Here is a 72,089-nt window from a genome sequence, read left to right as displayed (position 1 = left end):
GAAGAACAAGTGTTGGTAAAATTTGCACAGAGCTTCAGCCGAAATCCTGCCACTTGTTTGTGTGTGTTTTCTGCGAGCTGACTCTGTGTATCATGGCATCAAGGAGATTGAGGATGTCTCTTCCTCTGCCACCACCCTTTGAAGGGGGAAGTAATAAAAGCTCAATGGGTGCAACAAGCTGTTCTTCCCTCCTACACTTTGAGGCTTTCTACCTGGAGATGAATAGGAGGCCCCTCCATAACGAAGGGGGAGAAGAGAACATTTTATTGAAGGCTGAGGATGTGGGGGGGATGCACCATTGCTTATAGACACTTGGTGTGAAATAGTCCAGTTGGACCAGCTTTCAGGACAGCACTGTCTACTGGGTTGGATGCCAGAGTAATTATTATTTTAGGTCCTATGAAGGCATAATTTTCTAAATCGCTAATCTGTCAACATGTTTGAGTGCAAATGATGTAAATCTGTTAACGTTTAAGTAGGTCAAAAGGGTGTTATGTAAACATTAACAAATTGTCCCGTTAAATCCCGCTTGAAGTAAAACACTGCCTTCATAGCGTGATAATACACCATCCATGATAATGACATTGGACAATCACAAAGCCACAGATTAGGATTTTCAGTAACCAGATTTATGCGTGAAGGAGTGAAGTCATGGTCAGGAATGTAAATGCTGGAGTCATTCAATTACCACTGTGCCCTTTCCTGGGAAAAGTCCCCAGCCGTGAAGAGGTTAATTGTTTTTGAATCTCCATCGGAGGGGAGAAAATGGGTGAACGGGAGGGATAATTGAGCCGCTGATAGTTGAGTGGATTATGGATTACTGCGCCTTTTCCAAAGGAGAAAAGAAAAGGAGGTGAACGAGAGACGAAGGAGAGGAGGAAAAAGGCCTGTGTTGTGCGACGCAGCCGCAGGGGTCGTCTGGCCTTCTTAGGAAGAGGGAGAACTCCAATCCTGTTCAGCGCGCGAGGTGACCCATGACCCCTTCGCATGCTCCTCCCTGCTCCAGGTGCAAGCCCTCACTGCGAGCAGCTCACTCACTGCAAGCTAATTTTTCACACACTCTGCAAGCACTGGGGGGAAACGCAGTATGAAAACGGAGATCCTTTTCACATTTTCACCCCCCTGCTTCTTTTCCTTCATGCCATTCTATTGTCAAGGGTTAAAGATCCGAGCCTGCCGGTTGGGGTGGGGGAGTGTTGTGATAATATCAGGCCTTTTTTTTTCTTCACATCCTGTGAAATATTTTCTTGCCAAGAAAATGGATGTGTCTTTAAAACAGGAGGGGGGGTGGGTGATCTGACATGGTGCAATAATCACAGGAGTGTTAATCAGAGGGATGTCATGTATAATTACTACAATGTTTGATAGCACACAGCGAACCACCTCAGGCCATTAGCGAAAGTTTCCCGATGCTATTAATGGGCGTTAATAAAATTCAAGAAAACCTGGATTGAACGAGCCCTCTGCATGGCCCACTGGTTAAAGCACTGTAAGGTTAATGAACCAATTTACATACTTTCTGCTGCCATCTGGGTGAAATGACGAGGCAGATGCTCGCTTCTCTGTGCTGTTGCGTTGTGCTGTTCAACACAGAGGAATGTGTCAGGTCCACAGAGGTCGATGAGCATATTTTATATTGAGCCTGTGGTCAAAAACAATCACGAATGGACTGAAAATCGAAGCTGCTGAAAGGTCCTGTAGAAATATATCGACCACACTGCTTCTGTAGCATCTGTTTAACTTCATTTGTAAATGGGTGAATAATTAGCTCTTGTGTTGGATGTTGGTATCAAATGTGACTACCGCTCTACGTCAACAGCCTCAGCTTTTGTTCTTCATAAGAAAATGAGGCTTGAGAGTGGGTTGCACCCTGACCCCTCCCAATTAAAAAAAAAAAGAATGTCAGGGAGAGGAGAGTCATCTGGGCCTCAGGCGATGAGAAACCTGACAGGGCCGATCCACAAGAATCACCATAGAAGATGCTGTGGACTGGGGGGAAAAAGAGGATTAGTGTCTGTCCACCTCACTGCCATCCTCATCTGGGTGATCACATTACAAATAGAGCTTTCTCGAAGCACTCTTTTAGCCGAAGAACACAATGAAGTCTGTCGGCGATCAATAAAGCGGTGTGAAAGAAGAGGGATATCCTTAAAAAAATCAAAGGCACTGGCTGGCATGGCCATCATCTCGGCCCGTCTGCTGGAATCAGATAAGGGAGCAGGGCCTTGCAGGAGAGGTTGTTCGGCCCCAGGGCTGCTCGACTTGACGGATATCCCTCCTACTGGCACCAACTGCAGACTGATTGCATCTCCAAATGGGTAAAACCGAACATTTCTGCATGTATCTGGTCCCTCTCTGATACTGTACACGTAGAGGAACAGCTGAAGGGATGGTTGGGTAAAAGGGAGCATAATGTATAATCCCTGCAGCGTGTTTGGGGAGAAAATACGCAGCTATTTCTCTAACCCCCCTGTTGTCCTCCATGGATGATGGCTTTTACCTCATGCTTCACTTACATGATTTAAAGAAAATAAAATCACCCCGGTTTTGGTTTGACAATGTGTCAGAGCTGGTGCGAGTGTTCGTCTCAGATTAGCTCTTTGTGCCATGAGGAGAGAGGAAAGACGGGGTGGTGGAGGGGGGTCAGGGATGGGGGAACAATACCGCCGCGATCCCAGTTGAAAGAAATCATTTGCACAATTTTATGAAAGCTGTATTTGTCCGGTCGGATGGTTCTATCAAAGCCTAACAGCCACGGTGGAACGTGATTTAAATGACGGGCGAGCTACAAAGCCGGCAAGATGTCGGGTTAGAGTCATTTCTCAGCTGAATGCTCTCCAGGTAAACGCAGATAATGCGCTCTCCTCGAGTTTTTCTTTCTCTTTCTTAAAGAAGTCTAATTTCTACAGATGGCTCTGAGCTGACACCAGCGCTGCCAGAGCTTCTGTTCTCCGAGCTAAGCTTGTACAACATTTATGTTGTGAAGATGAAAAGACATCATGGCTACACTTTGTCTGTAAATTCATCCCTGCTCAGAAAAGCACTGAGCTTCTTGTTCTTCTTAAAGTATTATCAGTATTTTTTTTTTTATACTTCATCCCAACTCTCTTTTTTCCTCTGAAAAACTTTAAATACCACGGGGGTAAACTTGCATAGGATGAAAGTTCAGGTAAGTGCTCAGGAGGTGTAATAAGAAGATGAATGCGATTTCTCGGGTTGAAACCGGCTGTTCACTTGCAATGCAGATGAAAGAAGATTTGCCTCTACCCTTTTTCTGTTGTTTTCAGCTACAGAACCCCCTCCAGTATTTCCTGGTGACTCACTTCTTTCCGAGTCATTTATGCTTGAAAACTTCGTAAGGATGAACCACACATATTCTGGGTTTTTATCGACGATGAGGGACCATTGGGCATAATGAAGTTCTGTTTCCCAGCATGAGTTTGGGAGGCTCATGATTACAAATGCTCCTCTCATTGTCTCCCATCATATCCTGCCTAATTGAAGACAATATAACGAGACAATGGGGTCTCGCTCATCATTCTGCATCAATGGCGTGCTCTATGGAACGTGCCAGTCTGTTAAAAAGTGGAGTTGTTGGCGGTGGGAGGGGTGTGTGTGTGTCTGTATGGATACTCGAACGCGCTCGAGCTTGTTTAATTTGGACCAAGAAGATGGACAATTAAACTACAGCTCCCGGGGGGGCTGTTCATTTTGGTCAGCTTCCCCACTTCATGGCCGCCCGCCCCTTGTAAACGTTCTTGGATGTGTCTGGGTCATGCGTAAGGGGGTGGAGTGGGGTTTGTAGGCGGGAAGGGGATTGGGCGGGGGTCTGCCTCTGGAGGGGTTGTCTCAGATGATTAGGACAGCCAAGTGGGGAGAGTCCCTCAGTGCCTGGCCTCCTTCACCTCCCTAATATGCTCTGAATAAGTCCCCCTCCGCTGTGCGTTTGTTGTGGGGTTTGGCGGGAGGTGGGGGGGGAGGGATTATGTCTGGCCATGGTTTAGGAGTGTTTGTCATCTGCCCCCTCGAGGCCTGCACCGGCTCCTTTGTCTGAGCGTCAGGCGTCGGTACAATGTCAAATCACACAATATGCCTGTGCAATCAGGGCATCGCGGGTGAGGAACTGACACAGGATTTCGTGTCTGGATTTTTCTTTTTTCAGTAACTTAATTTTAGGGTTGAGAATTAATCCAACTAATTTACTCAAAAAGTAGTTTTGGTTTTATTTTTGTAGTAATTATGCTTATTTTTTAACCCTAATCTAGGGGTTGGCAGTCGGGGCAAAAAATAATATCACAATCTATTTATTCAGAATCACAATCCACCATCTAAATTGCGATCTTTTTTCTCAATTTTATAATGCCCCATGGACGACAGCCAGACCTGAAATAGCCTATGAATTCCTCCATTTGCATCATTAAAACATAGTATTGCAGAAAGATAGTTCATTTTTGGCACAAGCTTCTCATTCACCGTGCTGCTAGTTATGACTCGCGTTGAATTATTTTCAGAACACCACACAAGGAGGAGTCAAGCGAAGTCATTCGTCCAATCGGCATAGACGTGAAATTGGCTACATAACTTTATTGGTAAGTTCACGTAGCAGATGAGGTTATGTGAAGTTTGGAAACAGCAGTAAGAGGACATTAAATACCGCCATAAAATACTCCCTAAAATACAGGTAAGAACTTTTTAAAAACGGCTACTGCATCACATTTCTTGGTCCACTCAGTTGTTACACATTTTTGCATTTCCATAAATGACTTGGCATGATTCAAAAAGAGATCTACTATGAGGATATTCTCAGAATATTATCAGGTGGAACCACATCTTATCTATGAGTAAGCAATTGGTTTTGTTATGAGTTGCTCGAGTCTGCCTCTGCCATTTCGCGCCGACGTTCAGCAGTCATGCAGAGAAAAATCAATCACAGAAGAGGAAGCAATGCTCATTTCTCTACAGAGGTATCAATAAACCAGAATGCTTTGCAGTCACAGCTTGCATCTTTGCTAATCTACATTGCTAGTGCGAGAAATCCATCAAACTGTTTAACAGCATTTTTCTAATTTGAACAGTGAGGCGCGAAGGCATTGTTTGTTCCCCTAGTCTCACGACGCTATCGCTAATGTGCTCTGCTCCACATGTGAAGGCTGATGAAAAGCATCTGGAAACATGCAGGACACCACTAAAATAAGAAAGTAAATTACAATATTTGCAACACTCGATAGCTAAATAACGCTTGAAATTGTAACAGTTTGGTAGAATTTATCTTAGATTAAGGGTTAACACTTGCTTCATATCAGATTGTATGTATTGTCCTATTCCTGGTGCCTGCAGTCTGCAATTCACTTTAATGGTCTCAAAGGTGTTACTATGGTTTCACACAGTGCATCTCTGTATGAAATTTGGAAGAAAGATTCATTCATGTCCACACAATGGCGAACAAAGAGGGCACTGAGCCCCAGCCAAATATCACAAGTTACATTGAAAACAAACAAAACGGTCTTGCTGCATACTGAAGAGGCAAAACCTCCACATGACTGATAACAGTTCTGGAGGATTTAGGCGCTGTGGGAGAAATGGCTTCCGTGGCTTTGCATTCAAGTCACTTGGCCATTTGGAGTGCCAGGAAATGACACACATTCCTCCCTCCCAGTAACAAAATAAACCTGAAACCATCTTACTACTATTTCTGCGCAATAATGTCTACAATTTCAGTTTTAATTACTCCGCTAGACAATCGTGAAATTGATTTATGGTCTAGATTTCGCTGCACTTTGGAGAACGTGCGAGCTTCAAAAACAGCAGACATTGTGATTAAACTGAGAGGTTTTTCTTTCAGCATGCCACTATTCCTCCATAATAACTAATTAAAGAAATTAAAATGCTCTGTTGCACATGGTTAAGTGTATTGAAACCATGTGTTTTCTGCAGAATGATTGATGGGGAAAAAGACACGCACACCCACATGACATCCATGCAGGGACGACACCTTTCCAGCTCAACCATATTTCTTAAAAGATATGCAAAAATGTAAGACAGATGTTCAAGTTTGGGTGTCCTGAATCATAGTGTGACCTATGGGAACACTATACTTCTCCAGTCTCAGCATTTCTCAGGTCGAACTTGCTGTTAATTGTGACTCAGAAAGGTACGCTGTAATGACTAATCGTATCACATTCCCTTGTGACAATATACAATTGGTTAAAATGCACACTCTCTAAGGGCGTTGCTACTCTGCAGATGAGTAAACACACCAGGTGGATGAGTTTTGATGACAACAAGCTATTTTAGATCATTTCAGCCTTCACAAGCTCTTGGCAGTTTCAGGTGTTTCTCTCACAGCTGTGTTCTCAGTCTCACGGGCTTTTTAAATGGCAGAAATATTTCAAACAATGAAAATATGAGAAGTTCACTTGATCTGTCTCGCTTGCTTGCTGAAGTTCTTTTTTTTTAGCTTCTAAGTATTTTCCACTTCATTTGAGCTGTGCCTGAAGGTATATTAAAACTATTTTCATAAATATTCTTAAATAAGCCCTTGAGATGTTTTTTATAGCCAGGGTTTTTAAAGAGTGTAGATAGACACATCAGTGGTTTGTATGTGTGTGTTGGGGGTGAGGGGAGCAAGTAATTACAGTTGTGTGTGTGTGTGTGTGTGTGTGTGTGTGTAATTGAGTTTTCCTGGATTTGGGGTGAAAGTCTCATCTGACCAACGGAAATGTATTCTTTGGCGCCTTTTTAAACCCGGGATTGCATTGTAGAAGAGGGAGAATAGTTGTTGAATCAAAGCAGTTTCTATCACAGTGTGATTTCGGAGGATATTAAATGCTTCTAAAATTAGCTGCACGACTTCCCACAGCCCAGAGTTCTCAAAAGGTGAGGAAATGATGGAATTTAATTAAATTTTGCTTACATGGACAAACAAAAATTCAAAAACTCCAGTGTTGTTCTTTGTTGCATCCTTCTCGGATGCTGCAGAGGTTGCAGGAGGTTGTGGTTAATACACTGGTAAATAAATCAGTCTATGCAAATCATCTATCAAATGGAGCCTGGTGGTACAAGAAAGCAAATCTTGTGCAGATGATCTCTGTGTGGGCAGGAAGCCTTGAAGGTTTGCATCATGTCTGCCACGTTCTCCCCGAGGGCATTCTATCCTCCTTACATGCAGAAACACACACACTCGCACGCACGCAAGCTACCGTTTTCCCTCACAGCGCGGCAGGAGTCTGTCTTCATCTGTCCTATTGATTGATGAAGCAGGCACAGCGGGGTGTCCGAGAGAGGCAGAAGTCTAGATCAAGGCTGTGAGCTGCATCACTGGCAGTCACACACACATTTGCACGCACGCTCACACACTCTTTCACCCCCTCTGTCATGTTCTCTCTGTGTCTGTCACAGCAGACACTGTAGACACAGGCAGCCATGACACACGAGTGTACACACATGCATACTGAGAGACATGACACACAGCAGTGCTGACACACACACGTCCTCATAGCTCATAAATACACCGTATCACACTCACACACACACTCTACAAATGATTTAGCATAGCTTGACTGTGTGTGCGCCTAAGCTGGACAGGCATTTTCTATAAACATAATGTTTGTAGATTAGTTGGGGTTAATGATCCGATTGCCTCGGAGCTGCCACGGCGTCTGTGTGTGTGAGTGTGTGTGTGCACATGTGAGTTTTTGGCTGAGCTGCTCTACAGTGCTGTCTCCCTCACTTCCAAATGAGACATGCCCCAGGCACCATTACAAGGGCAGCATTTATGCTATTAGGGAACTGGGTTCGCCGCGCTAGCAGCGGTACCAGAACGAAACGGCTAAAATTATGTCTTGACTAACCTCACTGGGCAGGTCTAGTGTTTTCTTTGCATAAATGAGAAATTACAAGTTGTGTACTCAAAGGCTATTTTTGCAAATCGCCTGCTGGAATATCACGCACATTATTTCTGAGCCATGTAAATGTAAAAGCCAAAGAAATGCTTTTTTTTTTTAAGTGTTTGTTCTTTCAGAGCAGAAAATAAAAATCCAGAGTCGGACAGCTTTTTCTCCTTCTTTACTTTGGTGTTTAAAATTAGCTTCCAAGTCCAAACCAGAAATAGTCGTCCGCAAACAACTTTCTTCAACTCTCAGTCAACTGGAGTCGGTGGGTTCAGTGAGGGTGTAGCCACCTCCCCACTCTCCACAAACACACTCTGAGAAGCCCCTCTCATGTAATGCTGAATGGACAGAAACGCACAGAAATGAAAGACAGGAGAGAAAGAACGCCTGAAAAAAATGACTATAAGACCCCTACTCTTTTTTTCCTCCTCCTACATATTTTTCTCCAATCTCTCCCTCCCTCCGTCCTCCATTCCCTCCCTTCCTCTCCTCCTCCCGCGTTCCTGTCGAGGCATGCCTCCGTACCCGCCAACCAGCATCGTCCGGGGCAGGGCGAGGGGGCAAGAAGAGAGAGAAGGGGGGGTGGCGGGTGGGAGGGGTGCAAACAAAGGAGCACTGTTGCTGCCTCACTGGGGTTTTGGGGAGGGTCGACACCAGGCTGGAGGAAGGGGGGTGGTGGAAGCATACAGACGGGGCGAGAGTGTGACTGAGAAGGTTTATCATTAAGAATAGAGATTAAAATGAATGGGAGGGGAGCAGGGGTGTCTGTTCTGTTCACAGTAATAAAGAGGACAAGCAGTGCCAGTCATTTTTTCACACGCAACCACCAGACACACACACACACACACACACAGTTTGCAATGCTGCAGTTTGTGTGAGTGAGTGTGTGTGAGTGTGAGAGATAGGAGGAGGGATGGGGATGGTTCATTGTTTCCTGGCCATTGTACAATATTTGCTTAACCCTCGTGCTTTATCTGTGCAGCTGTATGCTACAAATGAGATGGGCGAAGAGTGTGTGTGTGTGTGTGATGGCGGCTGTCACAGCTGTTAGCAATTTCATCAGTGTACTGTAAGACACCCCCTACCCACACACACACACAAACTTGTCAATTGACAAAGCAGTATGGCCACGATAAATTCATTCACCGAACAGCACAATTACACATCAACGTAGTCGCCGCAAACAAAAACTGAACAATGAAACGGAGGCGGTAACAAGCCAACGCAAGCATGCAAACTGTAAATGGCAATCATGGAGCCATATAGGAACATAATAATTGTCTTTGCCACTGCCTTCCACTCAGTGCTCCCTGACCCAAACCTGAACCTCATTCCTCCTTACTTTAATCAATCAAACGCTGGTTTCTGTCTGTAAGGTGTATTTTTTTTTAAATAGTTACTCAACCCTTGTGATGAATACAACACAACAAAACATATCTTTACTTTAACTCCCATGTAAGCACCTGTTTCTTTAGGTCACGAACCGCACCAGCGGTAATCTCTGCGCCTATCTTTCTTGTACAGTCTTTCTACACGCTGAGTAAAGAGAGTGTGTTTTAGAGGCGATAACTGGAATACCACAAGGCCCAACTCCACGGACTATTTTATTTATTTTTCCTGATGCAGGGTTGCTGGTAGAAATATCTCCATTCCACTCTAAAACAGTTTCTTAATGGATCGTTTCCCCTTTCTGTCCTTTCCTGTTTCAGGTCATGGCAGCTGGCACGAGATGAAGAAACAGTGCGAGCGCTCGCAGCGTTAGCCTTCGCTGCAGAGGGAAGGAAGGGAAGCAGAACGCAACGAGCAAAAAGACGAGAGTGATGAAAGAGAGGTAAGAGAGCTCGGTTTGCCCCGGGGTTATACATAGTATTGTGTGTGTGTGTCTTTCTATTCTCTGTTTCCCTTCCACCTGATTGCCTGAGTCAGCTGTGTACCTGGGGTGGGTTTGCATGCATGTGTGTGTCTGTGTTTGTTTTTGTGTGTCCCTGGCCTCGAGCCACAGCCGCCAGGTGAAGAACGACCGTCATGACTGACTCACCTGCTTCACCCCCAACTCCTCTATTGTCTTTATCTCTCCGTCTTTTTCTCTTTTTTTCCACTCACATTCATTTCTCTGTACTGAAGAGGAACCCACCAGCAGTTCTCTTTTCCATGTGTTGATACATTTCTTGATTTACATGATAAGATAACTTGGAAATGCAGAAATTACTGTGACTCACCAATGGATGGCACCTTTGGTTAAGTATTGGCTTGATGTCATACACATTCAGTCAAACACAGCTACAGAGGACCAATCATAAGTTAGATTTCTTTTTCATTTTTAACATTTAAAGTTGCATTAAGTAAGAATTGGCCACTTGTCAAATTCATCCTCAAAACAGATAGGGGGCAGCATATCACCAGAGTAACCGCTAACCGTTGGTAGCTGCTGTTAGCGAGTTAGCTCAATAAGCTGAGCAGCAAGCGGTCTGGGACAGGCCAAGGCTAGCTGGTTGGCAGGCTAACTTAAATAGATCTCTATTATTTTTATTTCTTCAGATTTTGTTAAAAAGTTTAGTTCATTTTTTAATGTTTTCAACGAAAATCGTACATATTGCCCCTTTAAATGAAATATTCAGGTGTTTTAGACATTTCATTCTGAGTTCATCAAGCATTTTATATAGTTTCCTTTTATATTGAACAGGCAATATGCATCACAATGCATTAGGAACAATTAAAACAATTTGAAATTCCCCTGAAGAAATGGAAAGGAAAAGAAAATATCAAGTGTATTTCATGTATTCACTGGTCATGACTGTTGTATATATGTCCAAAAAGTAAACAAAAAAGTGTTATTATATAGAAATATCTTCATCACTCTTGAACCTTTATCCCAATCATTAATCTGTATCGCACCTGTGTTATCACAGATGTTTAGCCAGTTCCTGTTTTGTGTCTGAACACAGAGAATCCATTTCATGTTGTGAAGAGTTTATGATTCTCTCCAGCATCCGTTAAAATTTAAAACAGTCCCAACATTTCAGGGATGCAGGGAGTCAAAAATAAAACATTACCTTGGAGAGCGGCATAGCCAAAAGGCAAAACACAGGAGTGAAACTGGGAAAAGAGCCACCTTATTGTCTTTACTGTGTCTGAACAGTTCCCAGAGTGAGCAGTCTCTCAGATAGTCTCTCTATCTCTGTGTGCGACTGAAAGCGGCAGTAAATCATTTTGTACCGTGCAGGCATGGCCACCTTACACAGATATGGGGATGGTTAAAGAGGGGAGGCAGGGAGAGGAAAAGAAAATGTTGTTTTTCTCAGTTCTTGTCATCCTCCCTTCTGATGAGCCTCTCTTCAACCTCAACCTTCCACCCGGAGGTTACGGCAGCAGTGGTGTGATTTTATATTTTTCCATAGGAGATCCAGTGCACTTCATCCCTGCTTTCCCCCACTGATTGTTCCATCAGAAAAGGTCCTTTATATTGTATCATGATTGTTGTTGTTATTATTTTTTAGGCTCTATAAATGATAACATCATATAGGTTAAAATACTATCATGGTGCATGAAAGAGCTAAATGGGAAAGCACATCAAATGAACACTGGCTGTTAGGGAAATAAACCTGTTACTCTTCTATTATACAACATAATAATTGCTGCCTTGCTGTCCTCTCCTATCACTCTCTTTGTCCTCTGTCCAGCTCTCTTAACAATATGAGCTATATCTCACAATGACTTTGCAGAAGACAGAACAAATACAATCCAGTTTATTTCTGTTCATTTCAGTTCAACTCAACTCATTTCATATCAACCCGGTCCAGTCAAACTCATTCTCTCCTCTAGCCCATTATGTCTTGAACTCTCTCTCACTTATTTTCAGTCTTTCTGAGCCGAGTAATCTTCTCACATTTTCGACTCCCTTTACTTCTGTCTCTCTCGAGCAACCACAGATTCGTAGCCACCTCATATTCACCTATTTTTACGCACATCCAACTAGTCTTTGTCTTTATTTTCACCCTTCCATCACTGCCTTTCTTTCTTCAATTTGTGCTGGATGTTAGTTTTCCCCCTGTTGTTGCATGGCCCAGTCTTTCTACCGTCCCCAAGCACCAACAAGAAAGGCGTTCAACCTTTTTTTTTTTAAAGACCACCAGACAAATGATTGTCCATTGCCAATAATAATAATTTTTAATAACTATTCACATTTTAAAATCTCTGTCCAAATCACCATTTATGTATTCCATTTAATGGAAGGGATTTTGAACTAGTTTGAGGAAGAAATGCCTTCTCCTTCTTCTTTCATCATTCTTTTGATGGATCAACCGACTGGGAATGGTGGAGTCACACGTTGTACAACTACACACAACCCCATTGTTTTCGAAACTGGTCAAATGATGCAAGCATAGTCTGGGGAGGAAAGAAAGGAAAAAGGTGGAGGATGTTGTAAGCAAGTATCCAGACATGCCACTGCTCTTTCTTCTCCCCCCTTTTTTTCTCTCAAGTGTGTCTGTCCTCTGCTCCGGTGGAAGAAGGTCTTTCAGGAGCAGCCGAGTCTGTCTAAGCTGGCTTTAAAAAGCTGCAGGACTCGAGGAGCGCCGTGGTTCTCTTTTGGTGTCCATTTGTATATGCGGAGGTGGGGCTGAAAGGCTGGAGCCACAGCTTGTCACACGGTTTCATATTTCAAAAAACACATATGGGAAAATGACAGGCAAGTGAGTCACTTCGTCAAGTCGTATTGATTCACAGCAGGGCTGGGGGACAGAGCGAGTAATTGTCATTTTCACACTCACGCAAAATAATTGGCAAATGATGGACGATGGTTTACAATGGTGAGAGGGGGGGATACGCAGTTGGGGAACGTGCATAAAAGCCTGACGGACAAGTGTCGAAAATGGTAACGTTTGTGTCCGCACAAAGGAAAGCGTAGAAGCTCTCAGTGCTCTTCTATCAAAGACTTTTCCCCCCTTAGCAAAGACACCCATCAACCACCGTAGGATTAAAGATTAGAATGAGAAGCTTTATTGAGTTTGAAGGCAGAGGAGCTTCAAAATGGTTGGATGGATGGATGGATGAAAGATTGATGGGCATGAGGGGGAAGAAATAGAATAATTAAAACAGAGAAAGAAGGTTGTGGGCAGAGACAATTTCAAAGAGAGTAGGAATCAACACGAAGTGAAAGGGTTGTTGGTGGAGAAGATTTCAAAATGAGCATGAGAGCATTATCTATGAGAGAGAACCAAAAAGGAGAGAGAGATACTGTAGAGGTAAGGGAGAGGTGAGGGCCAATAGAGCGATGTCTCTAATGTCTTTATAAGGCCATAAAATACTGCACTTCCTGGCCTCTCTCTAATTGCTGCGAGGGATGGAGGGGGGGGGGGGACTCGACTCTACCTGCCTACTAAATGAGGCTTCTAAATCCTCACTGTTTGGCCTTGGGGGCTTTCTTTTGGATTGCTATGCCAGCAACATGGATGCAGAAGAAAAGAGAGAGCAACTAAGGAACATTTGAATATTCTTTATTGTTCTTTTCCTTGAGATCAAAGTTGGGAAGGAGAGATAAATGCAAAGAAAGACTAGGAGAGATCGGGGGAAAGTTCTGCACTTTTAATGATCTCCTTGGAGTTAGCTCACCAGAAAATAAAGGTGGATGGAGAACGACGGGAGGGGGGGAGTGAGAGGAAAATTCAAAAGACGGAGTGCTAAGAGTAAAAATCTAATGTACTTCAGGCTGTTCCTGACAATAACTACTTGAAAATAAGGCTGAGAAAGAACACACAGAAATAAAGAGGGGGGAGAGTGAGAGAAGGTTTTATTGACTCAGCGGGAAACGACCGTAGAAATGGCTACGCTTCCCAGAGGAGCTGTATGCTGAACTCTTCAAAATGTGAAAAGTAACGCTTGCCATCATTGGAAAAGAAAACATTTTCATTTCATAAAAATGCTTGTCTAAGGGACCCTGCCCCAACCTCTAACCCTCAAGCAAGCAGAGTAACTAAACTGAGCCTTCAGAGGCAGAGAGAAGCTTCTTTTTTCTTCACAGACTCATTCTAAACTATGCCCTAAATACCTGCAGATGCACTTGAATGGAAGAGCCATTCATATCAATGTTTGTTTGGAAATCAGACAGCATCAATTTGAGAACAGTGACAGTTTTGTGAAATGTTTGTGAGCACAAATCATAAAAGATAGCAGATGATAAAGCCCCTGCCAAAATAAAAGCCTTTAACTGTATCCAGGTATTTTATATTTAGGCCAAACAGATGTCCAAAGATGTGATGGATGTGTCTGTGGGCAGAACGGGAGAATTAGCTGTCTCACAGACAGAAAAAACACAATGTTATCTCTTCCATCTTTTAATATTTAATGACATCATTTTTCAGATGCTCTGATAGGAATGACAAAAACACCAATAGTCACAAGTAATGCATGTTTAAATCATTTCGATAACATGGTGTACTGTCACCATCACTCCCACACTTATAGTTTTCCCCTTTCATCCGCTCGCCCTATACAGTGTGCTGTACATTCAAAATGAATGGGGATGTCAGGCATTACGATTTTGTTTTCCAGAATGTCAAATTCCAGTGTTAATTTCTATCTTTTGTCACCGAGTTCACGAGCTGTGCGCCTAACTTTAGCTTATTTTGATGGTGGCAGTATGGGGTTGTATTGTGCCTCGACTTGCCACGCTACAGGAGCTGTATAACAGTTTTATCAGTGGGTGAGAGAATGAAAAGGAGTCAAAGGCAGCCCCCTAAGCTTTCCATAATGCGTCCCGCGAGGAGACAAAGGCCCGCATTCACTGCTGGGTGTCGATAAGACCTATCATTAGTCTGCCATTGGAGGTATTACCAACACACACAAACACACTTATATACACGCACACACACATACGCAGAGTGCAGTACTTATTCCTGTAGCCATTCTCCTTTTCCACACACACAGGCATAAATATTCGTGTGCGTGCCAGAGGAGTGAAAGAGGCAGCCAGGCTCGACTTGAATCGAATAAAGGCAGAGGAGTGGACCCCCTGCCGCTTTCCCATCACAGCAGAATTCACTCAGCTGCACATGGCTGGGGCGTCCACGCTCAGCTGTACGCCCTGCGTTTCCCTATATATGGCTGAAACAAGCTTACGATTAAGAATACACAGAACCCTGAAATTTATGTTTATATGTTATACGGTCCTTTTATGATGAAGAATATTTAGATTAGATTAACAGTGGCGTATTCTTATAAAACTACGGCATGTATCCAGATGACTGAAGGCTGATGACTGATCATCAAAATATTCTTTAAACTCTTAAAAGTGGACTACAACATACTGGAGGCACTTTAACCTTACATTTTGTTAAAAATCAAATATTTTTATCGCATCATATATAGGAGACATCTTTTTTGTAAAAAACAAACAAAGAATTCTAAATAAGTTATCATAAATCATAAAGTCCTACTGCAAATAACACCAATAGCACAAATAAAGGATAAATAAATGGTGGTAACCTCATCTCCCTGTCGAATCTGTAACATTTCCGCACATCCGATTCAACTTGTTTTGTGGGGGATGCAATGTCCAAGCTGTGGTGACAGGCTTAGACAATTCAAATGTTTCAGTGTCAGAGGAAGACAACACAATTGCAATCTGCAATTAAGTTTTTCTTCAAGGGTTCAGAGTGGAGGGGAATAACATTTTAACAACAAATTTTACATAATCATCCATCTTTGCTGACTACATTTTCGCCCTACTAACCCTCAGGTGTGCATAAACTACAGGTTAGGATAATATCAAAATGTGATATTATTGGTCACCTTATCAGTATTGGCCATGAGAAGCAGGTAATTATCGGTTATTGGTATCAGCTGAAAAAAATGTATACTGAGCATCCCTAGCTTTCCAACCTATGTTAATGTCAAACTAGATTTATTTTACTTTCTATCTAAAAATGATCTCTCTACTTGCTTTACTCTTTATGATGTTTTGCACTGCTAAGTCTTTTGTGCATTATAAAACAACAGCACATTGACAAAATCCACATGTGGTTGACTGCGGTTAAAAGGTTGAAGCTGGCTGCCAGCTGTCCTGATGATAGAACTCCTTGTTTACAGTAATAATACCAATGTCTCAGAATTAATGTGGTATTGACTTATTGATGATAAAACGCTACACAGACTACATTTACTTAACAAGACAGGAGTAAAATGAGGTGCAAGAGGAGGAGGAGGAGGAGGATGGTTGGGTTTCCTATTAAGGTTTTCTAGTGTGTGTGTGTTTGTGTGTACACTTGGGGGAGGACACGGCACTGCTGTCTAGGTCCTAAGTAGATGATGGACCGTAGCTCGTATTCCCATTCCCTCTCATTAGCTCAGCCCTCTGAGAATATATGAGGTTACTTACCTTCCCTTGCTCTGAGATCCCGGCCAAACGCCAAGCGTCGGCTGAGGGTCATTAGCCTCGCTGCTTGGAACAAATGGCCTTCGATAGCATCTCAGCTAAAATACAGCAGCAGCAGATTAACCCCATGATCCTTGGAGGATAGGAATATTGAAAACATTGGGAAGAAAGGAGTAGACAGGGGTGACAGTCATCTTTTTAAAAACATTTTTCCGTCTTTAATGTGCTCCTTCGTGCTTGTGTTCGTTTGTTTTTTTGCCGGAGATTTTAAGAGTCCTCCTTTTTTTTTTTTTGGCCTTGGAATCTCATTGCGCTTCAGCTAAACATCACAGTTGTTTGGCTGAAAACAAAAACCGCAGAGAGAGAAGTGGGCAGAGGATCAAAGCCAGAGGAGGATTTGTCTGGCAGATAGTCGCTGGGGTCCTGCCTGTGTAGACTCTCTTTCTCTCTCTTCCTCTCTCGCTCTCTGTCTTTACACCACTAGGTTGCCCCCTCACACTGCCAGATTGAAAATTATAGATCATGAAAAAGAACAGTGCAGTCACAACAACCTCCTCCCTGGAGCAGACGCCTCCTTATTACAAAGTGTGGGTGTGTGTGTGTGTGTGTGTGTGTGTGTGTGTGAGCATGCACACGTCGTCTCCGCTTTCCTTTTCTTTCATCTAAGTGCGCAGGTTTTGATATTATCGGTATTTCGTCCCATCTCTTTTGATGTGGTAAACAATTTGCCACTTGATTTTAACATCCTGTGGATTCTGTTATCAAAAGACACTCTGCACGAACTATTAAAGTCTGGGATCATTTACAAGTCGTAGGGATTCAGGGGGAGATTATCTGACATAAAAACAATATAAAATCAGATATTCTTTCTAACCTCAGTGAAAATAAGCCCTCGCAGCACTGAAAAGGTTTATTCCATCTAAGGTCAATGTGTTCACCGAAGCGTTCTTTCCATAAGGCCTCGGTGAGGTTTGTGGCCTGTTGGTGGGGGGGGGTTGCTCAGATGTCTGTTTTGGGCAGGAAGACACGCCCAGAGGATGGATATAATTAAGACTAGTGACTCGTTTTTGTTTTTTTTTTGTTTTTTTTTTGTGAGAAAGGAGGGTGTTTGGGTAACTGCTCTGGGTGGTCTAGCTCTACATGTCTGTACTGGTTTTATTACAAACAGGCACAATATGTTAAGAACACAGACGTATCCTGACAAAGCACAAAGATGAGTGTGTGTAGTGTGCTCAGACATAAAGAAATGTCACTTGTTTCCTGGTCTGTTGATTGTTTGGGCATGGCGCAGCAGATTTTTAGAAGAAAAAAGCAGATCTGATCAAAGCAGTTGGTTGACATTCATAGAGCTACACTAACAAATTATTATTTTACTTCATGCCGTCTGCATTTCAACACAGAACCAACTTTTTAGCAACTTTTAGCATCGGTTTCATTTATCTGGAGGACTTCATCTAAGCATCCTAAGTTTCATGCTGGTCTTTATTCAAACACTAAAGTGAAGCCATGTGGGCCAGATAAAGCTTGTATACTGTTTACAGTATGTACACAAGGTTACCATTAAGACTCTCTACTTTATATTTTTTTTCCTTTTGCATTTGTATTTTTCTGCAAACCACAGATATGTCAAATTTGTATATTTCATATGTTAAAGCTGCTGTTATGTTTTTTTATTTTTTATTATTTAAAATGAGTGTCACGCAAATGTCCCAATGTCTCGTTTAAAATATCCAGTTTTGTTGCCCCAAAGTTAGCTGCAAAATGTTGCGACACTCATTAAAAATATAATCAGTTTTGTGCCATGCCCTCCGGCGCCTGATATGAAAGTCTGCTCATATGCAGTCAATCCAAAAATGATATGATACATATTGTACAAATGTTGATATGATAGCCTTCCAATTTAACATACCTGCGGTTTACAGAAACATGCAATGCCAAACTTTTGTACCATAAAACTTGTACAAAGGGTTTTTCCATTGAGAGCGGACATCTTAGTCTAATGAGTATCTTTATATTTCAACCCTGGGTGGCCCACTGGAAGTTCCAACTCTTAACTGTTGTAATGTTTGTGCTGTTACTTACCCACTGAGCCATGCAGGACCACAAGTACTGAAAGCAAGAGCTTTTTATTAATTACTTCTAGCTGGGTTTATGTGCTTGACCCTGCAGCCTCTCTCTGTCACCTGGGTCACTAGAAATAAGGTGTTAGCATCTTGCGACTGTCTTAGCGACACAGTTTGTCTTTGAGTCAATCTAAAAGTTAGGCACGTCAAACTGGTTCACACAGTTCCTTTAACTTATACGAGGCCTCCTTTGCTTTGTGGAAAAAGAACACGAACTGCAACTCCAGTTAATCCCACAACAAGGGCTTTTCAAGCGCCCAATCCTGATTAATAGCATCTTCTCGTTAACACATAAACACCCCGTGTACCATCAAACCCTCAAACGTCCGTTAATTTGCAACTTCTTTTTTTTTCATCCGTGTGAATTGGCTCATTTAGCAGGCAGCGAGAACACAGATCTTTATTGTTGCATCTTGTTTTGAGGGGGCCTAAACACGTGGGTGGTCGCAAAGTTTTTTTGTTTTTTTTTCATGTACTGAGCAGCGCATGGATCTGTTAATGAGAGTGTAAATTGGTGACTCCGTGCCGGGACCTTAATGACGGAGGTGCCCTCCGTGGTCTCGGCAAGTCTGCTAACTGGAGCAGAGACAGAGAGCGGGATGGGAGTGGGGGAGAGACAAAACAATGTGAGAGAAATGGAGAGGTGGGAGAGGAATGTTGGTTAAAAAAACATAGCGACTGTAGGAAGGAACATACCATAGAAAAGGATACATTAGCTTGGTCAGACACAAATAGTAAATTACATGTATATTCAAGGCGATTGAAAAGAGAAAGAGAGACGAGGGAGGCATTTCTTAGCTGGCATGAAAGGTTTTAATTTCTCCTTCGGCTGTGGTGAGCAGCTTTCCTGTGCTGCCCCGTTTCACTGTATTCAACATCAAAGTGAAGTATGAACAATTGAGGCAATTTTTCATCTGGCCAAGGTCAATCATTGTTCTTTCTCTGTGAATGTAGATCCGGCTGAAAAGAACCATATTTCAGTGGCAAGTCTATTTTAGCGAGTCACCTTTCAACAACCTTTTGGCACCATTTTTTCATTCTTTTTGTGTGCGTTTTCATTTGCAACCAGGTTTTCAGATTGCACGTGTAATTTCTAGGAAATTTCAGGTCCATTTATTACAGCTGTGGTGTTATTTTCTTAGCATGGCTTTCATTGGCAGCTGTGTCTAGACTGCTTTAAATAATACATAGGACTCCCTGCGTGTAATATGAAAGAAAAAACTGATTTACATGAACACAAACGATTTCTGCTACATATAATAAAATGTCAAGGTTGAAGTTGGCCGTAGACTCTGCACACAAATTTGTAGTTTAGGACCAGGGATCTGTTCCAGGATCAAATTAAAGATCCAAAGCTCCAGTTCTTTTTGTTTACACAAACTAAAAATGGAACTGGTTAGGACATACATAGCATGCTTAAACACAGCACATTAAGATTTGTGGATGTCTTTAGCAAGAAAGTCTTGTACATGCCAAATCTAACTTATGACCGCTCAAAGGAGTTTTTCAGCCAAAGGCGTAAAAGGTCTCTGAGGGACTTTTTAAAAATCATTAATTCGGGCAAAATGGCTTAAAAAACATTGATGATGACGTCTTCCACGGGAACTTTAATATGCTTATTGACCACAAATGAGCCTGCAGCTCTCACAGTACACTGTGTGTCTCATTATTAATCACAATGGGAGACCAAAAGGCATTTGAATCAAAGAAAACATCAGGGGATGCAGAGATTAACCATAATGGAAAAACGGTGATGGGATCCGACACTACAACTAATACCACTACTCCTACTAACACTACTATTACTAATAACCATATGTGTCGAATTTTTTTTCCCCTTAAAATATCAGATAATGTTGTACAGTTCCCACGCATCTAATCTCCATGCTTTCCTCATGCTCCAATACAGATGTTTTTTTGTACTGCAAATTAGCTTAGTTTGATTTTCTCAGCCTTAAAAGTGATCTACAATAAAACAGAATTATTATCACCATGAACAATTCATACCACCTTTCACTTGAGAGCAAACATTTTGAGTCAATGTTTCAATGAGTCAATTATCCATAAATGTATTTGCAAGTATTTTAATGCTAATTTGACAGCCAGGAAAATTGTACATTTTCATTATTTTCCGACATAAAAAAACAAGCTATTGATTGATTAACCTAGAAAATAATTGTCAGAGTAATCTGTTATGAAAAAAGTTGTTTAGTTCACTTTTTTCCTCCTTTTTATCCCCTCATGCTCTGGCAGAGTAGTTAGTGTGTCAAATAATAGACAGACTTTATTCACATGGACAATGTTGTATCCTTTCCCACACTGACATCATAAGGATGCTTGTGTTTTGACATCTAAGCCTTAAGTTTCTTCACAAAGGCAGACATATGTATATACATACAGGCAAAAGGACATGTGTGTAGTAAGGCAAGATTCAAACAGAAGCAGGCAAGCATGAATAAAAACAAAACAACTGAAACCAGAACTTAAAACCCAATTAATCTGATCAAATAAAACATTAAACACTGTTACAGATCTCATAAACACATAAATGTCTCATTGAATAGAAGTAAATACATTTTTTTTTCGGTTAGCTAATAATCTTTCTTCAAACGAATTAAATTGTGTATAAGCTGAATACCAGGAAGGCTACTTTAGTTGCCCCCCGCTACATCTCCAGGTTGTACTGCCTTTTTATTTTTTTTCCCTTTCCATCTGGTCAACTTAAGAAGTAATACTCAGAAATTCTTTTTGATAATTCATTCTGTCTCAGCGCACATCACTACCAGCCTCATCATGCTGCGGGTATGTCAGACGCTCGGCTGCATATAATACATTTCAGTCGGTGCTGTCATTATCCCGACATTCTTTATTGTGTTTAAGGCACCACATAAAAGCACATCAGCCACGATTCGGCTTTATTAGAAGAGACACAACAGCCATCGCGACACAAGACCACTGTGCCTGTTTATCTGACTGCAAAGTGGCTTCAAAGGCTGATTCCATATGTTTGTGTTAGCGGGGCTCTTGTTCATGAGGCATCATGTTTTTTTTTCCCTTCTCTTTAAACCACCTAGCTTGCGTCCAAACTTTTTTCTTTTTTTTTTTTTTTTTTATAAGATGGATCATGTGTTAATGTACACACACGGCGGCTCCTTGTCATTGTTTGTCAGGACCACCCAGAGTGTATATTGGGCTGTGAGTGGGCTTGTTGTACATATATAATCATGTGTGAGTTCTTTAGAGGGGATGAAGTACAGACTTATTACAGCTAATACTGTTACACACATCAGTCAGTGCTGCTGAATAATTGAAGTGCACCTCACAGTGCGTGTTTGTGTGTGACATTTTAATAACACGGTTTACCAAACAACACCTGAATTTATCCTGCGCTTTCTTCTCCTCTGTTTGTTTTCTGCCCAGGTCCAGACACGAAGGAGGCATGCACGCACACACACACATGCATCGGCACCTAGAGTCTGTCTGCGGTCTACCACCAGCCTGCCACACACACACACACACACACATCAGCCTGTTACGGTAAGAATCAGAGACCACCGAGTTAGGGGGATAATAATGGTGTAAATGTGAGAAAACAAACTCATTATCTTCTGCTGTTTTCTTCTCCGAGTAATTTAAAGACAAATTGACTACTTGTGTTCCAAAATGCTCTAAATTCAGTAATTAAAAAATAAATGGCAACAAATTAAACAACACGTGATACACTCTGAAAAGTAGTTTCTTAAATAGGCTATTAAAAGAATGTCTTATTTTGTCAAATTTGGATGTACCATTTTGGAATAAATCCTAAATTATGCATTTTTATAAGGAGTAATTGAAAGTGTCTTCGGTCATGCATGCCATTTGTAGTGTGTCTGTGTGTGTGCGTGTGTGTGTGTGCGTGTGTGTGTGTGTGTGTGCACCCTCCTTTTTTTCTTTTTCCATCAGTCAAAACCAATCTCCACAAGTCGAGTTTTAACAGCCGCGCCACATATCCCACAAACCCCCATATCCAACCCCCCTCACCCACCCTGTGCCCCTCCCAGGCTTCCCAGCATCCTGCTTCGCCCTCCATCCAAAAAAACATGCGTGCTGAAATTACAGTGTGTGAGGCGGCATTGTGGGAAACCCTTCCCTCCCTCTCAGCCGCCATATTTGCCCTTCTTGGCCCTCTTTATCTTTTTCTCATTCCGCTACCGTTTTGGATGGAGTCGGGCGGGGTTTTATTTTGATGCTCATTAAACGGCTGTCTGTGATAATTTGCATCAACAGTTAAAGTGACTTAAGTTCAGACTGATGTGAAGAAGGGATTAATGCACTTCTAAATAAGATTGGCCTCGTATTGGCCTTGTATTGATGCGTTTTTTATTTTTTGGCCTTCACAAATTACAATTAAGATGGTATTTTATCCTTTTATGATTAGCGAACCTCCTTGTTTGTGTTTTATGAACTGCTTTGAACACAACAGCTCATAAGTAAACTAAATATAATTAATTCGCTTTGATCTGTCCATAATATTTCCAGATTATCATGTTTAGGTAAACAAAAAAACAGAAGTTAACTCTGGAGCCTGACAGATGCCTGTTTTTTGGGGGTAATGCCAATATTGGGCAGTAAAAAATGTATTATATCGGCCAATAAACATACAATTTTCGTATTGCTCCTTTAAATGTGGTTATCAAACACAAAGATGTGTAATGGAGGCAGGATATTTACACAGTTTAGCAATACATTTTTTTGTTTAAAATGACATCAGTGCACTGAAACAGTAAACTTCACTAGGATATAATAATTGTAAATTAGCCCACGCATTTTTTTCTGCAGAATAATCTCTGATAAAAAAAAAAAAGATTCCATATCACACATTTCAGACAACATACACAGTGATACTGATATCTGTGATAATATCAGCCACCTGAGATATCGGTCAGGCTCTAGTTACAACTTCAATTGTGGTCTAATGGCCTAACTTCTTCAACAAAATCGTTCTTCTGTTGCGTTATCATTGAGCAGATGTTGATTCAGTGTTCGTCCGCTGTGGTTAGAGAAACATGCAAATCTAAACTCTGGATCTTTATTTATTTTATCTGCAAATTAAGCAGAATGTACCTGAGAAGAAACATGAATTTCAAATTTGTTTTTGAATGCAGGAATGACATATTCATTAGCTATATGGTGTTCATATTTTTCAAGATAGAGATTCAATAAATATATGAAATGGTGTCTGTCGGGTTTCTGGTCCATTTATATCCAATGTCTCAAGACGGGATACACCAAAGACGCATTTAATATATGGAAGGATCAGACATAAAGATCTATAGTGGATTATATTTCAGGATATTAAATGTATATTTCACGGATGGGTGTCCCGATTCCAGATTTTTCAGGGTCCAATCAGTTTATGGAGATATCTTAACACTGTATTATATATTTTTTATGTACGCATAAGTCTAGAAGGTCCTTCCCCAAAGTGACATTGACTTTGTTAGTAGTCCTGAGCATCGGTTGCCAGAAAAGACCAAAGAGTGCCATCTGCAAAGGCTTAAACAGAAAATCCAATGAAGAAAATTTAGCAAAGATATTACAGCGCGGCACTGCAAAATTAATAAACGTATAAATGAAAGAGGAAATTCTCGGATTGCTGATTGCACGAAAGCTACTTAAATCAGAAAGCAGCCCCGTCCTCTTGGTTTCTAGCTTCAGGTTAACTGACAGCGCCGCCCTCACAGCAACCCTGTTACTAACCAGCTGTAATGACACACTCCATCAGTTGGGCTTTGCCCGAGCGGGGCTAGCTTGGTTAACAGCCGGCCGATGTGCGGCGTGAGAGTCTGTGTGTGCGTGTGTGCCGGCTATTAAAGCGCTTGAGAATCAGAGAGGAAAGGAGTCGCGCTGCTAATGGATGTGTCTATTGATGTTCCCATTTAGCAGCACACTGTAAACGATAGGGCAATGATTGTGTGGAAGACGGAAGGAGGTGGAGGAGGAGTGGAGAGCGGTTTGGCTGGGCGATGATAATGACAAGGAAGGTTATTATTTGGCACCCTGCGGAGTCTCTCTCTGCTTTGCGTGTGTGTGTGAGAGAGAGAGGCACTCTTCCTCCAGCTCTCTCACTCCTCTCTCGTCCTGCCTATTGGCTATTATTCTCTTCTCGCTTTTTTTCTCCCCCGGTCCACTCCTCTCTCACGACATTACTCACTGCTGCTAGTCTACATCCACCTCTATTCCTCTTTCCTCAATGGCCGTCGCTTTTACTTTAAAAAGTCCAGTGCAGATATCTTTTCTAAAACCGCAAAGTCTAAATGTCAAATGCAGGATAATGCAGCAAAATAGTGTCTTGTTATAAAATTTTAAGGGTAGCAGGTTGCCCTTGAAATATTGATTTACTCACCAGAAAGATTTTTTTTTTTTATTCCCAGCTGTGTGTGCGTGTGCGTGTATGCCTGTGCCCTGTCAGTTCCAATCAGTATGTGTGTGATGAATATGAATACGGTCAGCCTGCCTGCAGGTTTGGCAGGAGACCACCTCCAGCTGGACTCAGACCCCTACTCAAGTGTGTCTGTGTGTGTTTTGTGAGCGAGGTTGTACACGTCAGACTGCATCTGTCAGCGCCGTGACAACCTGAGGATGAAATAACGGGAAAAATATACAACTTAATACACCGCTTGACACAAAAAGCATCCAGTTTCTGCGATCGAACCCTTTGTTCTTACTGAATTTAGATGTGCAAAGGTCCTCTACAAAGTGCGATGTATTGAATTTAGATGTTTGAAACAGGTTTTGCTAGTTCTGCTAAGTGCTTGCAAATGTTAGGAGGTTTTATGTCCTTGTCTCAGTGCACGCACAATCCTGCCTTCCTAACTTCCTTTCCTCCAATTACTGTAATCAGCCCCATTCTTTCCAGTCACTGTGTGTGTGTGTGTGTGTGTGTGCGTGTGTGTGTGTGTGTTCTTGTTAACTGCACATTGTTTGCTAGAAGGTTAATACTGTTTAAATTTGTAAATATCTTGTCACTGTATTAAAAGTCCATCTATTCTCTCTATGTCTGTGTGTCTGTAATCGCAGGGCAGCAGATAAAGAGGGAGACGCCATTCCAGCTGTGAGGAATTGGAAGGAGTCGACACACACACTCACACAAACGCACACACACACACACTCGTCACACACACAGCCGGAGGCGTGTGAGCAGGTGAGCATTAAGTCAGGCAGCTAAACAGATCACGTCGCGGTATGATATCTGCAGACAGGCAGACAGAGGAGGCCGGTCTGTACCTGCAGGCAGAGAGCAACAACTCACAGCACCCTCGCCAGGAATTTCCTCCCCCTCCTGAGAGAGAGAGGGAAGGGAGAGGGGGGTGCATAAAGTGGGGTTTCCACAGAAGTGTTTTCTTGCAAACCAAAAACTAAAGCCGCATTTAAAAACTGGCAGGTACTTTTTTCTGATTATTTTCAAATACCTTCACTGTCATAAAATATTCTTGTTATGACGTGAAGCAGTTATTTTTGTTTTTTGATAAAAATGTGACAAGAAGACACATTCATCATCAAAGGATTTCAAAAGAGTCTTTGTTTCTCCCATTAAAAGTGCATTTAAAACTCTAAATATTACCAAAATAAGCTGACAATAAAGGACACCAACATCATTACTCAGTTCATCAAGGTCATACATTGTTTCTCGTTGCAGGTTAGAGGTGCAATTTGTAAGAATATTAGTTTCAAAAAATATAAAAAATACAATTATCAACAGAATGTGAAAAAATAATAGTTTTGACATCATGTCAAAGATTTATTGTGTTTAAGAGATATCAGCTGAAGTTAGCATACTAACCAGCCCCAGCCCGCCCTTTCTCGCAATACCTCTCCAAGCTCCCAGTCCAGACCACAAGCTGCACGGCTAACTGAGCTAACTATCAAACAGCGGCTACAGTTAGCAGTAGTTAGCAGTTACTCAGGTGCTGACCCCAATTTGTTTGGCGTAAGAATTCAAAAGGAGGCCAATTCTTACATATTGCACCTTCAAATAATTGTAGCAATTTCTATTTTTGTTAAGTTTAAAGCTACATTTGTAGTCTCACCTATTCAATTCTATTCAATCTGCTTTTGCCTCACAGATGTAATTTTTTTTTTTTTTCCCCAAGCACAAGTTTGTCATAGCATACCTTAAATTGTATTCATGGAGACACAATAATGTAAGTTTACACCTGATATGAAAGCGAGGAAAAAATACTGTGGAACAAAAACTGTCCCGATGTGCCACCTCCTCCTTTGGCGGCCACATGTTTAGCCCAACATTCTCCCTTAACCCCAGTCGATGAAAGGATATCCTTTGACATCCAAAAAGAACAGCACTTCACACGCTACTGTAATATCTAGTGCAGATGCCTCTTTTGTTAAAATGGAGTAATCCGATCGCTTCCAGCACGATTTGTCTTTCTGGAATTACTGGGATGTTTTGACTGTCCGCAGGACTAATTGTGAAACTTTGACAGTATCCGTTTCACAAACTTGTTCTGCGAGTTTGCCTTTGTAAAGCAGCTTTGGCATTTTTATTTTTTCACAAGTTTTTATAGCTTCCTTTCATTCACGGTCTGCTCGGCATATGTGTCCTTTATCGTTGGCGTCCTGTATCACATTCATAGTAATTCCCCTTTGAGAGATGCCAGTTGCAGTTGTGATTTTCAACTGTTGTTGCTTAAGAGAACCTCAACACAAACTTGCTTCTCTTCTCGTCCGTCTACCTTTATCCTCTGCTTGAAGTTGATTCAGGAAGATCGTCCGTGTTCGTGACCACCATTATTCCTTGGATGAGTTTTTTCTTCTTGTGTTTTTCAAAGCTCTTTATATTCAGCAAGAAAAAAAAAAAAAAAAAAAAAAACGCCTCCTGAAATTTTTACAAGTCACAACTCTCCCCACACAAACTACCGCATCCACTTATCTAAAAATGATTCAGTGGTTAAATGTCAGAGCTGTCCGTGCCATTAAGGCCAGCATGTTTGAAGGACGGACACCCTTGCGTGCCCTCCCCCTCCTCCCCCCCCCTGTCTCTTCTTATTCCTCTCACTCTCACCCTCTCTCTCCTTCCTCTCTCCCCCTCAGCTCCCTCATCATCCACCCACCCATCCCAGGCTGGTTTGAGGGCTGATGTGCAGACCTTGTCATTCAGATTAGGGCCACATTGTCAGCTCAGGGCCCTTCTCTCTCTAGTCGCCTGTCCCGGATCTTTCTTCCTACTGTCACCCTCGTCCCGCGGCCAGATAAGACCTTATAAAGCAACATTCCTTCTCATCCACTTCTGTCAATTCCAACGCTGTCACTCACATCACTGTTCGGGAGAGTGGAGAGAGGCCGAATTAGCAGTGTCCCTTGCAGCAAGGACTGTGCTTTTTGGTCCGAGCCGGGGTGACGTGTCAGCGGCTAGAAAACAGTTTTTTTTTATTTGATTGAGGTATTTTGAGGGGGTTTTTTTTATCACAACTGACAAGCTTTTCAGAGGAATATATTAAATGAGATAAACAGGAAATGATCAAGTTGAAGCAACTCTAAAACTAAAACTGAAGAGTGATAGCTTTGTTTTTAACTTTATGTTTTCTGTGTGAAATAAGTATTTGGCAGGACATGACATACCCACCCCATTATCTTACTCACTCCTTACTCTGCTCTGTAAAACAGTCCCAGCAACATATTTATCATCCAACCACATCTTGACTCACCGCCACAGTTTTATTGTCACATCCTATCTAATTGCTTCAGCAGCTCTGTGGCATTTGATGTTTGTGCTTCTCACAAACTCTGCGCCTTTTTTTTTTTTTCTCATGATGAGCAGCAATGATTCAGCAGTGTGTAACAAAACCTTTCACGCAAGATGGCCGACAGTTCCTTTACTGGTAAGATGGGAAACAAAAAAACAACAACATAGTTCTCAGCCACAGTGCCACATCATAGCGAGAACAACAGACGCTATTGATCAGGGTGAGTCGACAGTTTCGTACCCGGTGTCTTCCTCATCCTCCACCTTGCATGAAGCCCTCGAGGCAACGCTGGTTCCTCTCTAGAGGCCGCGCCGCTGTGCTTCAGTACAGCACATGAGGACTAGCTGCAGCCCCCGCCCAGGTGCTGTGTTTACTAACTCCTGCTATGAGTCAGGAGTTTCAAGATGACTTCCCTCTTCTAACTGCTACTTGTAGTGAAATAAAATGTGCTCCCATACCCTGACACTGTCTTTCGTGTCATAAAGACCACGTGTCATGGAAGTTAATGGTGCGTACTGAGCTCAATGGCATTGCCAGTATTGAAGAAGAGGTGGGGCAAAGCCAGCTCTGTTTCTTTTTTTTAGAAGAGGAAAGCACAGGGGGCAGAATCTCTTTTAATAATAAATCTAATGATAAAATTAATTTTATATATTTATCTCTGCATGTCCGTTCATATTAATCCTTTTTCCTGTCTCTCATCTTCAGGTACAGTGTGTAAATGGTCAACACTAGGTGTAAAGAATATTGACAAAAAGCAGAATTAGGTACTCGATGTGAAACCTCTAGACATAAGAGCATTCAGGTGAATAGACAGAGAATATGTACACTTTTAGTTATCTCATTAACCTAGATGGATGAGATAGCACCATCAAAGTATGTTAAAACACTCATGACTTTTTCAGTGTCCTTCCCGCTCTGAGAATGAAAGATGGATTTAGTGAGAGAGGGTGAGTGTTAGAAGCCTCTCCGCCCACACAGAGAAGACTCGCTCCCTCTGCATCTCTAAGCAGACTGTCATCCCTGGTCACCATCAGGTCTGTGCTCGCCCCAGTGAACATTCAACGCTGTCGGTGAGTTTGTGCTAAATTGAAAAAACCATCGACCGTTGATTGTACCCTGTGGCCAGCCTTTGTCACTCAATTTCTGAAACAAAGAAGAGAAAAAGAGGTAAAACTCCCGCAGACGGCCTGCACACAGGCACGGCCGACGACTCCTTGATCATTCACCGCCGTGTCTATCCTCCACGAACAAACAAACAGAAATACCTCCAGCTTCCAAACCACAGCAAAGGTCACAATCAACATTCATTGCTGTCGGTGGGTTTAACTGTGTGGAAGAGCTCACTGAACGATGAATGCAACTGTGTCCCAGATTTCATCCAAACGTCAAAAGGAATAGCGTCCTGATATGCTGATGATGGCATTATTTATTTCTCCGCTCCGCGCTACTCCCCCACCCCACCCCTCCTCCTCGCCTCCCACCAACAACAGGCACACACAGGCGGTGTGAATTGACAGGCAGTTCAGATTGCATCTCTACCACACTCGCTGGGGCGGAGGGGTCCGAGCAAAGGAAGATGAAAAAAGATGTGAGAGATAGTTGGAAGAAAATGACCTTTAAAGAAGAATGCAGAGAATATACTGTAGAGCTTGCATTGCATCTAGGGTCTGATAAATGATGTATTTGTTATAAATAATATATGAAAAATAAACAGCAAGGATATATTGAATGTGAACAGCTGCATTCCAACATGGTAAGTGACCTTTTTGGAGGGGAAAATTCAAGCTTTAACTCATAATGTTATCAGCCAAATTGTTCAAGATAATATCTAAATGTTAGCCAGCTATGTTTTATAGTTTGGTACAGAGACTTTAACAGCTTGTGTACATGTAGACATGTCATATTGGAACAAATCTCTTTATATTTTGTGAAATAAAATATGTTCTTGCTTTTCATTCATGTTTTACATGTAATTTTTTTCTGTCTAAACCAAAAAGAAATCCAGCTATTAAAGTTATAGAATCATGAACTGGGTATTTGTTTTAATATTGCATGCAATTTCATGTTGTTGTATTTTATTAAATAAACTGTTGCCAGCCCTCAGTGATGTGGTGGGTGTTTCTTTGTTCCTTCCGTTGTGCTATGGTTTGATTAGAGGAGACGTCCTAGTGATGAGGTGGGATGTAACAGAGTCAAATCCCTATCTTTGAAACATTCAGTATATTCATTCAATAAAAAAAACACTCTACTGTAGATTAATGCTGGTGTTCATGGCAAAAGACCATTGATCCGTTGATCTAATGCTTATTTAAATCTAGTCAATATCTACTGCAACTACTGACTGTGAAAAAGCTTTTTTTTTCAGTAACAGTTATGAGATATAATTACTAGGACTTGTTGTATTGTATGCTATGAACATGTAATATGTATTTTTATCAGATTTACTCTACATGATTATCGTGCCCAAACACATTTATGCTAACGCTATTATTGTGAAATCTATAGAAATTAAAAAATAAGAAATAATCAAATCTATGTTTAACTTCGTTAACTGTGTGTTTTGTCCTTTTTTTGCAAATAAATCACCCTCAAAATACAAGTGTAGAGAGATAGAGAGTCTCTAACCATAAGTGTAAAAACGTGTACAAAAAGAACAATTATTATCAACTACTCAGTTACTAGCGAAAAGGCAACCAGATGAACTCACAGACAAAACATGCACAAGGCCAAACATCTTCAGTGGATTATTTAGATGATAGCATATGTTTATTATTAACACAATATTAATATTTATTAATTATTTTTTTTATTATTGGTTATCATCAATATTGCGACCCCCTTATGAAAATATACTGTAAATTATTGAAATATTGTAGTGCAAGTAGTCTTACACATTTCTGTCCATAAGGATTATGTTAGCCTTTTATAGAAATGTCTTTTGGTTTGACAGATTTTTGACTCTATTACTTACATAGAGAAAATAATGGTACAGTTCTGACAGAAATGCACACACAACACAAACAGCGCAGTAAAAATAGTTAAAAAATCATAACTGATACTGACAACAACCCCTACAAAATCTTCTTGACTCAACAGAAATGCTACAAATGATATTTTTAACACTATTAATCTCGCATCCCTATTTGCCTGAATTAGGCCTCAATGTAGAGCTGCAAACCATGTAATGATAAAATTAATATTTTCTCTGATTTCATTTGAGGTTCTCTTTGAAGAAAAAAATCTATGATGAGAGATGTAATGTAAATAAAATTGAATGATAGTTTCAGAGAAAGCCAGCTAAGTGAGAACACATTTTGCAGAATACAATTTGACATTATATAATTGCAGTAAATCATACTGTCTTTGCTGGGACTGTGCGTGTCAGCTGAGCTCATTTGCCTTTTCCTCTACAAATGATAACAGTGACAGAGTACAGTTTGTGCCTTGGAGTTTACACGCTGCTGCAGTTTGCTTCAGTCTGTAAATGACGAAAGTGTGCTGATAAAACCTGCATACATAATTGGGTACTGACTTACTTTCAAAGTCTGCAGGAGAGTTAATTGCTTGTTTCTGCAGGCCTCTGTCCTTTCTAGTCGGCGAAAGTACATGCACAGTATTTCAATGAAAAACTGAACAGTGCTGATTCTGTATCATAAACACTGCTTGACCAGCAGAAAATGCAGAAACACCAGCACCGGTGCAACTGGAAACCCCCCTGTACGTGGTATTTTAGTTTCATTTATGCACCACGTGGGCTATGACTGTAATGTTAAGCTTTTAAAATAGCCCTGCAGTACAGTATCACCAATCTTTTAAATATATTATTTAAATGGGCTGCTATTTTTTGACTGACTACACTACACGCTATTATTCTGCATATTTAAGACCATTATGTCAAATTGAAATGTGGGGGAGCATGGAGGAGAAAACATTCAGTAAAGCCCTGCTCAGTCAAGTAATGTCTCACCAAGCCACAGGGCTAACATTAGACAAGAGCACATTCAAGAGGATAGTCATGGTGTTGAGTAAACCACATTGATGTTTGTAAGAAAATATTGGCTAACCACTCGCTAGAAACTGTAGATCTATGATAACAAGAAATACAAAAAAAATCAACCCATTCGTGGACACTGAAGCCACAACTAACATCTGTGCTTTGTGTGTCTCTGAAATAAAATTTAGGTCGTGAAAATGAAATTGGGTTTTTGAATATCTTGTTAAAGAGAGGTATTAGACTTAAACACAAAAAGCACTGCAGGATTTAACTGTTTGCAATATTAACACCAAACAGTAATTCCATTGAATCATAGTGGATGAAGGACAGTTAAAGCACAAGGAGAAAAATGTATGACTTCCTTTGTCCACTAGAGGGACACCAAAGAACAGGACATGAAAAGGACCAAAGAGTCACCGAGCCCAGGTTTGTCATTTGTATTTTACTACAGTTACATAAATGCAAAACACAGGCAAGAAAATACAGCAGGAAGAGTAAAAGTTGATGATCATAATGAAAAGAGAGCACTTTGTCTATTACTTAATCAAAAATTATCACAGGCATCGCAGCACATGAAAAAAACAACAGATCACAAGACCATAAGTCTGCACACCTAATTATTTTTATAATTGATAATTATTTTCATGAATGCTATAGGTCAGGTGTTTTAATCCCTTATATCATAATCACATGCTTTGATATTTTTCAACCTGGGCATTGAAACATAAAAAATATATCTCTAAAATACAAAATTGTTAGCATTAATGCATCTTGTGTAAATATAAAGCTTGTAGTTTCCAGTTAATTGATCAAGTTACTTATTTTACCCTGAGGAGATAATGAATAGTTTTGGAGCTCACTTTCCTGCAACATATATATGTAGACCATGAGAACAGTGACTTCAATTTGGTATGTCTTTGACCAATAAAGATCTTGATAAAGATTAATTGATTTTATTAACACAATTATGTAGATTATGGCACCAAATAACAGGTGTAACCCAGTGATGTCAACTAACACAAACTGACAGTCCAACTCTCCACTTATCTTAACATTTAAAGTGCCGATGTACGACTGACAAACGCTTCTCATCACATTGACACATCTAAAAGAATTCTACACATACAAAAACCTATAACTATTGACAATATCATAATCAGCATTTTGTTTTGTTTTGTTTTGTTTTGTTTTTTAAATGGCACCAAAAACCAAAAGGAAATCCAGCCATGTAAACAATATCACATTATGTTTCTAAAAATGTACACTTCATTGTTGATTTATCCATGAAACCTATCATGCCATGTACCAGTTACCAGCCTCTGCTATATTCACTATCATTTCTTTTTTAACACTACAAAAATAACATGTTTAACTACCAGGCTTCTCTCTCAGTTCCTTTGGAAAATATTTTTTAATGACACAATGCACTGTAAAAGCAGCTAATTTGATTATGCTGAAATGCATTTTAAATTGGTTTTGGATCAATTTGAAAAAGTCATTAGTGCTACAGCACTGGAGAGGAGAAGTGTCCTACTGGGAAGAATGTTTATGGAAAATGACTTTGTCACAACTTCTGACACATGATCATGTTCATGTACCCACTTTTTTCTTCATTTATACATGATTTCATCATTATTAATTTTTGGAGGGATAATTATTTTTGTCATGTCTGGGAAGATGATTTAAAGGAGCATAATGAGCAAATCCATCTCCAATCCACATGACGCATGAGTACAAAAAATAATTAATGCATAACAAAAATCAAGCAGCTTCGATATTATCACATCTCCCAAAGTTGACTCTTTAAGTAAACACTAAAATGAAAAACAAGCAAGAGGATCTTAACTGACAAGTTCAAAGGACGGAAATATTAGAAGAGGATGTTGCATGTTTGATAAACTGTATTTTGCTGAGGGATGGAGAGTTCATTTATGGCAGAAAGAAAATTAAATGTCATGAGCAGCTCGGACGATCCTGATGTTGTACTCCACCCAAAAATTGAGCACTTTGTACCCTGACATAGTGGTATTTCCCCCGCTGTGCATTGGCACCTTGCTGCTGTACATACCCCCCTCCAGTGGGGGTCACTACTGTCTGATGTCTGCCGGTCTGAGCTGTCTCTCACCCTCGGCCAGAAAGATCTGCATGGCCCTGTAGAGCAGGTGGACGCCCAGCTCCCGTTTCTTCTTCAGCTGCAAGTTGGACACCACGCCATAAAAATCCCCCCGCTTCTGATTGGTGAGCATCTTTAACCCTGGGATAATGGAGAAGGAAGTAGGTTATTGAACTGCTGAACTGGCATAACATCGATGTTATCCAAGTTTGTTTTTTATTTGTTTGTTTATAGATTTTCAATAAATAAACAGCCATGTCTCATTTGGTCAAATGTGGAAAACTGGAGTCTTTCAAGATTTATACTCAATAAAATAAAATGTTAAGGGTATAAGCGAGATCACAGCTACTTGCTACTGCAAGTGACACAGCTGCTTTTCCTGATTATGGGGTCAAATATCAATAATATCCATTTTGTGGTTGATTGATTTAACCAATGAACTTCAGTAGACACCATTTTGTCTTCTCAATATATAAACATTTTAAGTGAGTCTAGCCTTTCAAAGCCTCGCATTTTTTTTTTGCACATTCAATAAGAAGTGGTGTGTTGTTAACTACAGACACATATACCTTTTAATAATGACAATGATGAAGAAAATAGAGCTCTGGTATCAGTAATGCCAGATATTCAAATTCAGGTATCGGAATTGGAGCTGAAAAAAGTGCATTGGTGCATGTCCACTTCTAACAATCACATTACATATTTAATATGTGATGAATCATTAGCTGATATTCTCATACAAAAGGCCTTGCTTTAAGACCCTGATACACAGCAGATGTGCGTGAATGAGTATTAAGTTCCGCCCCAACTTGTACTCACCAATGGCCTCCACCATGCAGGCCTCTCTTGTGAAGGCCTCCACTGGAATGACATTCTGGAAACAGTGCAGAGAGATGACGCCCTGCTCGGCGCTCCACACCTGAAGAATGTGCTGCACTTTGGGACACAGTTTCTGAGAGAACAAAGGGACATGTTTTATATACATTTTTTTACATCTTATTTATTTGAATTTGGTTAACCAAGTCTCATCAGTGTGAAGTTCTTTACCTTGCAGGTCTTCTCTCCTTTGAAGTACTCTAAAGCCTCATACAGATGGCTGTAAGGACGGGAGCGTTTTCCTTTGCCTACATAAAATATAGCGTGGATAAACGTCTGGAAACACTCCTGTTGAGTCATGGTGTGGCTGCGGAATGGGAGGTTTTTCGTCACTCTGGTAGAGAAGAAAAACAAAGGTCATTTTAAATATAGTTTGAGGTTGAAAGGTGTTTAACAGTTTAACAGAGGTGTGGATAGTTAAGAGCCAATGAGGAAGCAAGTCTGTTCAAAAGACACAGTGGGAATTTAACAAGATTTGAAATGATTTAAATGCACTGTGAGATTACATTGTCTCATCACATTAGGTAATATTTTGTGCAGCCGGTATCACCTTCCCTGATGGTGTTATTAACGTTGCCCCGAAGAAAGCAAAGGAAAACACAAATCAACATGACAGACAAGAGACCTTGGGTCGAGCAGCAGGTAGTTGAAGCTGGACTTGATGATGCCCTCCCTCCACTTTCTGTTTTGATCCGGTTGGTCAAACTGCTGGCACAAAGCCTGCTCGTCAGCCTGGCAATCAGGCAGCTCGAAGGTCTTCAGGGCCCGGCACAATTCTGGACTATAATCTAAATCTACAAAATAAAATAAGAATCAAATGACTTCCTGTGTCAGTAACAGTGATAAGCTAAAATATAATAAGTGTATTAATATGCCTCAACATTTGTTCAGTGGTTCTAATCTAATCCGCCCACAAAGTGATGCCGACTTCAATCCCCAAACAGTGATGGTGCGTCTCAATAGGAATAATGAGTTTAATTTTCCATTTTCTTGCTTCTTTACAAGAGAGATTATACGGTCAACTAAAGGCCACAAATATTTCACTACTTCACAGGACAAACATTAATTTAAAAAGTAACATAATTATGAATTTATTACAAAAACATTTTACATTTCTTCTCACACACTCCACAAAACTGCTCACAACCTGAGCTACAAGGTTAGAAATACTATCATTACTTAATCGTAGCTCAAGTTAGGTAAATGATAATAGAAAAGAGCTCAAGTGTTACCTGTTTGAGGCTGATCTAACTGCTTCCGGTGATGTGGTGATTTGAGGTTTGACTCTTGCAACAGGCGACACAGCTTTCGCATGTAGGTGGGCCTGGTGCGGCTGCTGATGGGGCCCGGGCTCTCCCCCAGCTCTACCAGCCTCAATCTCAGCTCCTTGTCAGTCAGCCCTTTGGTCTCCGGCAACAAACTTTCCTCATCATTTTCCTCCTTCTTAAGCACCATCGCGGGTCTCTGGTTCTCCTTGCCTCTGTTCTTCATCATGTCAGTCTGCATGGTTCTCCAATCATAAACGATGGTCTCATCACTGCTGCTGGTGATCATGCTGGAGCTGAGTGAGGTGTCTGCTGTAGGAGGGACGTGGGTCTCAATCAGCTTGTGGCCCTGTTCTGTATCAGTGTATAGGTACTCCACTGGTTCCTCCAGATCCTGAATGTGTGGACGCCCTCCGGGGGTGTAAGACAGGTTAGCCAGGTGCTGCGGCCTGCGGCAGCTCGACAGTCTGCTCATGCTGTACCTGGGGGTGCCACCAGCGCCTGGAGTGCAAGAAAGGTCATAGTCTTCACTGGATCCCCTTGGGGAAAGACAGCTGGAGCTGGATGAAGATGACACAGACTGCGGCTGAGAGCTAGAGTCTTCTGTGAGCCAGACATCTTCATTTTTTAAATTGTCCTTACCAGGGACATAATTTACATTTCTCTTTGTTGTTGCCTCATCTGAACTTGTCAGATCATCAGTCAGAAAATCCCTGCCTTCAACAAGATTATGACCCTGCATGGCCTGTATAATCTCTGCAAGGTTTCTTTCATAAGCATCCATTGAAGAGTCTTGGTTTTTCTCCAGCACGACTGTGTCGGACAAAGTCTGAGATTCAGCAACAGAGTCAGTTACGCTCCTAGAGAGGATGAAAGTGTCAGCTTGGCTATTGCTAACACTTGAACCAGCTTGGAGGGTGCTGGATTGTGTGTCCTGGAAATCAGCAGACAAGGGGTCCCCTCCTGTGCTACTCCCCGAATAGGATGGTGTATAAAAAGCTGCATGTGGTGAACTATAAAAGTCTTCACTGCTCTGAGACTTGGGCGTCTGCCGGCGTGTTCGAACTGGTGTAGGGAGGGTCTCTTCAAAAAGAGAAGAAGTGCAAAGTAGGCTCTCTGGGGTCCTGCTTGTTCTTAGTGAGCAGCGACTCAACCTCGAGCGAGTCCTGCCTGTTACAAAAGGACTTGGTGTGAATGGAAGGTCAAAGTTTTCCTGTAATGCTTCAGCTGCATTATCCATTGGCTGATCAACAACACCTTCACTGGAAGTGTCCGCCTCAGGACCACTACCACCCTCAAATACATCATTGTTTGGGTGTTTTGTTTCAGACAGGGCCAGTTTATCATGCATACCTGGTAAAAGCTCTACAGTTTCAGGTTTTGATTCGATCTGATGTCCTGTTTGAAGAGGTGGAAGATTCCCACCTTGCCTTGTAAATTCAGAATCAGAGTCTGTAGAAATCTGAATCTCTTTGTCAGATTCAACTTTCTCTACCGCAGGGAGTGAAAGATGTTTAGGGTGTAGAGATGCTTCCAGAGCACTGGTGTAATGATCGCTCTCACAGCTACTATAATGACTGCTACCAGTCCCACTGCTACTGCTACCAACACGGAAACACGCTGCCTGTTGTGGTATATTCACCTGAGCCTCTTTTACAAGTTCACCCTCCTGTTCATCATCGCTCTCTCCCAAAGCACAGTGACTGATGACTGTTTTCTCCATGTCCTCTTCTGTGCTCTCACTGCTCCCCCTGCAAAAAACATAGACGTGATCCGGTGATGTGACGTCAATGCCCTGCTTGTGTAATACAGTGGCCATGCGATCTGAATCCAGAAAATCAGAGTACTCAGACAGTTCAAAAGGTAAGTTGCTGGTGCACTGGCTTCCATCAACAGCAGGCAGCTGTTTGGGAGATTCACGACTAAAAACAGGGAAATATTCATCTACATCTCTGAAGCTCACACTCTTTCGGCTTGCTCGCCTCTGGGGAAATGCTGGCAGAGTGTCTCTTCTGGATAAGGAGACTCTGCCATCAGTTGTAGCAGCATGTTCATTTGCTTCTGATGCAAACACATCATCATAAGTACATAAATGATCCTCTCTGAGAATCGGCATTGCGACTGCAGGTCCCACTGCAGACATGCGTGTGCTTGATAGGATGGAGGGACCTTCAGCTGCCCATTGTGAGGAGGAATCGTTCCAGAGATGCCTCTTAGTGTCCATATCAGAAAGTTTGTCGTATGATATTCCTCTGCAACTTGGCCTTCCATGAATGTTAGACAAGTTGAAAAATGAGGAGCGCCTTGTGCTGCTCAATGGGGCTTCACCAAAGTCACTTATTATGGAAGAGTGGGAACTGAAGCTGTAGTCTGATTCAGGATAGCCAGACGTGTCCGTTTGATCTGAATACACAGCTGTGGAGAAAAAAAAGAGAAATATCAATCAACACTGTTCCTACAAACAGCTCTGCAATTCGTCTGATCAAGTCTTTATACACCACCAGACAGTTTAGCAGATGATCAGCCTTGTGTTTATGTCCATTTGGAGATAAACATCGGGAGTGTTACTGGCACCTCCAACACACAATATCCATGTTGAAATGCCACAAGGTATTCTGTCAGATATGTGAATGTTTTTCTTTACATTTCAAAGGACTTAAGGCAGTTAACACTTGAAATTGGAATGGGATCACTGTTACTGTAGTATAACTATGATATGACCATCAGCTTGCACGCAAGCATGATGTTAAAAAACTGACTGGCTGAATAAATATCACTGTAACATACGTATACCATTTCTAACATTAACCAGTTTCTTCAAGTTTTCCACCTTTGAAATACAACAAATTGAAACAATTCAATTTTGCACTGAAGCTGCATTTTTCAGGATTAAAGTACTTAAGTAATCCCCTACAAGACAAAGCCTTCAAAGAGAGTCTCTTACAGTATTGGAATTGAGGCAAGTCATCCTCTTCTGTGTCCAATGAGCTGCTCTGGTACTCCTGAAGGAGCTGGGCACATTTTCGATTCTCCTGCTGCTCTGCAAGCTGCCCTGGTGTATTCCCTTCCTACATAAAGTAAGAAGATGAACGGCGTAAAGCTGACTTTTTAACATTTTAAAGCCACACATCTGTAACTTGTTACAGCTAGGGTATTTTCTCTTTATTAATTCAGCTGCAATACAGAGCCATGACTAGAGCTTCATAATCACTGTAGACAACAGATTATACAAAATTGTTATGTGCATGCATATGCGTACAATTTGTCCATGATCCATTAACTTCCCTTGTGGAAAATTACTACACAAAACTTGAAATTCTTACATTATCTTTGTTGTTTGGGTTTCCTCCATTCATCAAGAGCAGCTTCAGATTTTGATAACATCCCCACAGGGCAGCAACGTGAAGAGGAGTCAGGCCCTCTGATGACCTGGGAGAAATAACAGAAAACATCACATACACATGTCTATGGTTTAACATCCAAATGGAACAGGATACTGAATCAAACATAATGCACTGCAGGCTTTTTTATGATGAAGAGGATTGTTAAAAAATCAATATAACTATCATATACACTTACTGATACTGCATGCCATATCAATCAAAAGACATTGACAATAATTTCAAATATAATTTCAAAGTTCTGTAGTTATACAGATGGGAAATGTGAAAAGGAAAATGATCTAATATAGAGATTTTTCTGTTTACCATGTGTTTAACAATACCTGACATTGGGATCCGCTCCATACTGTAGCAACATTTTCAAGCAGCGTGTGTTCTTCTCTGTCTCTTTGCCAACAGCCAAGTGTAATGCAGACACCCCATTACTACCCACCAGGTCTGGGCATGCACCTTGTAAGAGAAGCTGCTGTACAGATCTGCCAAGGAAGAGAGAGCTGTTTCAATCTGACATCTACTGTAGCCTACAGTTTTACTGTGTTGAAAACAAGGATGTGATCTGCAAAATGTTGAGGTTAGGGTAAAGAGTGGACAAGAAAGCATAATCACATGAACAATAGCACTGTAAATAGTGAGCGATTTGGTAAAAATCCTTGTTGAGATAGTTTAACTCAAGAATAACTGGTGAGCTGTAGATGCTGGTCTCTTTCAGTCAACCTTGCACAGGGTCTGCTTATTTAATGTTCATGTGTACAAATGCAATTTATGAATTTATTTATTTTTTTATCTTTCTTTTTTCTAGTATATTCATCTGTTTTTAATTCCTCTCATGTGATGTATTTTCTCTTACCGTCCTTTACGGCTTTTATTTATGTTTCATGTGTTTATTATCCTACATTGTTTTATCTGTTCTTAATTCCTCTGATATGATGTCATCTAATTGTCCTTAATTGGCTTTATTATTTTATGTATCTCTACTTTTGCATTACTTCACCTCTCTCTTGCTTTTTATGTGATTTTGCCTGTTTTATGGCTTTTATTCCTTTTAGTTGTAATGACTCATATTGCCTTTGCTCTTGTTTTAACTCACCTTACACTAGGCTGCCTTGTGTTTGGCTTGACTGCTGAGCATTATTCTGTAATATTGTCTTCATGTTTTTGCTTGTTTGTCAAAGCACTTTGTAAACTCTGTTTTTAAAAAGGTGCTGTATAAATCAAGTTTATTATTACTATTATTACTATCATTATTACTACTACTACAAGCATCAACTAATTGATAATTACTATAAAAATACCATTATAGCTGAAGCTGTAAACAAATGCCATGATAATATGTCGTGTTAATGAATATTAAAGAATCAGAATTATGTTATATAGCAAAGGGTAAACACTGAAAGATCCCGGGAACATACACATAACTATATCATACACAAACACGTGAACATGTTTTGAGGACTCCAGAGACACCAAACACGATCAACAATTTAGCAAGAACTGTAATAAATAAATTAAGATAATTTAAGATAGTACAAGGTGCATAACGTTGGTCAAAATCAACCTACATCCTGTAAATGTGACGCTAACGCTACTCAGAGCTGCCGCATCCTGTCAACAAAAGGCATGTCTGGACAAAACAAAGGGAAAAGGGGGCTGAGCATCACCTTGGTTCGCCATCGTTCACAGCTTTACACAGTTGACTGTCGAGCATCGTCGTCCTTCGATCCATGACAAGCGTTATCCGTTTATAAATTATCTATCGACATCTTCTGAATTAACCCATAGCCGAAACCCGTGCAGCAATAACTTTTAAACGAGGCTAGCTAGCGAGGCTAACTGCGACAGAGAACTTCCAGAAATCCACGCAGTGCATGCACACATGAAATTACGTTTTAATAAACGGTTAGCCAACAGTAAACAAGTGTTATACTTAGTTTTGTCCCTTAACTACTTGCAGAGATGCAGTGTGGTCAAACTCTACAGGCCGGTTGTTTATACACGACACGTTGTCTTAGTTTTCGAGGAGCTGCGACACTATTATGATTGAATTTCCCTCCAAGCAGCCAAACCCTTCTCCTTGTTGGCAGAAGGCGGAAGTCCCGCCCATAAGTGCCTCTGATTGGACGTTGCTTTCATTTCGACCAATCAAGTACACGTTTGTGTCGATACTAACCAGAGCCAGTTTCAGTATTGATACTGAACGTGCTGTGTGGTTTTTGTGAAATAATTATTCCACTCTAAGTATCATAGCCTGACTTTACTAAAGATAATGCACTATTGTTACAATGCACCATTTTAGACATTTAATTTTAGATGTGGCTGATTTATGGGTTTTCATCAAATATTAGATTTGTTTTAGTCTCACTCCAACAGTTTTTAAGAGATCCATATTTTTGCATTAAATGAAATAACCCTTAGTTATTGAGGAAACTGATTATCTCACGATAACTTAAGCGTCTTGTGTTTTCTTTGCGTATCATTTTGTACAAAGGTATTTTTCAGTGAGAGATACTATCAAGCCACTTTAACACTACACAACTTTAGTAACAGAGAGGGAGAGGACATCAAATGTATCTACTACACTCTTCCAATATGCATTAGGACTGTGTGTAAAGTGGCTTGAAAAAGGCCTGGGGTGGGATGAGAGGGACTGGGATGTAGGACAAGGATGTGCCCACTAAGCTTTTGCATGAGCAAAAGAAAATAAAGTGGAAATGTGAGTGAGTAAAATGGCTATGAAAGGCTAGAAAAAGATGAAGCAAATGAAGTTTGGCTGAGAAGTATTCACTTTTGGACTACTGGTAGATACAATAACCTGCATCTTTGCCTCAGATATGGTCTTCTTATACATAGGCGAGCGTATGACATCCTGAAATGTGAAAAAAGTGATAGGCGAGAAAATGTTGTAAATGACAGCTTTATTCAAAATATTTCAAAAATAACTGAAACCATGTTTTCATATAAATAAACTCAAGTGTGTGAGTGTTAGTCATGGCTCTATGCAATAATAACACTAATGCTTTTAAAAACAAGAAGAAATTACTTAAAATGGCAGTGATCTCAAAGTTGTGCGAATATACAGCCCTTCAATTCCACACAGAAAGTGTGAAGAATAATTAATTTTATTTTTTTTTTAAATGTCACAGATAGCACAGTTATTCTAAGATCAAGACAAAATCTCCAAAAGCTGTCGTCTCAGACAGAGTACAGAGAGAAGAGAAGGAGGCCCATCAGAAGCAGCAGCAGGCTGGGGTGGATGGATCCAGCATGGTTGGGTGGGGTCAGTATGCAGTCATTGTAGGGCTCCAGGCAGGCAGCATAAGCCATGACGTGGGCAATGTAGTTCTGCTCCTGGACCCCGTGGAAAAGGTGTGACATGGGACCTTTGGCAAAGATGGCAACATCCTCGATGCCATGGGTCTCTGAATCAAGAGGGACAGGGGCCTGCTGACGGTACTCTTTATCCGCTGAGGAGGAATAGGACAATGGTGCGTTATATTAGCTTCTGTTAGGGTTTTCTGGCACATACGACAGATATAACTACTCCAAAAAAATAGGAGAGGGACCACATGTGGAGGTAATAAATGTTAACAGGAGCATTATACAGACAAATTTCAACCCTACAGTATTAATATATAGAGGGTTAATTATGGACACCTGACAGTATGCTGAAATCCAATTCACCTAAATTGCAAAAAAAAAATGGTTCAAGTCCTTCACAGTATACCAAAAAGAGACAGGATGTTATAAGCTTTTTAACGGCAGTATTTATAATTATTAAGTTTTAGGAGGGACTAAGTTATCAGTCAGTTTATCTTCTTAAAGGTGCTATATCTAAGTTTTTAACGGCAACGTAATGCTAACTTTTGTTTTCCCTCTATTTCTGTCACTTCTTTCTTTGCTTACGAACATGGTTTCTTGCCTTCGAGGCACTACTTCTTCATCCTCACATCGTGGACTGAGGCCAGACTAGACGCGACAGTAACTCACTATTGCCTCTTTTGAGATATAAAGTCGTATTACGAGACAGGACGTGCAGAGGCTAGCTGGTTAGCATGCAAACTTTCTTCAAACTCTGTTGATCATTTGAGTTAATTTTTATTGTTTTTTAACTAAAATTCTCACTTAAAGCTCTTTTAATGACTATAGGATGAAAATGTTATAGCTTTTCATTGTAAAATATTCAATAAATTATGATACACTCATAATATGATAACAGTGAATAGGCTATATTTGTATTAAAGGTCTTCTATTTTTGTAGAAGAAAAAAATATCTGTGACATCTGTGTGACAAGTGTTTTTTGCAAGAAAGATACTACATGCGAATTTCAGACGAACAATATTTGGTTGATTTAATGTAGAGGATAGAAATGATAAAGGTGTTGGATATTAAATGAAACACTGAATTTCAATGAATTGCTTGGAGCTATAACAATTTTTTTTAAGTAAGCAGGGTAATATCTAATCGTCTTGCGCTGTATATTCCTGTGGTGGTTATGTGTCACTGAACACGTTGATTCAGTCCTTCTTTAGGGTTTGCACCTCCACAGTAGGTATCCTGTTCGGCCACAAGATGGAGCTACTATATTACTTTGTCTTCTTTAGACGGGTTATCAATGTACACTTACAGGAAATTGTCTCATTCATATCTGGACGTATTCCATTGACAATCTGGTATCCTGGTCCATTTCCATACACAGCAGTGGTGAAGTGCTTGTTGTCGTTAGCTAGTGATCTAGACACCCCTGTAAAGCGCAGGACAAAATAATATGTTCAAACTTGGAACTTTAGATGAGATTCATTATTCATTATCCGATTCTTAGAGTGCAGTTTACCTAAAACAGAGTTTCCTCTGGCAGAGGATCCTCCAAAGGCAAAAACATGGGAGTGGTCAGCAGTGACGACAGTCAGGGTGTCCAGCTCACTGGTGAGTTCAGCTGCTCGGCCGATCGCCTGGTCAAACTGCACAGCCTCATGAAGAGCTTTTTTGGCCTTCCCTCCATGGTGAGCATGGTCAATTCTCCCACTTAAAGTCCAAAAAAAGAGTACTTGATGAATAAACAAAAGTAGCATATCCCTCATATTTTTTAAGTGTTTTCAAATCTTATTGTGATGTTTTCTATGAAGGATGTATCATGCAACTCCAATAATTCAGCCAAAACTAAAAATGTTTCCAGAATAATTTATAAATATTGATGATGTGATGTGGTTTGCCTCCAGAAAACAGTTACACTTATCTTCCACAAAGAGGAAATATCCTTTTGGGTTCTTGCTGAGAATCTTAATTGCTTTCTCCACCATCTCCGTAAGGGAGGGGTCCATGGACGGATCACGGTCCAACTCATAGCGGCAGTCCTTGGGCTCAAAGAGACCTAAATGCAGAGCGAAACAGCAGGCCTCAGTTTTTAGATGTTCCCATGCATGTTGATTAGAACCATCAGTGTTAGTGCCATGATGAGATAAAATGTGCTTCAGTTTTCAAGTTAAGGTTTTCTGCAGAACAAAAACATTTAAAACAATTATTGTGTTATTGCTCTAAATTGCAAACAGATGCTGTAAAAGGGAAGATAATCTTATGATGTTTTTAATTGAGACCCTGTTTGATTCACCCTTTTGGCCCAAGGAGAGTTCAGGTTAGCCGTTATACATCAAATCTTAGTGGTTTGAATGGTTAATTGATTATCAAAATAACTTCAATAGGGTCCGGACAGCAATAGTTGAGTGGTTCACATACAGTTAACAAATTAATGAAGATTCAGACTCAAAAGATGTGATTTATATCTCATGAAATCCACATGGTAGACTGTGAGAATGCAGTAATGTATGTCTATACATGTACAGTAACTGGTGAATTGATCAGTTCTTCTTACCCATCAGGAAGTCCGTATTTTTAGGGTTGATCTTATCAAAATCAGCTTTGTTCCAAACATAGTCAACATTCTGTAGGAAATGAATCAGAACAAACAAATTAATTTTTGGCAGAGCGGGGGAGGGGCTGCAAAATGTATTTAAATAACTCACATTTAAGATATTTCATTCATCCATACCTTTTTGTTCTTTGTCCACTCGAGAACAAGATTTTGTCCATCATTTCGGTCTCCTGTATAAGTTGGGTACTCCGGGTCTTGCATATTTTTGGGAAACATGTACTGACGACCTCCACCGAGAATGACCTGGAATCGAGAGACATGGTGGCAGTTTATACATATGTGTGTGGAAAAACTCCCTAAAGTTTTAAAGGGATGCGAATATAGTCTCACTTTCTAATCAGGATGAGGCTAATTTTACAATATTTCTATGCATATGCTTTGTCATTCAGGTATAGAAAACTATACTTGGGAGCTTTTTTGCTGTGCTACAAAAATACTTTCATATTAAGGCTTACATTTATTTCTGTGTTGTGAACCAGTTGGTAAGCAATGTCACGGCAGCCATTTTGGATGGCCTCAGTAGTGAGGTCGGAGTCAGAGTACCAGTTTCGGTTGGCAGTGTGAGCGTAGGATGCACCAGGAGAGGCGTGCTGCACTCTGGTTGTGGTGACAATTCCCACAGATTTTCCTAAAAACACACAGAGTGGCTTACGTCATAATTTGGACATGTTTAAATAGTGACATGGATAAATATTAGATTAGATCAGGATTAGTTTCTGACCATATTAAGACTACAGAGTAATACCGATCTGTCTGAGTTAATGTCCTTAATGAATAACACGGTGCAGACTTGTCTAAACAGTGTCAGAGATATTAATCAGAGTCTACATGAAAGCACTGTAAAGTAAAGCTGTGTGAACCTGAACATACCTGCTAACTTGGCACGGTGCAGAACTGATGTGACCTCGTTCCCGTAGGATGTACTGCAGTTGTACCTCTTGGCGGCGGCAGAGACACCAAGGGTGCCGTAGTTGGCCTTCACACCACATAAGTAAGCCGTAGCTGTGCCAGCGCTGTCTGGCATCTGCTGGTCCACATTGTATGTCTGCGGGGGCCAAATATAAACAATGAGTTAATATGCACATTTCTTGGACTAGGCTGCATGCACATGTACCCTCAACTTATGAACATTAATAACTTCAATTTAGTTGTTGTAATAAAACACCATTTTAATTATAATGGAACAGCAGGTTCCAATTATGTGTTTCAAGGTTTGCAGCAGGGTCCACTAACTCTAATGTGAACTAAAAATCATTCAGAAAGTTTAAATACACATTCCTATCTAGAAGTCTGAATGTGTTGATCAGTGAGGACGGACCTTAGACAGGGCCAGGTGTGGGAAGGTATCCATGACCAGACTGGTCTCCTCCCCAGAATGTCCGGCCAACTGGCCTTTGAGGATGCGTGCAGCAGTCACTGTCGGTATCCCCATACCTGGAAGCAGGTGGAAACACAGCTGAGTGTTAGATAACATCGGCCAGGCAGGCACAGGGATGCCATTGTGCTCTGTGAACCTCATACACCTCAGCTGATAGAGGGCAGTGAGAGACATACATAAGAGTTATTTACAAGCAGAAATGTCTTTTCTTATTCTTTCTTATATTTCATGAAAAATCCAACATATTTTTTCCAACATTCTTTGGGATTTTACGCTCCACTGCTGCATGTTATAGTTTGACTGAATAAAGCATGAACTGATTCTCTTTCTGCACTGTATTTGTGTGTTAGTAACTATATGTAAACCACGTCATGTCATCATTTTGTCATTGTCGCTGTGGTCATCTAACTGACCATCAGATTCAATATGTTTTTAAAGTTAAATAAACAGTTTTCCCAACATAAATCTGCAAAATGTTCGTGTGTCAAATCACTTTCACAGTTTGTAATTTCTGCCTCAAAACAGTAAGAAAAGACGGAGATTGATGATGTTGTGAAGTAATATGGGATCATGGGAGTTGTTGTCTTGGATAACACAACAAGGCTGTAAAGGCGGACTAGTGAATAGATTCATTTCTGTTTGGCATTCTGATGTTTAATGTCCCGAAAACCTCATTTAGCCTCTCGTCAGCAACCTCCTTTTTTAAGGCTCTTTAAAGCTTTAAAATTTACTGGAAGGGTTATTTACTGTCTTGTTTATTATTCATCTTTCAAGCTTGCGCTCAAAAAACCCATTGACTTTGAGATGAGACAACCTTACTCAATTCTGGTTTTAGGACTCATAACTGCAGCAATCTAAAGTCGATGAAAATTAATAATCTTGCTCTATCATGCGTGAGCAAGAGTAAACAATATTGTGTCTAGCCAGGTAGTTGAGTGACTTCCTTCTGAAGCATATGGTGTTTCCTTGATAAATATAGCTACTAGAGGGGGTAAAGGGGATACGGTGCTATTAACAGGTGACCAGGTGAAATGTACCTTTACGTTGAATAAAGATTTCTCTGGGTTTGAACACAGTTTGAAGGCTACATCCTCATGTCATTTTTTGTTTTTTATATTTCCTGCCTTTGTCTTTATCCTGCCTTTTTTCCCGTTCACCTGTGTTTCATTAGTTAACCGTCCTTGTTTGTTTCGTCCATGTGTTTTCCCTCACTTGTTGTCAGTTTGCCTCTTTTAGTCCTCGTGTCACTGCTGCATTTTCACATCTGTTCCCAGTCCTGCTTTGCTCCTCATGTCCTCCTGCGTTCACTCATCCTTTGTCTTTAATGTTCCTGGTTTGTTCCGGTACCTATATGGTTTGTTCTCAGTTTAGGCTTTTTGTATTTTTATTTAAGTTTTTTTTTTTTTGTTATTATTTGCCACAACCTAATTATCTATTTTGTTGCCTGTCATTGATTTTTGGGACTTCAGCTTTTGTTTTTTTCTAGCCGTCTGTCTTGGTGTCTTGTATTTGAGTCCTCTTTTGCCAAACCTTACAAGGTCAAATCATTTTTAGACATTTTAATGCTGAAATGTTTGATATTATGCCTTTAAGGGTGAATATGTTATTCATCCTTAAGAAGGTATTGCCACTGTGTCATTCATACAGTGAGAACTCTGCAGTTTGTTTTCACAAATATGCCGCTTATGGGGTGATTAAACATTACTGATCACTCCCAAATGCTGATAAAATCTTAAGTGTGCTGCAATCAGCATGTGTGTGGGTGGGGGTGGAGGCAACTGTAATCATAAATCCATAATTCATCTATCAAATTTAGTCGAGTGGAGTTGCCAAATGCTGATCTTGGATCACGGAAACAAAAGGAAGTAAATGGCAGTAATTATCTCAGTGTGTGAGATCCCGGGTCATGGCCACATGACTTATCAGCAAATATCAGCCCATCTTGTTCGACTTCTTTACACTGGATTCATGGTTAATTATTGATTGCTGATTGTAAATAAATGATCCAAAACAGAGATTTTAATCAGAAATAGTAGCCAGTCATCCAAACAGTTTAGAGATTTAACAGTCAACCTGACCTTAAGTTATGCATCATGTCCTTAGTTGAACTCCTTGCAGTGGTTTACCTTTTTTGGTGTTTAGATCAGTTAAGAACATGAGGAAATAGCTACATATGCAGTGTAGACTGTGGTCTAGCCTCAGTTCACTTTGTTATGTTTGGCTCTCCAAGCAGCGGTAACTGCTGGTGATCAGGTATCAACATTCATCTCCCTTTCCCCATAAACCCACACTTTCTGGGGTCACATAGTGCATTGGGTTTGCATTGCATTCTCTTTTCCACAATGATGATGAGGCTCACACTTTCAAGCTCTGATGGCTTCTTCTCACCTGAACAAACGGACTGAACTCAAAGGTGAAAATGTTATAAAATCAAAGTAAGTACTTGAACTGTGTGAAAGCTCCTTTCTCAGACTCACCGTCCCCCAGGAAGAGGATGAGGTTCTTGGCTTTGTGGATATTAGGCTGAGCATTCATTGCAGTGTAAAGAGCCTGCTTCGCTTTATTGTTCCAGTAATCGGGATGGAGCTCTTCCTCTATGAGCACAGAAAAGACAATAGTGATCCACAAACAGAAGTGGCATTTCAAATATATTTTTACACTGTAAGTGTGTGGACCTATCTAAGCTCGTACAACTTAAATTTAATGTAGACTTTTACTTTTACTCCTGAATGTATCCTACAGCATGTCTGTGTTGTGTTTCAAATGTAGTTTGAAAGTCAGCATTCTTAGTTTCTGGAGATAATCAAAAAACATCAATATGTAACATATCCTTACCTGAAACAGACACGGTCCACTTCACTGAAAGGAAAATCAGTAATCCAGTAAATATGAGTTTGTGTGTGCCGGCCATGGTGCTGACCAGATGTGCTGTAAAGAAAAAACTAAGCAGGCTTACACAAGTGCTTGTCTGCACATTAAGAGGCCCTTTATAGTTGCAGCAAAGGAGCAAAGGGCGCATGAGGGAGCCTTTCAACGTGAGCAGGAGGATATACAACACACACACATACACACATAAACACACAAAAAAGTACATTTACTCAAGTACTGTACTTAAGTATACATTTGTACTACTCTTACTTTACGTGAGTATTTTTTTTTCACATGCCACCTTGTACTTCTACAGTTCTACAATAAAGAGGGGAATATTATACTTTTCACTTCACTACATTTACCGGACAGCTTTAGTTACTAGTTGTTTTACAAGATAAGATACCATCACAGCTGTGATGGCATTACTCTTTTTTTAGTACCCCTGTGTTTGAAGTTTTGTGGTATGGACAGCAAATTAGAGAGGAATACCTTCACTTCTGGTTTAAATAGATACTGTAGAATACAAATGTGTATGTTGTAGTCTTCAGGTAAACCTGATTGGAAATTATATATATATCTTTTATGTTGAAGTGATTTTGGCGATGCCATCGTGGTGAGCAATACAATTAAAATGACACCAGAAAATGCAAATGAGGCTTATTAATTATTAATCTTAACTGTGATCTAATGAATCCATTATCTGATTTTATTGTTGGAATATTGCACACTGTATGTTGAATGTTAACCAGGAGCAGCTTCAGTTATTATTGTCTTATGGCCACCATAAATCATCACATAATAATGATGATGATTACATTGTTTTATTGTACATATTTTATCGCAGCTTTACTAACCTCTACAGCTACTATTTAAGCTGGCCAGAATTCAGTCCACACTTTGTTAAAACAGTTTTCTAACAGAGGAACTATTTATTTGAATTTGTGGCAGAATTAATTGATAACATGTGAGTCTGTGAGTGTTCAGGTGGTCTGACTGCACATCTGTGTGATGTTTTTCAGCAGTGTGGTTAAAAACCCTCAGCGCTGTTACACCGACTGGCCTTGTGGTTCAGACAGACCGTCGCAAGGTCACATAGATTTTTTTGTCAGTATCAGCATTTGAGCGGATTACAGCAAAGGATATTGTAAAAAATGAGCTCTGAAAACAGAACTGACTCTATGGACACAAGTATGACAATGAGGCGATACAGCATTTCACAGCCTGTGTTGCAAGGATTCACAGAATGAACTTGACCTCCCTCATTTGTCAGTGCCATGGACTTTGATTCCAGTTACAGAAAGGTCCCAGGGTCGATCCTTTAATAGGCTTTATGACTAAAGTATCACTGAAGTGAATGAATTGTTGTAAAAGAACACATGGTGATGTTTTGCTTTGTGCATGTTTATGTGGCATTTTGTTGTGTTTCCAGGGTTTCCAATGTATTTGGATTTTGGACACTACCAAGGTGTTAGTACAACTCCAAAGTGTGCTTAGATGAAATACATTATACTGCAGTTGTACTTTAACTGATACCTGAAATGATCCCATGACAAAGGCCAAGAGGCCAAAGGCTTAGGTTTTTTATTGCTTACATTAGACCAAACTGTGCCATGCCCTCTTCAGTTTTTTTTCTTTTTAAAGAAATCAGTAAACCCTTTCCAGAAAATAGCCATGTTTCCATATATGTGCCAAGCAAATTTGAAGCAAACTGAAGGAATATGCAAATTACGTGCATTTCCATAAACTGGGTGTGTAGTGTAGTTTCACAGGAAGTTGGCAGTGTAGGTAGGCTATATTACGCATGACTGTGACAAACAGAGTAGAAAAAATAGAGCCTGTGAACCGAAAACTAACCATTTGTTTGCCAGCTGCCAGAAGAAGTCCATTTGCCTTGGCCATGACAGAAACATCTATCAGTTGCTTTTTCTTTATGAAACTAAAGAGGCCATAAAAGAAGATGTTAGATGTCAGACCTCTTTAATGTTCAAGACATGATAGAGAAAATCCAAATGACAAGCTTGATTGAATGTGAAACCCTGAGTCAAACTGACAAACAGGAAAGCCTCCATAAAGAGGTGTACCTTGAAGAATTACCATAAAACAAATAGAACAATGAAAGCACCAATACATTTTTCATCCTTATTTAAGTGACATTTGCAAAAACACAGTATAAAAATACATTGACAATATTTGCTTATAAAATACATTCATGTACAATCCAAGTTTATATATCAAGTGACAGACAATCAGACAGAAAACAGATTTTGCTATTTGGAACCGATGAGGTCAAGATACAAACGTAATAAAAATCTTAAAGCTACATATTTCCCAGTCCTGAAAGAGGTACAGCATCTTTATGATTTCTTGTAAGGTATGCGGGTATCGCAGCTTGGCATGATGGCTCATAGTTCAGCTTTGTGTTACTGTCATAAAGTCACTTGTTCCACATGGACAGTTACCATCATGCACATCAACAGATGTGTGTCCCGTCTAAGTGTCCATAAACTGAACAGTGAGCCCTCAGCCTGCTGGCTTATTTCAAGTTATTCTGGATCAAGCCTCAGATGAATGTGTAACTAATATATTACAGCTCCTTGCAAATGTTTGATAGCTCTGAACATGCAGAGCGTAGCAGAGTTTGTATTTAGCTGTAGAAAGTAGGAAGAGGAAGCAAGTTAGTAGTCATTTTGCAGTAAACTAATGATCTAAAAACTGAATGAAGGTTCATGTTTGCATATCTTCTTTTGTTCTAACCTGCAATGTCTGCCTGTTTGTTAGTCTGGATTTAAATAAGAGCTACTACATGCGTGTTTAACATGCACTTAAGGTCAAAAGCTCATGTGAATGTACGCTCTGTGATCAGCATGTATGCAAGTATAATTCTGTCAACACATACAGTACTGTATTGGTTTATCCCTGCATTAAGACTCGCCATCCTGTGTGCATACAGTGAATGTGTGTGTATTTATGTTTAGTGCATAAAGTGTCTGTATTGCTGCAGGCATACAATATACTGTGTAAGTGTGTGTGTGTGTGTGTTTGGGGTCATCTGAGTAGACAGAGGAGACCAAGAAGGCCAAACAGGAGGGTTGAGGGTGTGTTTGCACTCCCACTCGAGGTGTGGCTGTGGGGGTGAGGCGGGCAGTTCCTATAGGGCTCTAAACAGGCAGCGTAGGCCATGACGTGCGCCACATAGTTCTGTTCTTTAACCCCGTGGAACAGGTGAGCCATTGGGCCTTTGGCGTAGATGGCCACATCTTCTCCGCCGTGCGTCTCAGCATCCAATGGGACGGCAGCCTGCTGCATGTACTCCTCATCGTCTGGAGAGAGATGAGAAGAGTGTTAGAAAACACTGTCGTGTGCAAACTTTCTGCCTGGATCATGAATTGTTAAAGCAAAACAGATGCTTTTATAGATGTGTCATCATAAATGAAGCATGATCTTTTTTTAGTCCAGATTAACTTCTTCTTCACTGTGTGTCATCTACAAGAAGACTATTTACTAAGACTATTTACTAAGACTATTTAAATAGTGTTTGCTCACAGCACTGAGCCATACAAATGAGGTGTATCTGTTCCTAGAACATCATAATTAGTGTTGTTCCAGGGCCATCATTGCAACTGAACAATTACATTGTTGTGATGTCATAGCTTTGAGACTCATGTTGGTGTTGTTTCTGGAACATCATAATTAATGTAGCTCCAGGAGCATTATTTTTACTTGTAAAACTGTGATGAAAACCACATCTGTAGCAAGATGTTGTGGCTGAGCTGGTAAAGCGTAGGATTTTGGATTCTGGTTCGGATGTTGTTTGGCATCTGTTATAAGACGGTTGACTTCTACACCTAGTTCAGTTACTAATTTTCGTTTCTTTTAGGGTTTTCTGTCTTTATTTGGCCAGGTTTAGGCAACAAAAATACTTAGACCAAACCCGGCATTGTGGCAAAAATGCCGGGCCTCCCATTCATTTTGATGAAGGTAGAACAGTTTTGGCTGTGGACCGCAGGGGCTGCCAAAAAAATATGCAGCCGGCGGCGTCCAAGTTGACAAACTCTTTTGGAGAAACGCAACTGGACATTATGTTGCACGTGATCAGACTAGCAGCATGAATGACCAACAACACAATGTAATGTGTCATGTGTATACACTCAAGGATCCCCTTTGTTCGTCAGTTCAAACACCACCCACACCAGAGAACATCTTTCAGATTACATTTGCCTCATAAATGTTTTAGTGGCTGTTTTGCCCACAAAATGGTGTTTTGTAAATCTTCTGTAATTTACCTAATTAAACTTAATTACAACACTTGCAAAACCCAGAAGGTACTTTAAGTCCTTTTGATAAAATTACAGCATTTACTCCCTGACCTTTCTAAAGTGAAGTGTACTGGCAGATTACATAAATTATTCCTCCCCAAAAACAAACATACAATGCTGGAAAACAAGTAGGATACTAAAGTGCTGTTGCTGTTGTGGTAGAAAACAACTGCAGTTTTAAAAAAGGGTCCTTAGTTTTTGTGAAATAATGGTTACCAAATCTGTTCGACACCTTCATTTCTTTTTGGCTAGTCATAGCTCTTCTCTAAAAAATACTGCAATAGTGTTTTGGCCTCAACCTTTAACAGAATCTAAATGCCTACTTTAACAGTGCTTCATATTTCTTTCGATGATGCATAAAGTTTTAGAAATGAATCCCTCACTTGTAATTGCATGTTTACGTAAGGTACCAGATGAGTGTGCACTTTTGAGACACAATTACTGGTTCCAAAAACATACAATGACGCCATGCCATTCAAAAAGACAAAATTGGGGGGTTTTAAAAGGCAATTCATCCCTGGATAGAAGTATTTCCACCTTCAAGTATACACACTCATGCAATGACTAAAGCGAATGATGCAGAACAAGAGGAGGAGGACCTGGATCATTGCTGTCCAGTCTTCCACAAAGAAATACAAACAGCCTTTTTCAAGCGCAGTTACATGTAGACACAGAGGCCTGTGCAGAGACTGGAACAGAAGAGTGTACAATAAATGCCATAAACATCATATTTCATCTACGCTTTCCAGAGTAAAACACAGGCATGAGTCAGCCGTAACCACATCAGTTCACGCTGTCTGTACACACATCAGCACAGACGAGTGCAGCATCTGAAAGACATTAGTTTGTGCTTACAGTAATCCACCATTGTGATGTTCCCTCTGGTTCCATTTATGTGGACGTAACCAGGGCCGTTGGCGTAAAGGATGCTGGTGAAAGGCATTTTGTCATCGGCTTTCTTTGGTGCCAGACCTGAAAGACAAAATATGGAGAAGAACATGAGTGATATTTGTCACTGTGTCTGTCACAGTCACAGTCATTTGTCACAGTCAGTGACAAATACCAATTTTTGTTGGTATGAAGCTTTAGTGAGAATAACCTGTGAATATTCAAAGCTTCAACGAGGTGAAGGGGGTAACACAAGCTATCATACTTTCCTCAACTTTGTGGTCATTATTTACTCATATACTTTGATATTATTGTTATTATGGGAGTGATTTGCGATGAGGACAAGAGGGGAGACATCAGCCACGGTCTTGGCAAGCAGTTTCATGGCACAAAGAGGGTCAAGCATGCACTCATCACAACCCTGTACTCGCGGGATTGCATTTGAGCACACAGAACAGAATTATGCCCTCCCGAAGATGGTTTTCCACTCACAGATACTGTTCTGTGCACTCACAGAGAAGAAAACAAAACGCAACACCATAGAGGAGCTTCATTTCTCACTCTCGATCCTCCCTTTTCCTCCTTGGAGGTCAATTACCAAGGCAACAGTAGCATCTTAGAAGCATTCAGGTCAGCCTGAGTAATCACCGACATATGTAAATGTCTTAAAACTTTTTAATTCTAGGCTAGTTCTGTGTGTTTTGCATCCAAATACAAATCCCTTTGCTATTCTTGACTTTTCCAGCCAGTTTCTGTCTGGACCACGTTCAAGTGTTTGTGCTTTGACTCATACCAAAGATGGGATTCCCTCGAGGTGTGTTGCCACCAAAAGTGAAGACGTGGGAGTGGTCAGCAGTGACCACAGTGAGAGTATCCGATTCTCTGGTTAGCTGTGCTGCTCGCTGAATGGCTCGGTCAAACATCACAGCTTCTGTCAGTGCCAGTTTGGCGATGCCATCGTGGTGGCCGTGATCGATTCTTCCTCGTAACAGAACAACACAAAACAAGCAAATTAGACTTGGCCCAAAACATGTGACTAGTACACCTCTACTAGACTCATATGAGCATCAAGTAAAGCATTTTAGAAAATTAAAGAATGAAAACTCTAATGGATACTCTATTTTACATGGATTGGTCACTCAAGGTACAATAAGGTACCCTCATTCTTCATGATGATATATTAATAGTGCTGATGCAGCATTACTGTAGTACTCATCTTCCACAAACAGGAAGTATCCTTTGGGATTCTTGCTGAGGATTTGTATGGCCTTCTCTGTCATCTCCACAATGGAGGGGTCACGTGTGTTGTTCCGGAAAACCTCAAATCTCATGTCCTTCGGCTCAAACAGACCTGGAACCACCAAACAAAGGGACAGAATATTTTACTGTAATAAAAAAAAACATATAAAAAAAACACTATTGTACAGTGGTAATGACGAGTTAAATCTAAAGTGACAGAGCTAAAGACAGAGTAAAGCAAAACAAGACGGGAGGAAGTGAGAGAGTAAAGAGGAAAATCACTGAACTGACTGATTGTAAACTAGATTGACTTACCTTGTTATTTAGCTGACATGCTTTGCTAACATTCACAGTTAAATCCAAGCTGCTTCCAAGATAATGACTCCCATTTATTCATAAATCACTTACAAATTACGCCATTAAACATTTCTGTCTATCTTCATGTTAATAATACTAAGACTTAATTACTGCCATTTAGAGAGGCCTGTTCTTTAGTAGGTAAACAACAGTAGTAAAGATCTCAGATAGTACGCATTACTTCATTATGCATGAAAGCAATATGACTGCAATATGATAACAGTTCAGCTGCATCTGTATTACTGTCAGACGCATCGCAGCAAGAAACATGCCCTTTGGTTTTTATGACTACAGGTAGGGTTGATAATACCAGCTAACTGTGCATTTACAGGGCACAGTCATGCCTACTTTGCATGGCTGTAAAGATGAAAGCTGACCTTACTGGAATTCTTTTTTTAAGCCACTGAGAAGGTTTCATAATTAAGATAAGAAGCAACAGCGTAATATCGATGGTGCAACTGACACAGTGAGCTGTCATGGCCACACGTGCTGCTTTCACCGTCACAGGAGGGGCACTTTAAGGGAGCTTAACTACCTTAAAGTGCCCCTCCTGTCAAAAAGGTGTTTCTCTTCTAGTTCCTACCGATGAAGGTGTACAAAGAGTTTAAAATATTGTGTTTATGTGTGTGTGAGTTTTTACATGATGGATGTGTTACACAGGCATTATGTATTTTGTTTATATGCCTGCCTGTCTATCCTACTTGTGTGCTATGTGTACTATATGGTGTCAGTATGTGTATTATGCACTGCAGTAAGCTCACGAGTATCTGCTTATCCGTTCAACATCTGTCTGTGGTGTCAAATCTATACCCACCCATCAACCGGTCTGTAGTTTTAACATTTATCTCGTCAAACTCCTTCCTGTGCCAAACGTAGTGTGACTTCTTGTTCTGAAAAACGAACCAGAGAAAAATGTAGTCTGTGATTTCTATTTTACAAAATACAATGCAGTATTCAACAGCAATGTTAAACAAAACCTACGTGTTTAGCCTTCAGCCACACGTCGATAAGGTTCCTCTTGTCTTTGCGGTCCCCTTTGCGAGAGGTTGAGGTCGGGTACTCGGGGTCTGGGGTGCCTTTTGGTGTCATGTACATCCTCCCTCCCCCCAGAATCACCTTAAAGGTACACCAGACAGAATGATTACATTTACAGTGACACTGTAACAAAGTCCTCTGAATGCCAAAGAGTTGTGTTTCATGAGGAGGGTGAAAATGACTCAGTGAATGATGATTATGGTTAAGCTGGACTAAATCAGAAAGTGAGTCTTGCACGTATGCCTCACATGAACTCTACTGGAAGGTCCTCTTGTTCTTGTTTTATTTGTCTTCTCTGCAGTTAAACAGAACAAAGTCACTGTGCACTCATTGTACTTTAAAAAAAATGAGCCATAGTCTAATAAAACCCACATTTACATCAGGGCAATATACTGTATGGTTACATGACAGTACTTGCAAACTATCTTCAAACGGTTCCTTATCCAATCACAAACAAAACAATCATCATAGGATTTACTATTGGAGATAAGTTCAGGACTACTGCTTTGTTTCACATATGCAGGGAGCCATATGGGATTAGTACAGTATGTACAGTGCAGTTGGTTTCACTTGAACTTATTTTCAAATATGTTGGCAGCAATAAAAAAAATCAGCCAAACACATTTGTTCTTACATACATCAATGTCAACGTTGGTGACCAGTTGGGTTGCGATGTCGACACATCCCTGTCTACGGGCGCTGGACGGAAGATCTGCATCACTGTACCAACTGCGGCTGACGGAGTGGGCATAAGCTGCAGCCGGGGAGGCGTGCTGGACACGTGTGGTGGTGACTACACCAACTGATTTACCTGGACAACAGCGAGACATATACAAATCAGAGATAAAAGTGTTAGGAGAATCATTCACAGTGGGATTTTGTTTTTGTGACACTGATGCAGATTAACAACTAACACATGACAGTGGGCCATTTAATACACGATAGAGGTTTACTTAATTAGAATTTCCTGGGATATAAAGCTGCTCTAGAGGAAGAAACAAGGATACTGGCTCAGTCATTCACTGTAGTCGTCAGCTACTCACCCTCCTGCTTATGGAAAGTTGGGTGAAGTTTCACAGTCCACAAAACATTTCTGGAGCTCCACAGCAAAACAGTGTTGCAGCCTTCTCCTAAACAACTGAAATAGCTGAGGACTTGTTTTACCACGTAAAATAAATAAATAAAAATAAAAACAAGAAAATGGCTCCATTCAGCACATCCAGCGTATACCAAGTCTCCTGAAGCCACAAGACCACAAATTGATTTGAAAAGACGTTATTTACACCCTTTTAAAGGCCAAAATCTTCAATGTAGCCACAAAGCTAAAAGCGTTAACATGCACCTCGTCTGAAGGCTGTGTACGAGCTCGGCCACCGACAAGGGTGTAAATAATATATTTTCAAATCAATTTAGGATCTCAGAGCTTCGGGACACAAGTCCTCATCTACTTCAGTTGTTTAGGAGAATGCTGCAACTCTGTTTTGCTGTGAAGCTCTAGAAAAGTTTTGTGGGCACCTGACTTTCCATCAGCATGGGGGTGAGTAGATAATAAGTGAATTTTTATCTTTGGGTTCTACCATCTTTCCCAATGAAGCCCTGTGAAGAAGGCTTTTACTACAGCAATTAATGGGTGAAAAATGGAAACCACTGCTCTTTACATATATTTTCCACTTTATTGGTTTTACTTTGTTTTACTAGCTTCAGGTGTTTGATGGGCTGACTGCCAATAGTTTACTTAAAATGCCAATTAACTTTCCTTGGAAACATTTTGGCTGTTTGACTTCAACAAAGAAGTACTGCCTCCTTAAAATTGGTATCATTAAAACTTTATTGCTTCACAATAAAATCAGAAAACAAATGCTCCTGTATTTTCTAAACACGCTGCAATAGCTATTAACATGTATAAAACCACTGTATCCATGTAGGGCACTGATATAATGAGAGAGAGATGCAGAAAGACTTCAGATAAAGACTTCTCATAATGGACACTAATGAACCCTCAAACAGGAATCGTAACAGGCTGTGCACATGTTGTTGGATCAGAAGCACAAACGCTGGTCAGTGTGAAATGATATATTATTTCGATCTATTCTGGACATTGAACTAAAACTGCTGACATTCAAGTTGCGAGGAAGGTGCTTATCAGATGATTGTTTTATTCCTCGTATTCCATTTTCAGATGAACTGTAAAATGGTCAGTGCATATCTTGAGATAAGAATGTACTTCAAAACAGCTGACCTTTCCATTACACACACACCCACCACTCAGCCAAGGCATTTAGTGTCTTTACCTTGTGCTTTAGCGCGTCGTAGCACAGAGTAGACCTCGTTACCGAACGTTGTGTTACACTCGTAGGCCACTGCCTTAGCGCTGAGCCCCACTGTCTTAGCGTTGGCCTTCACTCCACAGTGGTAGGCTGTAGCCGTGCTAGCGCTGTCCGCTACCTGCTTATCCACACTGTAGGTCTGTGGAGCAGAAACATCAGTAAAGACATAACAGGTAGTATTTACCTTTCCATATATTATAGGTAAGAACACACACACTGAACACTCAGACTCACTCACACTTACACTTTAGTTACAATAATTGAGGGATTATACGCAGTCATTAAGATGAATCCAACTTTAATTTGATTTTAAATCTGTTTCTGCCGCAATGTCAGCATTTTCATTTAAAGTGTTGATTGTAGCTAAATCCCCTGAAGAAAGTCTTTTCACACAAAGGTTTGAGTACTTAAATCAGAGCTGGATTGGTATGAGGCAAGATGCAACATGTCAAGAGAACAAAGCATGAGAAACATGGACACACACATGCTAAGCCCCAGCCTTCTTTACGATTCATCTGCAGAGCATCTCTGAATGTTTATTTCCCTCTCACTGTCTGTCTCTGTGTCTCTCCATGTGTCTCACTGTATTGATTTATTTACCAAGCAACCACACACACACACACGTGCACACACAAAATACATGCAAGCATGTGAGAACTCTCACTTTCTTTCTCTCTCACACGCATCTTTTAACAACAGTGGTCAATCTTGGAGTCCATCCACTGATATCAATGTTGATAGTGTGTGTGTGTGTGTGTGTGTTTGGAGGCAAAGCAATTCAGAGGTCACAGAGTGCAGAGACATAATAAAAACTGCTTTATAACTTTGAGCATGACGCTTTTATGCGTGAAAAGTGTTAAATCAGAGCAATGCCATTATTTTCGCTTTTCTCATTTGAACTTAAAAATAAAACAGCTAATACTGCACAAATCAGATGTTTTTAAGGGGATACAGTAGTAAAGTGATCACTATTAAAAGCTATAAACGATAAACTATAAGCTATAAGCTATAAAAAAAAGTTAAACTGTAATGAGGTCAGGAACATGTACAGGTATTCACTGGTAAATAATAAATATATGAAAATCAAGTATTCAAGCTGAAAAGCTTTAGATGATGCATGTTGTGAATGAAAAATGTTACTACCAGTACAAGACAAGAGCACTGATTGTAAAATAATCTTCTCTCTGAAAACTGAGAAATAATTCATCAAACACATCTGAAGTTATATGATTAAACCTTACTGGCTCTTTTGAATCAGAAATTGTGTTGTATTCCACAGTAATTGGTGGTTGAGTGTAATGACTGAAGACTCAACAATGGTGTGTTATCACCTTTGACAAGGCCACATATGGGAAGGTGTCCATGGCCAGCATTGTTTCCTCCCCTGATCTGCCCTCCATCTGACCTCGCAGGATCCGAGCTGCTGACACTGTGGACACGCCCATCCCTGGGAGATAATGATTGACAGGTGAAGGTAACAGTTAGGGTCAATCTATAGTTTTTTAATTTCACAAGCACAAGTCTACTGAAATATTGAATGACATATTAAAGAATGATCAGGAATATTGGGATTGTGTTAATGTCATGTGAAGGTTTTGGTGCTCTGAAGACCCAAGAATACAGTTCTCTGTCCAGTTTGTGGACATTTAGAAAATCCAGGACGACAATATTAAAATGTGTTAGTTTTTAAAGCTCAGGCTATAACTGTCACATGAGAGGAAAACATTTTGATTTGGTAATTCCCTGAGCAAACACAGTCAAGGCCATTAGCATCAACTGAATCCACAAATACAGGGCATTTAGGGGAAGTGGTTTTGTAGGAGAACCACAATTTCGAACAAAATCACCACACAGGCCAAACACTGACCCTTCCGGGCAATTTATCAGACCACTATTGACAGAACATATAACATATAAACATCCAAAGGTACTGCTAAGTCACTATTTTGCATTTATTACATAAAACATACACTAAATGCCTTTTTCTAAATCACTTAAGGGACCTGTTTTATATCTTCCTGTGATCCACTGTTGGATTTGACCTCTGACTTTGAAAACCATATTTTACGAAGCCCATGGCACTATGATGCACTTAACTCTCCCTTCAACATTACGGTCATAAAACTGAGAACATGCTCTGGGCTGGGCATTGCTGGCGAAATACACAAAGAAGACTCGACCACCCAGAAATATGACTCAGTGGGGCTGATTTAAAGCAGATATTCTGGTAGTTAACAGGGCAAACACTCTTAAATCTCTGCACGTTAAACAAAAATTTCTCTCATGCCTCACCGAGTAAATACCCGATGCGAGTGACCATTAATGTGAAAAATTTGACAAATCCGTTTCAGATGGGAACTTTCCCAAACTGGCACCAGTCGTCTGTTTTGTAGACAGTCGAGTTACTAAATGCAACACGCTGCTAAAGCAGGAGACATGTAGCGTGTAGTGGCTCTTCAGGGTGAAGACCTCCAAACTGACTTCCACCTCTGAGGTACCCTGCATAGTATTTGACCAGTAAAATGTTATTGAACAATGTTTTTTGCGAATAGTGCCCCAACAGACGATGTGCCAACACATGCAGTGAAAAAGAAAACTGCTGGCAGGAAAACGTGGATGTAAACAATGCACAATATAAAATGCTCTAAACAATTTGCCCTGCAAATGTTTGCACTCAACACATTTGTGAGACCTCAGGGTTACACACAATGTGTTTTAGCTAGCAACAACAGTTACTGTTAACGGGCAACTAAAACCACTTGGTTACGGATCCTCCTGGGGTCAGCTGAGAAAAAAAGTGTAAATCTGAACTCTTGGTTTACAAATTGTTGTGCACCGTTTATAAAATGTGTTTGCACTTTAGTGTACTTCAAATGTGAATTTGTAGTGTTCTTGTGCTAACATTAACCATATATATATACATCTGTATATATTTATAGTAAGATTTTCCGTGGGCATGGATTATCAATACGAGAGACTGGTTTATAAACCATGCAAATAGTACAGATTCACACATTGCTCTTTTTTTCCCAACTGACCTCAGGGGGATCCACAGGGATGAGATGTGAACTCATCCTGTCAAAGAGATTAATGTCACACTGCTTCTGCCTTTCTATATCTGAGTCATTACTCACACAACTCTTAGTGTGGCTTGTCAAGCTCACACAATCAATCTAGAGCTTTTGAACAAATGACCAAAGCTGGTCAAAGTTTTATTATGACCGCTAGCTCATCCGCTCTTACAAATCTGGTCACACGCCTGCACTACCCATCACACCCAATCCCTCAATCCAGCAGCAACTTTTTCTGCTCAAACTTTAACCAAGTTGGTATTTGCCGGAGTGGATTACATAACGAAAGCATGACCTACCGTCGCCGAGGAACAGGATGAGGTTCTTGGCCTGATGGTCCCGAGGGCGGAGTTTCAGCGCAGCATCTAGTGTTGCCCTGGCCTGAGCATCCCAATAGGCTGGTTCCTTCTCAAGTTCATACAGCGCTGCGCCGTGGAAACACACACATATTGAGAATGAGATATGTGTGTAGGCAGTGTGGATGGCTATGGATCTCAGAGATGCAGCATGTAGAGAATCGGTGTGAGTGATATTGACTGCTTAGTATGTGCAGGTGTGCTGTGTTGGCCTGTGCGGAATGGTAAAGCTCCAGAACAGAGAGGCTTCGAGTGAATTCAAGGCATCCCCCTCTACCGTTTTCTGACACTTTGAATTGTATTTGGCCTTGGGTTAGACAAGAGAGGAGGCTTCTAAAGAGGTGTCAAAATGACAAAAATAGCCAGGAAGACATTCTGGTTGTTGTCCGTTCATGCCTCTGGGAGCCTCACAGTGAAAGAAGTCAAAAAGGAACATTCCTCCGGCCACACACAAAAACAACTGAAAGGCAAACTGTCTGTCCCACAATTTACATAAACAGGTAGACACAGGAAAAAATATACTCACACACTTTTGTCCATCTACACCAACTGACTCATTACATCTACAAACCTGAGTTTGTGCTTACGTTCTCAGGCACATTCAGTCATCGCACACTCACCCTTTTCCAGGTTGAGGTTACCTGCTTGAGTCGCCCTGCGGGTCCATTTGTCTGCCCACACAGTGCTACTAATATCCCAACCACAGGCAGCAAATAATAACTCTGTCGTCTCCTCACCTTGGCTCTCCAAAGCGGCCCGGCCCACAGCCAAAAGCATGGGGCCCAGAAGGATGAGCAGGAGGTTGGGGGCCCCGCAATGTGACGTCTGCATCTCTAATCCGAGCGACCTGGAGGCTGGAGAGGTTGACACAGCCGGCTTTCAGAGCAGCACACCGAGACCAATAGACAGAGGCGCAGGCAGAGAGAGTGTGTGGCTGTTAAGACCTCCGGCCCTGCCTTTTTAAAGCCCCACTGGGTGTGTAGTAAGGAAGGGCCAACGCCAGCTCATAGGCTTACAGCCACAAAAGAGGGAAGAGAAAATGTGAGAGAAGGAGGAAGAGCCAGGAGAGAGAGAGAGAGAGAGAGAGAGAGAGAGAGAGAGAGAAGCTGGGACCACACAGGAGCTGTGCAGCATCGCAGCCCCTCTACTCACTTTGATTCCTGAAAATGCACCACCCCCATTTTATTGTTTTAAAAAGGTTGCTTTAATTTCGTTTTCCCTCTTTTCCCTGGCTCCGCCACTCTGATAGAAATTTGAATGGTCCTTTGATGTGGTAAACGCATATTGGGTCTTTCTATTCAGCAGCCCCTTTAACATTGAGAGAAAAAAAAAAAAGCTACCCAATTTGTGTTGGCATCCATCACGATACAAATCATAACCGTGTCTCTTTCCATTTCTTTTCACCCCCATCCCCTGGAAAAACAGTCCAAGGGAGGAAAGGAAACGAGGTCCAACCTATTCTTGAAATCATCATGATTGAGTCGTGATGTGTTCTGCTTTTCATGTCAGGAAAATGGTATATTTCCATTTCCCCCCCTCTGAATTTTTGCATTTAAAAGACCCCAATAATTTCCCTCTCACCAAGTCAACTTGGCAGATTTTTCCGTGGGAAATGAAGCAGGGTTAGCATTTTTCTCCTGTGAGGTAGTGGAGACTGCCTGCAGAATGAAAATGTCTCTGCTTTTACACAAACACAACAGTTAATGTGTGAAATGAAGTGAGTTGGGCCAACTTTGTTCCATGCGGCCAGCAGAATCAAATTCCCGACGAGCGGCTTTCGCCTCGTGAACCCGCGAGGCTGAATCTTGTTACAAGTCAGGGCATTGGAAGACCTCTGCTCTCTGCCAACCGTTCACCCGTTGCCAACAGGGGTTTGCAGTTAGTCACATGTGCCTAATCAAGACTGCAATAAAATCATAGCAGCAATCTGGGTAAAGAGGCCTCACATGATGTGGCCCACACCACATGCGCTGGAAATACCAGCGGCAATGTGCAAGAGCAGAAAAACTTGTGGAGGCACGTCTGTCTCTCAGTCCATTTGTTATGGGTTTGCCCGTGAGAGAAAGTCTAGCTTATGTTTGGAAAGTCAAATGAGTTTCCTGCAAGACAAGTGTAAACACCTGGTGGCTGTTTTAGGTCTCAGCGTCCTGCATCCACCAAAAAGTGCTTAATGCTTAATCACCATTGTTGGCTGATTATATGGCAAGCTTGAATGCTCGTGGGAATGCAGTGAACTCCTGAGAATGTAGAAGACAAACATAAAGAAAGATTAAGAAATGTATAGGCCTACTTTGTATACATTACAGCAACAGACTCATTTGCAGTCCAACATTCAGTATCTAAATTAAAGCCACAGTCTTATTTTCAGAGGCTCTACTTGATCTACTTGTGTATTAAAGATTACAATCGTTTGTTTAGGTTTGTACTTCCTGCTACCTCCAAGGGGAAGCAGCAGATATCTAACTTTCCCGTTTACAGCAAACACATATTTAATCTGTGTTTTGCCCCAAGCAAAGCTTTCATGGATGTAGTAACTAGGGTAAATGCTACGTTGAATTAAATCACATGCTACATGCAGGAGGGATAAGAGATAACTGCTGGTAAAAAAAAAACATACATACATATTTTTCTAGCCTCCGATGGAGAGCAAGTGTATATGGGATATTTATAGGGTAGCAGATGGTGACTTGTGTACACTATTGAGATCACGAAGCAGAGGAAACCGTACAGTGGGGGGCTCTGTGTTGAAACAGATTTCCTCTTCTAACCGACCAAAAAGGCACCTGTTCTTGGATCTCAAAACTAGGACCCAGCCTACAGAATAATCATTATCTATAGTATATTATCTATAAAGTATATTGTTTTAGATCCACGATTCACTTTCACTTTCACTGTGGAAGGAAACTCTCCACTTGTGCAACAGGATCGTTATCCACCCTTTATTGCTGTTGTCTTCTTTGTCAAGCGTTCTCTTCTGTTACGTTATGCTGTTTTGTTTAACTGAAATTTCAAAAAGCTCATAAGACAAAACAGTCATCAACAAATCGCATTGTATTTGGTGAATGCAAGATCTAACACAATGTTAGACGTGGTGGAGAAACAGACCAACTAATAACTACAAGTTCTTTTGAGGAGTTGTAACGTTGAAGCCCTCGAAGCAAAAATGCTCCCCCAAAGAAAAACGTGTCTTTGGGCGTCCTGCTGCACTTTAAGGTTTGAAGACGATGACGCTGCATCCTCTGTTTGACTCCAGTTGGGGATCTTGTGCAGCTATTGTCCACTGAAGGGCTGAAACTAATGATTATTTTCATTATCAATTGATGTGCTGATTATCTTTTATGATTAATCATTTAGTTAATGAAAGCCTAAAGTAACATCTTCAAATTGCTTCTTTTTATCCAAGCAACAGTCCCACACCCAAAGACTTTTCATTTAATATCATAAAAGACAAAGAAAATCAAACTGGAATCAGAAAAATTGTATGTAAAGGAGCTTCCCTTTGTGTTCGATATGTAAGGAACCTAAAACAGACCCTTTTCAAGTGTATAGAAATATACACTGGTTTCACAGTTACACACATACCTCCTCATACACACAAACAGTCCATAATTTCAGCATCTGGGCCCTGAGTCAGATTCCCCTAAAAGTAAATTACAAATGCTACACCCCCCTCTGCTTCCCGTCTCTGCTCTTAACAAGCAGAACTCCTTTAACCTATTGATTCTGTAAATTACAGTGGTTAGCCCACTTTTGCGTCTAGATTACAACTCACGGAAGGAAATATTTAGGTTCAGGTTGTCAAAGCGAGAATATACATGTGGGTGGTGCCAGACCACACAACCACTATTTCAAAGAAAGAGCCAAATCCTTTGCCCCTGACTTTTTAAAGGTGGCTGCCAAAAGGCTTTGCTGAGATATGACAAAGATAGGGATGAGAAAGTTATTGGACCAAGGAATATTGATGGTGAAAGTTGTGGATGCTTGACAGGATGGTATGTTGAAGCAAAGGGAGAGACAGACAACCATTGGGAAAGAAAAAAGCTAAAGAGACAGACAGACAGACTGCCAGATCTTATGGAGTATAAAAACAGAGACAGCGCTGGTGGAACAATTAAACCGAGTCTGCAATGATGTCTGTGATCTATTTTGGCCTCCTCTCAAATATGCTCCCCCCGTCTGCTCAAACACACACACGGGGAGTGACATCCATGAGACAGATGAAGAATATATCTAGATCAATTTAAGGAGGTACCATAAATGATGTAACCCCTTTTTTATGTGAAGCGCTGGTGACTGAGATCCCATCTCAGAACAGTTGGACGACCAGCCATAAAAGATTTTACTGCCGGCATGCAACTCAATTGGGGGACAATTAGAAGTGAAGCACCGAGAGTCCCGACTCAAGACGGCTCACAGCCGCTACGGAGAGAGATCTCTACCTCAACATCAAACAGTCTAACAGCCCTGAGAAGTGGCCCCTCTTAGTTTTTAATTGGACTCATAAAGGAAATATGGCGTGTGCCCTAATTATGCTATAGTGTGTGTGTGTGTGTGTGTGAGTTTGGATGTGTACGTGTGTGTGACATCGTTAGAGAGCAAATTAAAGATAGTGTTTTAGCAAGGAGCAGAGAACATGTGAGCATGGGAGAGATCGAAAGAAGTTGAAAGAGTTGCTGTGAAAGACAGCGTGTATGTGTGTTTGTGTGTCTGTGTGTGTAAGCCTGCAAACATGTCTGCCTGCCTGCCTGCCAGCCTCTCTGCGATGTGTTATAATTGTCCATGGTTTGTTATGTCTGACTTCATACCTAAAAGTTGTGACAAAGTAAATTGCAGTCAAGTCTGATCCAGGCGTGTGGCTCCAGTTTTTTACTGTGTGCATTGAAGAATATATTGCACTTGACATCATGTCATAAAAAAATGCTTTCATGGGCGTATGGTCACCACATCAAATATTTGCTTATGGCTGTTGGTTCACCCCTTTTTCTCGCTCTCTTAGCAACATCACAAATATTAAATCCTGACTCACCTGCACGACCACATCCAGTGAGGAGAAGTAAGCTTATCATCAGCATCATCTCGCCTCACAGCCTTCAAACCTCTTCTTCTTTCCCAACACTTTCACTCTTCTCTCTACTCTCCTCTTCTTGCTCCTCTTCTTTTTTAACCACCTCTCCTTGTTTTCTTGGGTCTCCAGTGATTACAATCTGCTTCTCACACCTCCTTCTGCAATATTGCCGCGCAAAGTTTCTCACCTCCAAGGTATCCAGAGAAGAAATAAGTGGATGATGGAAAACAAAAAGTTATTTTCCTTCCACCACTAACATTTTGTAGCCTTGGCTTGCTTCTTTTGTTTGAGGCAGAGAGAGGAGGGGGAAACACACTTATGTGGACACACACACACATCTGCACCACCAGCAGCACTCACCTTTTTGCCAGTTTGCGTCAGAAATATCCATCAAATCAGAGAGCGGACCCGTTTCCCTCCCCACGCTGCCCATCTTTTTCCTCCACAATGCATCGAATCAAAGCGTTTTTCTCTCTAGGTCCTTTGTGGACACATGTCTGTCAGCAGCTCACACAGGTTGAGGCTTTGTAGTTTGCTGCAGGAAATGCTGGGATTGGATTCAGTGGAGTCAAACTGGGACAGAGGGTTTAAAGAATGCAGGGAAAACAAACAAGTGTGTAGATGCTGAACATTACTAAGACAGGCATGTGAAAATAAACTTGTACTAATGAGCTAAACGTTGAATGAACGCCGGGATTATGCGGTAAGACACAAGCCGTGGAAATCCAGGGAGATACATTCGTATTCAGGATGGGCGAGCTCGGTCTGATGGGAGAAAACAAGACTTTTAATCGACACACACAACCGCGGTGTACCTGCCTCGCATTCCTCGCCTCCCACTCAACTAAGCGCTCTGCTTACCCTAGATCTCCTCCACATCAAAGAGCACTCATTACGGGGGCCATCACACATGCAGAGAAAGATTTGGGAGAGGGAAGGAAAGAGCCAGAGGGGGAGAAAGGGAGGCGGGAGGACACGAGGGGGTGAGGGTGAGCAACCACACTCCTACTGCATACAGAAGCATCATTCACAACAAATCAATTCCAGCTGCTATTTGCCTCACCTGGCAAGACCTTGGACAAGACGAGGCAGAAACACAATAAATAGCCTAGCAGTTGCCAGAGAACAGTGTGCAAAAAGATACCCAGTTTTTATTTTAGCCAGAGTGAGAGAAAATGAAGGCCAAAGAGCTGAATGTTTATAAATCATGGAGAGGCATGGCATAAAATCTGTGTTTCGGTCTTCTTCGTCATGGCTTTTGTTTTCCAGCCTGAAAAGGCACCAAAGAGAGTTCCCCTCTCCTGCAGGGCCACCCAGGCGTGATGCTCGTGCTTGTGGGAGGAACATTGTGTCAGGTGGTGGTGAGGTCCGGAGACTCCACCACTGGCGCTTGAGGTCAGACGTAGGTTTATTTTCCTGGGCAGGCCTCCGTCCAAAAACATCCTCGGCAGCGTCCTCAGTGTCCGCCAGGTGCTGACCAGACAGCAGCGCAAGGAGAACTGCTGTGAGATGGACAGCTTCTTTCATTCAACTGGTCTTCATTTACATTTTCAGGTCACACACACTTATGCATGAATTACCAATAAGGCATTTTTTGAGGACTGTACTGGACCACCCTGCATGTACTGAGGGTACATTTGCAATTCACAGGGTTTTAAGTAAACTATGAGCTTCATCAGTGACCTGTATGCACTCCAACAACAGCAACCTCCAGCACAGTCCCTACTTTCACAATAGAGGAGTAAGCTACCAAGATACAAAAGAAATAATTAGTGACAAGGTCTTGGCGTTCACTGATCCAGAGTAAATGTTACTGAGGCAACAAAGACATGCCAGTGTTATTTTTTGTCTGTTTGCCTTTATCAGTCTTGATCTGCTTCAATGGGCAAACATTACACACCTGACTTGACTTTTCATCCAACACCATCATCAGGACAAATTTTAAATGTATCCACAACTGATGATTACGACAAAATACCTGCAAAACTAATGACATTCCCATACCCCTTAGCTGTATTTTGTGTTAAGTACTCCCCTGATGTATTATTTGAGTTGGGAAGTCATTCTTTAGACTTTGTTGTGTTCATGAGCTTTTAAATTGTAATGTGGAAATAATTTGTTTGAGGAAGGGATTTTGTCCCAGACATTGCTGCAATCTCTAAAAACACTAAAACAATTATTAACAGTTACAACCTAATACCATATGTGAGCAAAAATAAAAAAGATTAAAATGAGCACAAATGTTCCTGTCGTCAATTTTGCTTCACTGTTGATGCATACACCATTAAACAACCACCACTGCCGATGAAAATCTATCTGATGTGAGGCAAATGTTCACAGATGAGGTAATGTGTTAAAGTTTCATTCACCCTGAATTTAGCCTTGTTCGCCGACTTCGCTTCGCTTTATGATTAAAAAATGTTAATTGATGTAGATGAGTGAACACAAAAGGCTTAAACAACTTGCACAAGAGCTCAAAAAACAAACAAAAAAAATGAAACAAAAAAACGTGCTTCTTTCTGCGGAGAAAAACTAAACATCCTGCTGCCCCGAGCTCAGTTCTCCAGATGCTTTTTGGGGCAACATACAACTGGGTGACAACAACATTCAGGCTGGGAAAGAGGTTCAAGGAACCACCAGAGTACTTTGTGTGAGGCTGCTGTTTGAAGCAGTGTCTCTGACGTGTGTTTGTGGCACAAAGATGTGAATAATGAATCTCATTGCATGCAAAAGCTGGCAAATACGGGAAAGCATTTCAGACTGAATCGACTGTGGAGCATCCCCTTGGAGGACAGATTGTTTCAATCTCTTGTTTTCAACTTTGCCCATAAACACATTGCCAGAACCTTACTGAAGCTATTTTACAATGGGTTGACCTTGATGTGCGAAGGCCATGCTCATCTCAGTTGGAGACCGTCATGGTTCCCATTAAGGAATGAAAACCACTTTGATCAAGAGCCATGATCATGATATTAATGTCATTTGTTAATTGTTTTTAAGTATTCTGTGATGTGTTTCTTTTGTTTAATGACTCATCTTAGTTGTTTATGTAACTAAAATGGTTTGTTGTCCCTGTCTGTCAAGCTCATTCAGAACCAACTGACGTTTCTTGAAATGATTTTAAAGCAGCACCACTTTTATCCAACATCAGTCAAGAAAATCCCCATGAACTAGATGAATATATCTCATTTTGACACATTTCCTCATCAATCACATTCTAAAAGTTGTGTTTTGCTTGTATACCACAGGAACAACACAAACAAAATAATCTAATTTTCCTATTGTTCAGTGTCTCCGAGCAGCAGCCAAGTAAAAGAAGACCCAGAACAACCACAGTAATGTCATTTTATTCCACTTCTAATGCCGGTGGAGGCTAATGTAGAAGGTGCATCACAAAGGTTAGGGGTACATGGTCAAATATGTTCTAGGATGCTAAATACAGTGGGGTTGACTTGTACTATGCAACTCTCTTTTGTTGTTTTAT

General features: G+C 40.9%; 3 protein-coding genes across 3 annotated transcripts; all 3 read right to left on the bottom strand.

Annotated features, from left to right (window-relative positions):
* Nucleotides 1-32,550: 32,550 nt before the first annotated feature.
* On the bottom strand, nucleotides 32,551-41,789 carry LOC141004801 (uncharacterized). The gene is made up of 9 exons (XM_073476463.1): nucleotides 41,437-41,789; nucleotides 40,102-40,254; nucleotides 39,701-39,806; nucleotides 39,322-39,445; nucleotides 36,345-38,792; nucleotides 35,738-35,906; nucleotides 35,284-35,446; nucleotides 35,056-35,188; nucleotides 32,551-34,377 (listed from the first exon to the last, which is right to left on the bottom strand). The coding sequence occupies exons 1-9, from the start codon at nucleotides 41,499-41,501 to the stop codon at nucleotides 34,211-34,213; spliced, it is 3,528 nt and encodes a 1,175-aa protein (XP_073332564.1). The 5' UTR covers nucleotides 41,502-41,789; the 3' UTR covers nucleotides 32,551-34,210.
* Nucleotides 41,790-42,967: 1,178 nt separating this feature from the next.
* Nucleotides 42,968-49,991, bottom strand: LOC141004977 (alkaline phosphatase-like). The gene is made up of 11 exons (XM_073476700.1): nucleotides 49,916-49,991; nucleotides 49,558-49,674; nucleotides 47,021-47,136; nucleotides 46,573-46,747; nucleotides 46,158-46,330; nucleotides 45,820-45,945; nucleotides 45,643-45,712; nucleotides 45,006-45,144; nucleotides 44,608-44,798; nucleotides 44,401-44,517; nucleotides 42,968-43,239 (listed from the first exon to the last, which is right to left on the bottom strand). The coding sequence occupies exons 1-11, from the start codon at nucleotides 49,989-49,991 to the stop codon at nucleotides 42,968-42,970; spliced, it is 1,572 nt and encodes a 523-aa protein (XP_073332801.1).
* A 3,005-nt stretch (nucleotides 49,992-52,996) lies between these two features.
* Nucleotides 52,997-64,371, bottom strand: alpi.1 (alkaline phosphatase, intestinal, tandem duplicate 1). The gene is made up of 11 exons (XM_073476696.1): nucleotides 64,278-64,371; nucleotides 63,484-63,609; nucleotides 61,445-61,560; nucleotides 60,078-60,252; nucleotides 58,425-58,597; nucleotides 57,733-57,867; nucleotides 57,566-57,641; nucleotides 56,372-56,506; nucleotides 55,949-56,140; nucleotides 55,123-55,239; nucleotides 52,997-53,271 (listed from the first exon to the last, which is right to left on the bottom strand). Exons 1-11 carry the CDS (start codon nucleotides 64,369-64,371, stop codon nucleotides 52,997-52,999), a joined length of 1,614 nt encoding a protein of 537 aa, XP_073332797.1.
* Between the last annotated feature and the right edge of the window lie 7,718 nt (nucleotides 64,372-72,089).

The sequence above is a fragment of the Pagrus major genome, chromosome 11 (assembly GCF_040436345.1).
Source record: "Pagrus major chromosome 11, Pma_NU_1.0".
In the NCBI taxonomy this organism is placed as follows: domain Eukaryota; kingdom Metazoa; phylum Chordata; class Actinopteri; order Spariformes; family Sparidae; genus Pagrus; species Pagrus major.
Note: the sequence above shows the minus strand (reverse complement) of the source record. Positions and strands in the feature narration are given on the sequence as shown.

Coding starts and splice junctions, on each gene's coding strand:
- LOC141004801 (XM_073476463.1), bottom strand. CDS start 41,501: ATGGATCGAAGGACGACGATGCTCGACAGTCAACTGTGTAAAGCTGTG. Junction 35,447..35,737: donor TACCTGCTGCTCGACCCAAG/GTCTCTTGTCTG, acceptor CTTCTCTACCAG/AGTGACGAAAAACCTCCCAT. Junction 35,189..35,283: donor AAGGAGAGAAGACCTGCAAG/GTAAAGAACTTC, acceptor TTGTTCTCTCAG/AAACTGTGTCCCAAAGTGCA.
- LOC141004977 (XM_073476700.1), bottom strand. CDS start 49,991: ATGGCCGGCACACACAAACTCATATTTACTGGATTACTGATTTTCCTT. Junction 45,946..46,157: donor TTCACAACACAGAAATAAAT/GTAAGCCTTAAT, acceptor TCTCGATTCCAG/GTCATTCTCGGTGGAGGTCG. Junction 45,145..45,642: donor AAATACGGACTTCCTGATGG/GTAAGAAGAACT, acceptor CTCTGCATTTAG/GTCTCTTTGAGCCCAAGGAC.
- alpi.1 (XM_073476696.1), bottom strand. CDS start 64,371: ATGCAGACGTCACATTGCGGGGCCCCCAACCTCCTGCTCATCCTTCTG. Junction 63,610..64,277: donor GGCCGCTTTGGAGAGCCAAG/GTGAGGAGACGA, acceptor TCCACGGCGCAG/CGCTGTATGAACTTGAGAAG. Junction 60,253..61,444: donor CATATGTGGCCTTGTCAAAG/GTGATAACACAC, acceptor TCTGCTCCACAG/ACCTACAGTGTGGATAAGCA.